The 67,589-nt window shown below is 43.1% G+C and overlaps 2 protein-coding genes across 3 annotated transcripts; one reads left to right on the top strand and one right to left on the bottom strand.

Annotated features, from left to right (window-relative positions):
* The first annotated feature begins 3,383 nt into the window (after positions 1-3,383).
* On the top strand, positions 3,384-55,668 carry XDH (xanthine dehydrogenase). 2 transcript variants are annotated; one of them, XM_068185962.1, is made up of 37 exons: positions 3,384-3,545; positions 11,385-11,442; positions 13,751-13,847; positions 14,974-15,082; positions 16,135-16,261; positions 17,048-17,109; positions 18,890-18,958; positions 19,764-19,832; positions 20,289-20,375; positions 23,090-23,231; positions 23,815-23,907; positions 24,867-25,018; positions 25,843-25,936; positions 26,740-26,849; positions 29,610-29,794; positions 30,572-30,740; positions 31,196-31,285; positions 31,965-32,134; positions 34,537-34,660; positions 35,052-35,171; positions 36,761-36,857; positions 37,874-37,998; positions 38,689-38,822; positions 40,305-40,392; positions 41,030-41,116; positions 42,385-42,576; positions 43,057-43,202; positions 43,791-43,872; positions 44,439-44,534; positions 45,255-45,383; positions 46,396-46,470; positions 47,312-47,364; positions 48,443-48,557; positions 49,165-49,230; positions 50,775-50,963; positions 51,387-51,554; positions 52,360-55,668. In XM_068185962.1, exons 1-37 carry the CDS (start codon positions 3,405-3,407, stop codon positions 52,408-52,410), a joined length of 4,161 nt encoding a protein of 1,386 aa, XP_068042063.1. In that variant the 5' UTR covers positions 3,384-3,404; the 3' UTR covers positions 52,411-55,668. The 2 variants fall into 2 exon arrangements, with proteins under 2 accessions (XP_068042063.1, XP_068042064.1); XM_068185963.1 differs by lacking the exon at positions 3,384-3,545 and adding an exon at positions 4,264-4,374.
* Positions 55,669-56,818: 1,150 nt separating this feature from the next.
* LOC137470028 (carbohydrate sulfotransferase 9-like) lies at positions 56,819-59,554 on the bottom strand. Its single transcript, XM_068183010.1, has 2 exons — positions 59,086-59,554; positions 56,819-57,633 (listed from the first exon to the last, which is right to left on the bottom strand). The coding sequence occupies exons 1-2, from the start codon at positions 59,183-59,185 to the stop codon at positions 56,819-56,821; spliced, it is 915 nt and encodes a 304-aa protein (XP_068039111.1). The 5' UTR covers positions 59,186-59,554.
* Positions 59,555-67,589: the final 8,035 nt, after the last annotated feature.

Raw genomic sequence — 67,589 nt, forward strand, 5'->3', positions numbered from 1 at the left:
TTTGCCTTGTGACGATGATCTTTCTCAAATGTCTATCTGTAACCAGAAAGGAATTTAGAGTCCTCATAGGAAAGTGCATGAACATAATTTCTTTTTTTAATTTCTGAGAAATGCCTTTGAAAAAATGTGCTGTACCTTACTTTCATAATCATATGGCAATTTTATTTGGGGATTTTTTTGGGGGGTTTTGTGTTTGGTTGGGGTTTTTTGGAGTGTTTTGTTATTGTAGAGTATTAAGTTTACTGTCTGTATTAGGATCCTCAATGGTTTTGAGCTCTTTTTAGAGACTTTGGCAATAAAGAATGAATGTCCCTACCCAGTAAGATAAAAGGCTCACTTCTTTCAGGAACCTGTCTTCACCAGTGGCTGATAGGTGATGCCAAAGAGAAGAACAAACATCCTCAGGTACCACACTCTGTCTTTATACTCAATTTTTAATCATTACTCTATGATGTTTTGGGTTTTTTTAAAACTCATACATAGAGCACTAAGAACAAAAGCCACAACCACCAATAGCTGAGGCTCTAAAAAGAAATTTTTAAGACGTTAGAGATGGTGTGCACAGCTCTAATTAACCTTGTACGCTCTCATGGCTGACCCTGATAACAGCAGGTGGAGATCTCTTGAGATCCCGGAAGAGAGTCCAGTGTGTGTTCCCACAAAGGATACACAAGCCAACAGAGGAGGGATCACCGGAACTAAAGCAAACAGGTTGTTTCCACTCAGGGGAAAGGTGCTGTCAAAATGGTTTAGCAACAGTGGCTCCAGAGGGGCAGTGGGCACACAGAGTGATTGTGCAGACACCGGAAGCTTGATACAGAGGTTCCTGCATTAAAGCACTGACTTGGGACTCTGTTGTCTTTTGTATTTGCTTTAAAAATTGCTCCTCAAAAACCCCTTCATAGAATTCTCTTCAGAGTCACTTGTACTTCCTTCTTTCCTGTTTCCTAGAAGAGGAACATGAGAACAGAGCAACAAATCTTCTCACTTCTATTTATTTTAAATCTCCTCCTTTGGCATTGTGTCCTTGTTGTACTTTCATCTGTAGAAGGATTTCTGAGAGAAAGAGGTCACGATCTGTATGTTCATGATTTATCTGTTTAGAGTGAAGGTTGAGCTACCCCAGCCTAGGCCTCAGATGTGGGCCTCGGTGAGGCCTTGGAGCCAGTGGCGCAGTTAGGAATAAGCTTGTGGCGCAGTCAGAAATTATGTTAAGGTATAACCGAGTGTACTGAGCTATCTAGGTGTGAATTAGTATAGGTCTGCAGTGTGAAGCTTTAGCCACCTTAAGACAAAGACAAACAATGTTTGCTTGCCAATGAGAGTGTGCTCACGACTGTAATCTGGAAGTGTATAAAAACTATTGTCTGTAAACAATAGAGGGAGAACGTATGATTAGCCACATTGATTCGGATCTGCGTTTGTTCCTGTCCAGCTCACCTTTTTTTTATTAGTCCCTACTTTATTCATCCATTTACCTAATTCTGGCAGTAAACTCCTGGCAGGAATGGTGTTTCCATAAATTTCACTGTATTTACTGAGCTACACGTGTGATCATCTGCAGAACAGATGATTAATATTATTATGATTGCAACAGCCAGGTCTGCAGGATTAACCAGTCAGAATGAGGAAAGCCAGCTGCTTTTTAAGAAAATATATATTCTTGACTAATATCAACTGCTTTCTAAGCTCTTTAGTGAGTGAATGAGACTGCAGGGAGTTTTGAACTTCTAAAACATTCCCATCTCAGAGTTATGAATGGGTGAAGGGATGATTTCTAAAATGGGAAGCCTGCTAGACTTTATCTGACTGGTAAGTCAAAATACTTTGTCTCATAACTAATTTTTATTTGATTGAGGGAAGTTTTCTATTTTAGCTCACTTAAGGGAGTTCTGTGTTGAGGGTTGACAATTTTGTGAGTTGGCTTTCTTTTGCTTTCACTTTCTTTTCTCTGATTTCTTGTAATCCTCTGTTCTGTTTCAGAGCAGATGGGATTTCAAAAAATGGACAAGAGATTGCAATAGCACACACTGTCATTCTCCAGAGTTATTAAGGCACTAGGAATATTTCTGTTCTGTATGTCTTGGTTCTCTGGCTTGGCAATGGGTATAGTAATAGACTATCCCATCGGGGTGGTGAGAGAATGAGTGAATTTGGTGCTGTGTGATCAGTCACTCTGTTGAGATGAAGTCTGAAGTTTTAAATTACCATGTAATCTACACATAGAGATCATTATCATGATTGTATTTATCTCTAGTTTTTGTCTTAGGTATATAGTAGGTTGATGGATCAAATTCCTGTGATGGAATATCATAAGGTGCTGTTTAGTGATTTAGCAGAAAGTTTACCTATAATGTTATCACCAAGGCTAGGCAGAAATTTGAGTATGGGCTTCCTTAAAAAAGTGATTATTTGATTGGAAGTGTTCTTTAAACCTAAGAACTGCATCATGCATTATGGAAAACACAGATTAGGAAACTAAACAAGTTTGATTTTGGTGTTAATGCTGTAATGGCTAGTTGCTTTAAGATTGCTGTAATAACACGTTACTTGTGGTTATGAGTAACAATTGTTATTTGAAATATTACAAAACTATTAATGAGTAGTAACCTTGTGTACACTAATTTTGAGATTGAAGCTTGCTACATGAGGGTAGTGCTTGTGTAAATTTTGCACAGAAATATCAAACAACAGAGCTAAAGATTACTTGGAGAAAAGTGGTTTTTCTAGTACTCTGATATGGCTAAGTGGGAGGTGCCAGACAATAGGTGTCAGCACTGGTTCAGCTATGCACAACTTGACTGAAAACATGGATTAAGGCAGCTAGTTTTAAGGACAAATTTGCTGTGAACTCTACTTTCAGCAAACTGAAATGCCTGTAAAGAAGGCTGGAACCATGTTTGACATTTGTTATAAAATAGGTTTTCTAGGGTATAGACTGGGAAACAGAATAAATGAGACAGAACATAAAAGCTAGTAAAAAGAAAGTATTGTATTCACTGTGAAATGTTTCTATAATGCTGAAGGGAAAGACTGTTTCTGAAAATTGTAATTTAATTAGGCTTTGTTATCTCATGGATTATTCAGAGAGGTTCCTGAGAAGAAGACTTTGATATAGTGCTTTCCTAGGGATTTAAAAGAAATAATTTAAAAACTTAATCAAAACTAATTGAAACTGAAGAAGGAAAGCAAAATCACAAGAATCAGAATGGAGCAGACAGGGTAAGGTACAATGCTAGGCAACTTCCATGAGACTTTGGAACTGTGCTGTTTTGTGGTGGAATTTTAAACTGGAAGCAGCTGTTCAGATACCGTGTTCATTAAACCAATGCAAGTCCTATGAATTCTGCCATCATGTGGATGATTCTGCCGACAGCTTTGGAAGAAATAAACAGGAAATCTTCATGCAAAATGTGTGGTTGTGTAATGGAGAAGCCAGAAGAAAACACCACCAGGAAAATGGAAGACAAAAAATCCTTGGTTTTCCTCTGTTTCACTGGCAACATGCACCTAGGAACCAGGATGTGAGGATTAAGCCAAAACAGGTAAGACTAAATGCTTTAAGAGCCCAGTGTAAACATTATGGTCTTAGGCTAGCACCTCAAAAGAGGTGCTGGATCAGAGTGCCAGTTTTCTAGAATTGCTTTTATGTGGACAAACACATACCTGTTTAAATTATGTTCTCACAGGCAGAGGGTACTGCAGCTTTAAAACTGCAAGGAAAAATAGTGAAATAGTCTTGCAGTTGGTCTAGCAGCAGATGTGCACATATCAAGGAGTTTTTTTTAAATAAGCAGGTGCTGTCATAAGAGATCTCTGTGTGGTGAATGCCAGGTGGATGGCTGTGCACAGAACAAGGGAAACAGCTTTTTCTTGTCAATATTTGGTGAGGGATAGCTGGGAGAACGCCCCCTCCCTCCCCTGAAGTTTGCATTGCATTGCAAAACCCTGTGAATTCCTTGCTAGCAGCTGTGTCAGTGGCACAAGGCAGTGCCCCAAGCCTGGCAGGATAATCTAAAGGGAATGCAGCTGAGTTGTGACCCTCTGCTATATAAAAGGGGGCGGGTCACTCTGCTCGTTCCAGCTCCTTTTCTGTCATTAGGGCTGCAGCAGCACCAACCACACGCAGCTGGCACGCCTCTTCATTGCCTCTTATATAATATGGGGTTTCACAGGGCACCAATGTACAAATAAAGTCAAACATTGCTGAGGCAAACTCAACAATTACTTGTTACTTGTGCTGGGCTGGTGCTCACTTTGGGCTGCTCTCACGAGGCTGATCTGTGGCCCTGTTTGAGTGAAATTTGGAAGGTGTGCAGGATGGCTCCCAGCAAGGCAGGGGATGAACTTGTTTTCTTTGTGAATGGTAAAAAGGTAAGGAAGATTCCAGCTTTCTGTCCAGCTTGCTCCTGGATTGATTACTTACTTTTCTGGTCATCTTTTTCCTCCTCTTAAGTTTTCTGAGAAGAATATGTGTTCCATGGCTTTTAAATATTAAACTGTGAAGACTACATATTGCCTGTTAAATGGCTTTTTCTCTTCTTTGACTTTACCTTGTGAATTATTCAAAGAATAACAAAATTACATAATATTCCTTTTACATTTTATATTTATTGGCAATAATTTACTACAATTCTGATGTAACTACTTTTAAAGTAAGTATGCACTGCTTAATACAGACATTTCTACTAGAAATAATTTCAGTATTTACAACAGATCTGGAAAATTTAACTCAAATGGAAGCATCCATATATAATTCATATGCTCAATAAGTAATTCTAACATCTGGTTTTTGAAAGGGATTTAGAAAAATGTTTATTCCATTCCCAATTAAGAAGCTAGAAAACTCTTCAGAATGAAAGCCCATTAACTGATACTGATTCCTGACAATAACCTGAGAAGTGACTGTGTCTCACAGGAGGCTGGAGTGCTCATTGCACATGATGGACACATTTGAACAGCTTGTCCCAGAGCCCCCTTTCCTCAGTTTGGACTTTGCCTGGCTAGCAAGGCAGCCTTGCCTCTTCAAAGGCTTGTTACAAAAGTCAAAGTTGACTCTTTGACCAACTACCAAGTTAATTCTGTTTCTGAGCTCAGCTCAGTGCTGCCTTCCCCACCTTCCCCTTGCCTAGACACTTGGGAACTTGTACCAAAACAGCTTCCTGCTGGGAAGAGAAGGGGACAGGGTTGCTTATCCATTGGTGTGGCACCAAGAGTTTGCAAACCTTCCCTGAGCACTGCTTAGCGGTAAATCGGGTGGTATAGTAAGTTTAGGCTAGACAATTAATTTTTTAGTCCCTTGAGGGATCACACAATACTCTCAGTTGATTAAAAAGCTCTGTGCTCTGCCTTAGAGACTGGCACAGGATTACTATCCATTTTGCTTTCTTTTGGTTTTTCATGGTAGTTTAATGTGGATGAGAGTGTAGCTACAATTAGGGGTTTTAGTTATGAATTTGTATCCTGAACTGGATTGGAATTAGAACTTTCCAAGGTACTAGTGGATTTGATATAAATGTTTTGTTTTGTTGATACATTAACAGTTTACTGAAGAACAAAGTTTATCAAGTGTGCAGTAAAATTTAGGCATGGAGTTGTTAAATGTAATCTGATGTAGAGCCCATGCTTAGTTCTGAGGCTTTATAGAGAAGGATGATAACTAAAGCTTTGCTCACACAGATTAGTAGTGGTTTCATATGTGTTAATTGACGTATCAGCTGTTCATTGTTTTTAGAAAGAGATGAAAACTTGACGCTCCAAGTTAATTGTAACTAGCTAATTGAGTCTGGTAATTAAAACTGTGGCACAGGACTGTCTGTGAATTTTATCTGGTGAATTTTCTGCTGTGGTGGATGCAGGTAGCACACCATTAACTTTTTGTCTTCTTGCTCTGTGAAGTTTTTGTGAGATGCCTCCTTTGTGAACCTCAATTTGTAGAGGGTGAACTTGGAGCTCTTTAGATCTTGCATTAGGAGGTTGCCACAAATGTGTTAGGCAATCCAGATCCTGATACAAGCCAAGTGTCCTGTCTTGTTTGATTTTTTTTTTTTTTTTTTTTTTTTTTTTTTTTTTTTTTTTTTTTTTTTTTTTTTTCTGGTATGCCCTAATGAGAGGGAATTGTAGTTCTGGTGCCAGATCAGCTGAGGTTCAAAAAAAACCAATAGGCCTCTCATGGTAGGCATGAAGAGTTTATAAACAAATTCCTACATGCAGTCACAAGTGGTGCTTTGGTGCTTCAGCACTGGCTGGTGCTCAGTTATTACAAGAGCACTGCTCTGTGTAAACTGTTAAAAAAGTCCTTCTTCCTGGAGAAAACTTTTTGCTAACACATGAAAATGTCTCTTAGTCAAAGCCCAGAGCTGGCCTTGTGGGTCTCTCTTTTATACACATGGGGTGAGGTGGGGAGGGGGAGAAATGGCAGCCTAGGCCCTGAAGGCCATCAGCAGAAAACAACCTGTTCATTTTGGATCTTCTGCCTGTCCTTGCTATGTCCTGCAGGTAGTAAACCTGCTGTGAGTGACACTGGCCTTGTTGCATTTCAGCAATTTTTATGGATCTGCTGTTCTTGTTTACCAAAGCCATCTCTCAGAGCTGTGTGCATATGTAAAGGAGTTTATCATAGTGTGATCTTGGCAGCTTGGCTAAAAAAAAAAAAACCACCAAGGGATGATTAATATTACCAATGTTACCAACTCGTTTGAATGTCAAAGTTCTCTCAGCATCCTTTCCCACTGCCTCATGGAGCAGGCAGTTCTAGTAAAGGAGCAGGTCTCACTTGCTCTACCCAGAGCCTCCAGTGTTTTTTTTTTTTTATCCCTTTCTTTGTGTGTGTTGCTAAAGTGTCTCAAGTTACAGCCCGACCAAATGAAGGTTTAAGAGAGAGAATTGGACTCATGGGGCACTCTGATCTTTGGCAGTGTATGTGGAGTTTATTGGCACATTGCTGCACATGAAAGGTGATGTGATGGAAGGAGTGGTGGGAAGTGCCTGGAAGTGCAATTCTGCTGAAACAGCAGGTAGAAAGAGGGCAAGGGGAGAGGCAGGCATTAATATCTTCTCTCTGGTGACCAGTGGCAGAACCTGAGGAAACAGCATCCATCAGGGGAGGTTATGAAAAGGTTTTTCACACAGAGGGTGGTTGGGCACTGGAACAGGCTCCCCAAGGCAGTGGTCACAGCACCAAGCCTGACAGACTTCAGGAAGTATTTGGACAATGATCTCAGGCACCTGATGTGATTCTTGGGGTGTCCTGTGCAGGTGCAGGAGTTGAGCTTTGGTTTTAGTGGGTCCCTTCCAAGTCAGTATATTTTATGATTCTAAGGTAGGGTATGGCTCTGTCCATCTGGGATCTGACTAAATATTCCAGTTGATTTACTGCAAAGAGTGTGGTAACATGGCCAGTGGGAAAGGTTACTGCTGTGTGAATTCATGACAGCTTGGCATTGCAAATGGGCTTGCTGACATTCTGTCACTGTACAAAACCATGTGATAGGAGGTGGTTTGTAAGACAGGGACATGGATTGCAGCAAATTCTTCTCTCTCACATTAGCCCAGTCTGCACTGTTGTCAAGGAAAAGTCTCCTTGGAGCAGCTGAGCATATTTTACATTCAGGACTGTTTATTTTCAGCACCTGTTTACTTCACTGGGCATATAGCTTGGCACACTACTAACTCAAAGTTGTCTTAATAGTCTGCCTAGACTAGAATGCAAATCAGCATGCTCCATTTAAAGCTAATAGTGGCAATGCTTTTTCCTTGGCTGACAAGTCTGTCTCATGCATATGTAGCATGTAATTTTAGTTTAAACACATGGAGTCAATATTTTTATTCTGAATGCTAAGGGAGGATCTATGCTGGAAGCCAAATTAGACCTCTTACCCCTTCCAAAGTCTGTGGGTATTTGATTGCTCATGGGACCAGCTAAAATACTGGATTTTTCTGAGCTTTGTGATCCTCTGGGTTCTACATAAACAGTGACTCGTGAGCTTTCAGTGTGCTGGTTTAAAGCAGAACAAAATGTTCTCATGACCAGTAGCAAATTTACATTGTGTGTTAATATTCAGTTTCTTCACCTGTGTTCTAATCCTTTTTCCTAAACAAATGAATTTGAAATCTCTCAGTGACTTCAGGAATTGACAGATTTTAAGGTCCATGTGGACCTTTATTTGTGACTGGTCTGACTTGCTGTGTGGCAGTCTGGTTAAAACCTTTCACTTTCTCTTCTTGCAACTTAATGAGTGACCAGGGATTAGTGATTGTATGGGAGCTTGTCCTTCAGGAAAGCACCTGCTTCTCATTTATAGACCCCAACTGATGGAAAGTTTAGCATGTTGTTTGGTAAACTGGGAAAGTTTGTTTTTGCTTTCCTTCTGTTCCTCTATTTACCTTGTTCAACTACTGTTGGCTTAATCTGAAAAATCCCTAACTTTCTGGGAATAATAATTTAAATATTGTGCTTTGTGTTGTAAAGACAAAGTTATCTGAATTAGTGAGAGGCGGGTAGAGAAGTTGGAAAAGAAAATATTTGAGATTGAAGTTTTGTACATAAAATTATGGAGAAGTGAGCTCAACATTTTTCTGGACTAGTTCATGCACTCTAAAGGTGTAAAGAATGGTTTCAGAACCTGCTCTGTGTGGTACTTAAGCACAAAGAACTTCAGGGCTAGGCTAGGCTCCTTGCTGAGGTGGATCTGGGTATTTAAAATTCTTAGAATCAGTAGGCAAACAGACATGTAATACAAACGCAGCAGTACAGAGTAAATTTGTTGAGAGTTATTTGACTGTCTCTGCTGTCCTAACATTTTCAACAATGTTTCTTTCTGCATTTCATAAATAATTAAGCTGCCAAATGCAGTAAAATCCAGTTTTAAATTGTCAAAATATGGCTGTCAATCTGATACACCTGCAATATAACATTTGATTTAAAAAACAAAATAAAACAAATTACCAAACACTAAAAACTTAACAAAATGAAATTATTTCTTTAACTGCAGTATCTAAGTTGTCTATCCTACAAGCACAGAAGGCAATGGATGGAATTCAGTTTCTTTCTGTACAAGGACACAGGGGAGGTGAGCAGGAACTGTGGTATTGAGCTGTGAATTATATTGTACTGTGCATCAGACAAGATGCACACCCCACCCACAGGGTTTTAAAGTATTTTAAGAACAAATCACAGCAGGAGATTGCAACAAACCACTGGAGGAATGATATGTTGGAGGACAAACCAGCATCAACAACAATGAGCAAAAGACAAGAACAGCAAAAAATTCTTACTCTGTGCCCAGCAAGACAGACTCATCAGCAAGCATCCTCCCACCAGGATTCTGAAGTGAAGAGAAATGACTCCTTGATATCTGATGTGTGAGATTTGTGTTACTCCAGAATGTTCTCCAAACTCTTACCCATATCTCCCTCAGATGCCTAGGCTCTGCCAGAACTGCAGATATACAGCTCCAGTGGAGTAGTTTCAAGTGACTGAAGTAGCAATCCAGGGCTGTTGGCTAGAACAGAGTAAGCGTGTGGATTGTCTGGGACATGGTGGGAGACACTTTCTGATAAAGTTGAGCAAAGCTTTGGCTTTGGGACTTCACATATTCTTACGTCAATAAAAGTACATGGAGATGATTGGTTAAATGAAAAATGACAGACTAGGCCTGTCTTTTATTTCCTGCTTCCTGAAAAGAACCCAGTGGGCCAAACTTTTAATTGCTTGCTTTGAGTACCTAACCAAGCACTTCTTGGACTCTTTCAAGAAAACCTCTTGAGAGTTTGTTTTGTTTTTGTTTTTTTTTTCTTTTAATATGAAACTTTATCTGAAGTTTCTTCTCTGTGTCTAGCTATCTTGGAAGCTGCTTTGGAAGGGTTTGCAGTGGCCATTGGCACAGACACAAGGAAGAAACTCAGTGTGACAGTGGGAGTTGCTGGGGCTGGCTCTTTGCCTGTGGAATGGCTCTGAAAGGCCATTTGTCCACTCACAGTCACAGGGATGTTTGGAATTTCCTTCTCATGTCTGTTTGCCAAGGTGCTGCAGAGGGATGTATGGGCTTACTCTGAACCAGATGGTCATGGAAGAGCCACTGTGTGCTTTTGTTTGCTTCTATGCGACCAGGAGGTGAGGGAACAGGGGCACTCTGCTCTGAATAGCAGCAATGAGTGCTGCATGATCTACAATATGACAGTCCCAAACTAGAATGGACTCTTTTTCCTGCAGATCATCCCCAGTGAAGGAATGAGATGTGCAAAAAGCGACCAGTTGTGTTTTGTAGCAGCAATTTTACTGGTTAATTCTAAAACAGTGAACTCAAACAGGAAGTTTGAACCATGTCTTTTTATGATAACCCTGTCACATGTCAAAGGCATAAAACTGGAGCAGGACAGAGGTTGTGAAGGATTCTTATCAGTGAAAAAAGAAAGTAAAAAAATTACTTGAACAAGTGACCCCTGTTTCAATTTGCCCTTCAAACTGGGAGTGATTAATTCAAATAAACTGTAACTATTTTACTTAGGACTTGCATAAAATAAGAGCCAAGAACATGATTATATTCTGGCACACAGTGAATTTGGAAAAGTTTCTTGAGACTTTATTAATAACAGAAAAATGGGAAGACAAGCCCTGTGGCAAGGGCAGAACTTTGGTTTCTGACCACTGGGCAGAGGTTAAAGTAAAACGTTTTATGTCTAATGGATAACTTCTGATAGTATGGTTTATTAATAAGATGGAGGTGGCTCAAAATATGCAGCAAAAATTTCTCCTTTCTTGGAATTTTGTATTCCCACATTTAGGATAGCTACTATTGTAATACTGATTGATTTTAATGCTACAAGGGGAGGAGAAACTTCAGAGGATTGGTACTTGCTGTCCATCCTGCTTCACCTGTGTTGTCACATTACAGTTTCCACTGTTGGTTTTTTTTCTCTGCAAAACCTGTTACAAATGCTCTTCCTGTCATTCTGTTTATCTGCTCAGTTTCTCTGTCTTTTCCAATAGTAAAAGAAAGGACAGAGTTCAGTTATGCAGGGTCAGTAAATAGGAGGCACCATTTGGGAAATGTCAGAAACCCAAGATTTGAGTGCAAAACACAATTCTTTCTCTTCTCACAACCAGGTCTCTTTGCTATTTTTGATGAAGGGCTTTTTAGATTTGCCTCAATGTGTCATGACTGAAAAACTCAGATGTATGTAATGCATATACTTCCTTCTGACACAATAAATTCAAGGAAACATTATGTCTGGGTACATGACCAACATTGCTGAAATAATCAGTGATTTTTTTTCTCCCTGCTTTGGAAAAGAGGTTGCAGAAAGGCCAGCTTTCCTCTTGAAACTTACTTATCTGTGTTGTAAAACATTTTGTGTTTATCAATATCTTTCCCTTCTTGCAGGTGGTGGAAAAAGATGTGGACCCAGAAACAACCCTGCTAACTTATCTGAGAAGAAAATGTATCCAGTGCCAGAAAAAACTGCAGAAGGCTTTAAATGCCTACAGCATTTCATAATTGTTTACTGTTCTCTCACTTCACTACTGGGCAGAGCTTTTGCACAGAATGTAAGAGGGAGAGCTTTGCATTGTCTGGTACTTCTTGCTAGCAAAGATTACAGCTGCCATTCCAGGCTTAAACAATAACAAATCTTAGATTATATACTTTAGATGATTTATTAATACTTTAGGAAAAACCCGTAATTTCACAGAATTATAATAGGATGGAAAGGAAGCAATAATGAGATGGCAGTAAAATTGAAGGAAATTTAAGTTTGTTCCACACAAATCATAAAGAATTTTCTGGCCAAAACATCATATTGGCTAGCTAATATCCCATAACTTGATAATTCTGTGATGTTTATCAGATGGTTCAGAGGCAGCGGTTCCCCCCATGTATCGTGGGCGTGTTCACACGAGCAGTTGCAAGTGGTCACCTTTCACCCATGTTTGAAACTGCTCAACACGTGAGTCAGAACAGCTGCAGGAGCTGAGTGGCTATTACTGTGATGACCAGGCTGGCTGTACCAGGTCTGGTTCCATAGGTAGTGTCATTCCATGTTTTCTGAGTTTTTGTCTGGTCAGCTGGTTGTGTACATCTGCCAAAATGTTCACAGCTGTGTTGGTGTACCCATACCATGCTGCTGTGTTCCATTTGTCTGGGAGCTGAAGGAAGTACAGGGACATGAATCACACTCCTCTTAGAGGTTTCCAGCAGAGCCATCAGCAGCTCTGTTTATCTGAGTATACCATAGATGGATAAAGGTCAAGAGGAAATGTAAGTGGCATGACTCTTGTGCCTAGGTGTGCTTGTCTTACTGCTAGAAGTTTTATGTCTAAGCTTGTAGATAAGTAATGCAAGTAGCTTTGTAAAGAGAGAATCTGAGCTCTTCAAAACCTGCTGATCTTCTACATGAGCATTCTGTTTAGGGTCAGACAAATACTTTGAGAAACATGTTTTATTGAGGCAGGTTAGCACTGTTGTCAAGAGAAACATTGAATGGCATGGGAGAGCTGTATTTCTGCTTAATGATTGTATGAAAAGCAGTGGTGACTTTAAGGATATGGTTTAATTGTGGACTTGGCAGCATTAGATTTGCATCAAAGACACGGTTTAGTGATGGACTTGGCAGCATTATGTTTATGGTTGGACTTGGTGATCTTAGAGATCCTTTCCAATCTAAATAATTCTAATGTTTTCTAGAAACAGTCAGTGCCCTACTGTTTGCAGTGCAGTCAAGATGCATTGAGTTCCCTCTATCACAGTGTCTGTTGCTTTTCCAAAGGCTGTGTGATATAGGGAAAGGCACTGATTATCTCAACTCAATGTGTCCATTGCCAATGAAATCAGCTGAGTTTTACCTCATCAAATGTCTCTCAACATTGGCCAATCCTCATTGCAATAAATAATAGTGCCTAATTAGCGTCTAATGAGTGAAGGAACCTAAGCAGAAGTGACTCAAGGAATTCTCCCCTAAATTCCCTTTGCAGAACATTTGATGTAATTCCTGATTTTAACGCATGGCCATAAGCTCAGCAGTCTGTGGAGGAATCTGCTTAGGCCAGGCCATACACTCTGTAAGCTCCCAGGGGTTCTGTGCATCTCCATGAGTTCTGGCTCTCAGTGTCTCCCTCCTATGATTTTATGGGACCCAGGCTCCTGGGGAGTGTGCTTGGCTGGTTTTGTCCCTCTCAACTGGCATGCCATCAGAAATGGGGTGGCCAGACCATGACTTTTGAGATGCAGGTAGTTTGTGAGCAGTTCAAATGCAGCTCCCAGCCAGTGCTAAACTGTGTAACTTGTAACCCTGAGTGACTGCCCTGCCTGGGAGCCTTCTGGGTTGCAGGAGTCACCAGGTGTAGGAAGAAGTCAAGCCCCATCACTGAGAGGTGCTGAAGGAGGATGTCACTGTGTGGCTCAGGGATGTGGCTGCATGCCTGAACAGCTCCTGCTCAGCAGTTGCCAGTGCTTGATCTCCCTTGTGTCATTTCCTTTTCTGAGTCATGGCAAGTGAACGGGAACTGTTGCAGTTGATGATATTTTTTTATTTCTAAGAGTGTGTTGGAGTGTGGGCTGAGTCCTTATGAGGGGTTTGGGTGTGGATCTCAATAGTTACATGCTAGGTTTTGAAACTTTGCTTATGTTAAATTATTAAGCAGAAGAAATGAGTGATTTGCTTCCAGCAGGAACTTGTTGCTCAGCCTTGACTGATGACTTGAGCAAGTTTCTGCCAACACTTCTCGTGTTTTCCTTAATTCCTGTTCTCTCAGTGGGCCTGTGTGGAACCAAACTAGGCTGTGGAGAAGGTGGATGTGGTGCTTGCACTGTTATGATATCCAAATATGATCCCTTTCAGAAGAAAATCCTGTATCCTTTGCAATCTGAACTCTGCAACAGAGAAATAAAACGGGGACAGATCCAGGTTCCTGACATACCAGACATTGTACTATTTTTTAGAAAAGAAGTTATATAATGAATGTTTCTGCCAAAACATAATTTTTCACTTTCAGAACATAAGCTCAGAAGACTAAGATAAGAAAGGATTTTTATGAAAGCATTGCACAATGTTTATAAGGAACTATTTCTTTGTGCCCTGCAATATCTGCACTGATTCTAATGTAGCTTTTTCCTGTGACAAACCATATAATGGTTATTGTGATAAAATCTTTATTGTATTATGACAATAATCTCATTTCTGTATGCCAGCAGATATGAACTTTTTTCTCTACTTGTACTGTAACCTTCAAAATTATTTCCTGAGACAAAATTTCCTCCTGTTCTCACTTTAATTAATTGAAAAGGCAAACAAAGAATCAAAACAAAAGGGAATGCAGAGAGAGAATGAGACCGAGACAGGCCTTAGTTTAGCTTTAGTGTGGGGAACAGAAAGCACTGAAATCTTTAATATATTTGGAATAATGCTTGGCCATACTATAACTTGGATCCTCTGAGTGGTTCTGCTTAATAGCATGGCCATGAACAAGATATCTTCAGGGTCATTATTCTGTCTTAATAGAAATGAGATAAAATAACTAGTTCTTATCAGTTTTGGCAATGTTATTCTCTTTTACCCGCAGTCTAGATTTTTTGCTCATGTTTACCATCTAGAAACAGCTTTTTAGCTAAAAGACTGAGAACTCCAGGCTCTTCTATAACTTTGCAAGCGTCCAGCTGCACAACATTTTGGTATTTGTAGTCTGCCCCTACAAATTACTTGTACGGGTTCTGTATCTTAACATGCAACAAGAATGTTTGAAGTTGCTATATCTAGGTGAAATCCTATGCCCAGATCAAACTGCAAGGGAAATTGATTAGAACTTTGGATGACTGGGTGCTGTAGGATTTGGCTTGTAATTAATTTTTGTATCACATCTACTTAAGTGGTCCTCTTGTGTCCACTGCTGTAGCTTCTGAGTACTCTTCACTGCTCCTGTTCCCTTTTCCTTTGCTGAGCAGCACAGTCGAATGAAATGACCTTAATGTACTGTTTTAGCCACCATACTGCCAATGCTTGTCTCTTCCCTATCTGTGCCCTCCATCACGTGGCTGTAACTACTGTTGAAGGCATAGGAAACACAAAATCCAGGCTGCACCCAGCCCAGGTAAGGTATTAATATTGGTAACTTTAAAACCCTCTATGCATGTTTTCTTATGCTAATTAATCCTGTTCCAGGACACTGGGACCTCCACCGTAATGCTAAAGCCACGAGGCTGACTCTTCACATGAGCAATCCATACTTGCAGGAATTGCTAAGTGGCAGAATCAAACTCCTGAGACAATGCTACAGCTCTGCTCTGCCCCTAACAGGTTAACTCATGCTATCCTGGCTGAATTGCCAATGCTTTTGTCCTTGGGCTGCATGGCTGTATTTGATCCACATCCTGGTCTGGGAAGGCTGATGTTGTGAGGAAAGCCAATCTAATGACCTGGAGCTAGGAAATCTGGGACAGGTTTGGGCTCTTCTATGGCCTTCCATGAATGACTTTGGTTTTTGATCTTGCATAGTTAGGAACTTTCCATGCACTAGTAAAGTAAGTTTTAGTTCGGTGATGTTTCTGTAGTCTCAAAATATTCTTGGTGAGAAGGAGTGACAGGAATGTGCATCCTTTTAGCAAGGTGTTAAAATGCAGCCTTGCCTCTCTTTATCAGAGACCTGCTCCCTTAAGGTAAACTGTGATTCATCTCAGTTTGCACAGGGGGTAGGACTTGTGCCAGTATCAGAGGGAGTAAACAGCAAAGTGATAAACAAGTTTGATGTGCATGATTGGATGGCAGTCAATCTGACCTTTGTTTGTCTTCTTTTCTTTCCCGCCACCTGAAGATTCTGACAGCTAAGTTTTGAAATTCAAACTCGGGTCTCGGCAGGTAGCCCAAACCTTCCTAGCATGGTAAATCTGAAAAATTCCTGATCTCCTTGGAATCTTCTAGTGGCCCTAAGTCACATTTTGAGTTCAAAGCCTAGGTGCAAACTTTTCAACCTGCTCTCCTCTTTGAAGGATGTCTCACAGATTCATTGACCAGAGAACACGTGATGATAATCTTAGCTCCTCTGTGATACTGGGTTTTGCTTTTAACAGAAGTGTAATAGAAACAAGCACAACAATGAGCTCACCTTAATATTATGGGCTAATTGTGGTTTTTACTTTCTCTCAGGAAAGAATAGCAAAAAGTCATGGGTCCCAATGTGGCTTTTGCACTCCAGGCATTGTCATGTCCATGTACACATTGCTTCGGAACAACCCCGAGCCTCGCATGGAGGACATTGAAGATGCTTTCCAAGGTAATATTCATAGCCCTGCAGGGGTGCAACCTGTTCTTCTTTTATTGCATCTGCTTCACCCAGTGGGATGGAGGTACACCATTATTTAATGTATTTTGTTAAAAATAGCTGATGGTGGTGAGGTTAAGAAGGAGCTTTTTCACTTGGAGGCCGGCCAGGTGCTATGAAATGAACATCATAGTTCGTAAGCAGGGGCAAGTGGCCCAAGTCTGGGATTAGGAACCCACTAATCTTAGCAACAGACCAAAAGGTGGCCTGTCATTGAGGGGCATGAAAGTGTTCTTGTTTATTCATTGCTGTCACAAGAGCCTGCAGAGGTGACAGAGAACATGGCCTCAAGTCAAGGACCAAGACAACAACATGCAATGATGGAGTGGGGCGGAACCCAACTGTGTAAATCCTCTGAGAGGCTGCTGTTGTTGCTGAGGTTAGAGTCATTACTGTGCTTCCAGCAGTGATCTGAGAGGAATGATGATACAGGAGAAAGCAATCTCTTGTGTCATTCAGGGGACAGACTAATTGGTATACTGATAAAACTCACACAATTGAGATAAATGAATACTGAATAAGACAGATAGAATTTGTTCTAAATGAATTTCAGTTTAAATTTCAACACAAAGGAATGGTAGGGCTGTTGCAAAGTTCCTAATGAAATTTTGTTCCCCCCATTTTTTTCATTAGCTGTATCAAGATTTGATATGCTTTTGTGAGAAACAATAGAGTGTTTTAAAAGAAGTTTTTAACCAAATGACACAAAATCCTTATCCTTTTGCTCTGGCAATGCAGGGAACTTGTGTCGGTGTACAGGCTACAGACCCATTCTGGAAGGATACAGGACATTTGCTAAAGTAAGTGGCTTCAGATGATATTTTAAAAAAAACCTGGAAACTTGGCTGTCTTTCTGTTACTGAAACATGTCATGAACTCAAATAGGGAGGAAGGAAATAAGTATGCTCCAACAACCCAGCTCCAACTCCAACCTCTGTGTATGTGATTCATGTGTTAATAATTCAGATAGAGTAAACCCTTTACTCTCTCCACTTGCTGAGGACACTTAAATAAGATCCATCTGATGGTCCCTTTTTTGGTCACAGATAATCAGACTCTGTAAGTCTTTTCTGTAATTCTCAGAAAAACTCATCCTCTCTGCATAGTGCAGCTTGCAGCTGATCCTGGTGTGGACAAAGTGTGAAGGTATGGTGCACTGGTAGGGACACACTGTGGAGGAATCTGTTGAGGAATTTGCTTTTTTGAAAGGTCAGCTGCAGAGCAGGAATAGCTCTGGAAAGAAGTTGAAGTCACTATTTTATAGCTCTTGCCCAGAATTCTTCTGCTGGCTTGGGTGCAGTATGAAGCTTTGCCATAAATTTTCTCTAGTTCCTCTGTACCTGAAAGAGTGCTGGAGGCTGTGAAGAGGAGTAGATCATTATGTACTTCAGTGATTACCAGTCACTCATGGGTCTACACTGGCATTAAATATCAAAATGAAAGAATTTACAGTGATGCCCATTAATTTCATTTTATTATCCAGAACTGCAATCAACAAAAGAGAATACAAGCACGAGTGAGATCCATTACAAATGGATAAACCCAGTTGATAAAAGCCTACTTGGATTTCCAACAGGCTTTCCACAATGTCTCACCAAAGGCTTTTAAAGACAATTGAGGTTAAGAGGGAAGATCTCTGTATGTATGAAAGAGTGGTTAAAAGGCAGTAGAGTTAAAATGGCATATTTTTGCAGTGGAGGGGGAGGTCACTGTTGTGGAGTTGTGTTGGGACCTGTGGTGGGAAGTAAGGCTGTTGCACCTACCCCTAAATGTGAAATGTGGTTTAAAATAGTGTGAGTAAGGATATGAGAAAATAAGCTAACAGATATAAAGTTTGGGTAGTGAAGGCAGGAACTGGCTTTGAGGAATTTCTGAAGGATTCTATGAATCTCAGAGACTGGAGAATAGAATGGGATACAAAACAGAAAACACTGCCATGGCTCTTCCTACACTTGAGTACTCTGTGCAGTTCTGCTTCTCTCATCTCTAACAGGGTATTGCAGAATAGAAGAGTATTCAGAGAACTGGAACAAGGATCACACCTGAGGCAATCTGACTTCCATACTGGGAAGCACTGGGTGCACTTCAGCTTGAAAAAGAGATAGCAGGGAGAGGAAGGGACTCTATATAGCATAAACACTGGTTTCTGTTGACCTCTAATAGAGATTAACAGAATTGTGATTAGAAGTGGAATGTGAACAAGCATCTATTTCCTGCCTCTTCCAGTAAAGTATCATTTCAAGAAATGAATAACAGGAGTCAGATCAACAACAAAGGCAGATGGTCTCTGTGGTAGAGTATTGGTACGGTATTGTATGTGCTTTCAGACTTCTCTGGGTGTCTCTTCACAGCACCAAAGCTAATTGTTGAATGGTCAGAATAGTTCCAAACCAGAACAAGAGGTTTTTCAGTACAGTGGGCATGATACTGCAGGATATTGCCTTTCATTGGCAAGAGGACCACCTGTTGGTGATTGGCACCTTCCTTCTGCTTTGGGTATTTCTCTCAAAAAGGGATCAAACCAACTTCATTTCCTTGGAATCTGCACATTTTTTCTCAGAACAGTTTTTATTCCCACAGGACATGAACGGCTGTGGCAGAGTTGCCAATGGCACTGGATGCTGTCGTAGTGGGAAGGAAAATACCATGGTAAGCTGAATGTTAAAACCCATAACCTCAATTTTCAATATAGCATTGGCACTTTAGTGTGTTAACACATTGGAGTGTGTTTGTCATCTCTCTGGCTCTGCTGTGGTGCAGATACTCAGAGCTCTCGAAGTCGTTTTTGTTGCCTATCTCTTGGAAAATGCCAGTACTGTGCATGTCCTGATGAGCATGATTGGCCATCTTGATGTGGGTTTTAAAACAGTGATGTTCCTTCTGAGTCTGAAAGGAGCAACCCTTCTGTCAAATAGCTTGCTGACAACTGTAAGCAATGTGTGACCTGCTTCTGGTGCATTGAAGTGATACAGCTTCCTGTGAAAACAGGTCTAAATTCCCCACTGTGATCTTTCCCAAACTTTGCCGTCCAGTGATGAATGAAGCAATTTCCTCTCTGTTCCAAAACTGTAAAATTGAAATCTTTTGGAATATCTGGAGGGGAAAAAAGTTAATCACATTGTATGTATCAGTCTAGGTACAAAACAAATGAAAGAATGGAAAGAAGAAATTGGTGCTTAACGTAGTGTGACTATAAAATAAATTTATGAAGCAGAGAACATAATGAAATTCATTACCAGAAATTTCTGGGGATTGTTTTTTAGGACAATGTTGCATGGAATACTCCAACAATTAAGACTGCCTGGAGTCTGTACTTTCAAGCAGTTTATTAATGAAGAACGTTACTGCAAATTTCTGAAATCTAGGGATTGATAAAAGAGGACTATATTCTGTAAAAGTTGCAATGTTCTGACTATGTTTAGAATAGCTGAAATGTGTTTTTTTTCTTCTTCAGAATGGGGGCTGCTGTGGAGGAAAAGCCAATGGTCCAGGCTGCTGCATGAATGGAAAAGAAGACAGTGTGGTAAGGTGCCTCTCAACTAGAACTTTTCCCTATATTTCTGATGCTTTAATGTCTTTGATCTGGCTTGTTGTATGCCCAAGCCCAATGCTTTTATTTTAGCAATATCTATGCAGAGCAATTTAGACTAATTTATATTTTATGGTCTGAAGAGCATACCTCAGAAAGGGTATATTTTACATGATTTAACATGCCAGTGTGAAAGGGATGTCACTTTTGATGGACTAAAACGTATTGGTGTGTTCAGGGTTGAGGATTCTGACAAGACATGCAGGGGAATCAGAAAAATATAACTGGAGAACCTTAAATGCTGAATCAGGTGGCATCATTTTGCTGTGTTTGCCATATTTTGCTCTATGAAATAGTAACAGGGATTTGAGTTGAAAGAGGAATGAGTTATGGTTATATGTGGAGAGCTTTCTCCTCAGTCATTAGCCATTTGCATTTTCTCTGTCACAGACAATGACATCCTCCAGCCTGTTCAATTCTTCTGAGTTCCAGCCACTGGATCCCACACAGGAGCCAATCTTCCCACCGGAATTAATGGTAAGTGCATTCAGAAAGAAATAGCAGTGATATGTTGGTTTAGTTGTTCTGCACAAGGTTTGAGTGACTCTGTTGTGAGGAAATGGCAGGGAAAAAATGGCTGCTAATGAATGAAAATGCACGGGCATGAATCCTTCCCTGTTTTATAAAACAGAAGGTGTTTGAGCCAGGGTGGTTTAAAAGAAATATGCAGGCCAGGTGCCTGCTCCAGCTGTCTGGCTTTCTTTCTGGTTCTCACCATATGTCTCTCTGCTCTTGGGTTGCCTTCGTTCCCAGTCGCTGCCTGTCTGGGGGTAGAACAGAAGCTAAAATCCAAATGCCGATTTACTAGGTCAGATGTGAACTTCTGCATCAAATACAGATATAGCTGAGCATGTCTCCCTGTGTCCCCTTTACAGCATAGGAAGAGAAGTAGGAACTTGTGGTGGTTTTGTATGGGAGGCGTTCACAGAAGTGATGAAAAGTTTTTAGCTACTGGCGAGTTGTATGTGTTTTTGTGAAAAACACATATTAAAGATGAAAGAAACTTGGGAACTTTTTCTTTCTTTTCTGGTTGCTAAAGAGGTAACAAGGGCTGGGCCAGGGTTGGGTGGTGTTTGCTGCAGGCCCAGATGCTTTTCCCGGGGTTTCTGCCCCCATTTGGTTTTTGGGTAGGGGAGGGGAGGCCACAGAGCCGATGTTGGGCTGTGACTGCCATTTCTGACACCTTGATATTGCTGAGTGGGGCTGAGCTGGACCCCCTGGCCCCTAAGAGCAGCCCCAGGCTGGGCTGGCTTGGCCAAGATTCCACCACCATTAAAATTCACCCACAACCACTGGGCAGGGCAGAGGAGAGGCCATCAGGCCCCCCGGCCGCATTTCCCACCACAACTACCAACCCCAGACGAGTCAGGTAACCATATACAAGCCCCAAACAAAATATTAACTCCTTCAATGCTTCAATCCTCCCTCGAGGGAGAGAAGGAAAAAAATGCAGACAAGGTAAAGGCATTTACAGAATGACCTAGTTGGAAGAGACCTTAAAGATCATCGAGTGCAACCAACAACGTGAAGGCACCAAAATCAATGAAGAAGCCCCAGATAGGAGAAATGAGGAGATACTTTTAGGCTGAAATTCTATTGTAAAGATATGAAAAAAGACCCTTTTTCCTTATAGCACATAAAGGTATAGAGAGATGAAAGTATTCAAATTGTAGATATTGATCAAAGGCCTCCATACTAAAGTAAGCAAATGTTGAAGTAATTGTAATTTTATGAAAAGTTTAAATGGAGATAGAGAAAAAAGTAATAAAGGTCTTGTGCCCTTAAGAAGAAAATAATTTCAGAAATAAATAATGAGAACTTTTGCCTTTAAACAACTCATCTTTAAAACAGTACCCCATAAGTTGACATGGCCCATAAACACAACTTTGAGAAAAACTTGCAGAAAATGAGAGCGAAATTTCATGATTGCAGATTTCTCCAGGCAGCTGCTATTCGTAGAGAGAACCACGAGGAAACTGTTTTCTTGTGGAGTAGTCTCCATAACATTAAGAAAAAAGGCTTCTCTCCCTAAGTAAACCAAAGAAAGACTATTTTAGAAGTAGTAAACTGATTTTGTTTCTTTACATTGTCATTGGGAAAGAAGAGATTGTGGGGGGAAGATAATTGTCTTAAAGGTTTTATTCGAATTCTTATTACTCTTCCTTTTAGTTTCTATTAATAAACTTTTCTTTATGCCCTTTTAATGTTTTAAACCTTCTTTGCCTTTGTCCTAATCCTACCTCACAACAAAAAATGAGTACACTAATAATTAACCAACACTAAACCCAGCACACTCTTTAATACATTAACCATAAAATCTCAAATTAACAAACCAAAATCTCAAATTCAGCTGCAGGGTGTAGCTGAATATGTATCTCAAAGAGTTGTCTTTTCAAAAAACTCTCCTCACTGTTGCAGGATTAAAAGTTGGTTGGCTCACAATGACATTAAACGTAGGTGAGATTAGTTTCTCTCCATGTTTCATTCCTGTCTTTTTCAGGGATCCTCCCCCCTAAGCAATGTGTCCCAGCCAGGAATCTAATCCAGCACATAATGCATCTGCATAAATTCCTTCACATTTAACAACTGAAATTCAATCATTAATTCTGCTGCTGTACCCAGCTTAAATGTGTCATAAGCTTCAGCATGAGTAGGTTCTCTTAGACCATAGCATAAGATAAATTCAGCTTGAGATAGGGCTCCTCTGTTTCTTCTCTTACATGTTCTCCTGCCCAAGGGTTGATTTCATGTTTTCTTCAGTCTCTGGGTGAAGTTGTTAAAAAGGGAATCAGAACCTGGCAGGTTAATTGCAACTCATCAGTGCTAAAGACTAACATTTTTGGATTGAGATGAGAATGGAAAACCCACTGAAGCAACTGGAGCCCACGGGCATGTGCCAGAACCTTGGTCAGATGGAGCTTGCTGGCACAGATCTTGCTAGGGAGATGTGGCAGCAGGATGCACCTGGCAGTACCAGGAAGGGAAAACTTTTGTCAGCATGAGGAAGACTTTCATGACTGCTAGCAGAAGGATTGGAAATGGCAAACTGGCAACAGCAGTGTGGATTTCCCAGCCCCCTGACAGTAACTCCTCTGAGATGGAGCCCAGTGTGGCACAGGCATGGGCAGTATGTGAGCAGGGATGCTTGGCTCGATGTAGGGGCTGAGTTCTATCTGAATTCCCTTCTGCAGATTCAGAGTAACAAACAGCAGAAGCAGATGTGTTTCAAAGGCGAGCGTGTGATGTGGATCCAGCCCACAACTCTCAATGAACTGGTGGCTCTCAAATCCCAGTACCCCAGTGCCAAACTCGTTGTGGGGAACACAGAAGTGGGTAAGAGAAAGAGCTGATGCTTATTATGAACAGTTGGAAAACCGTCCATTAAGTATTTTGTAAGAACAGTGCAAATGGAAACCTCTTTCATGTCATAGCTTTTAAAAAGCTATTTGTTTTCAGGTTGTATGTAGGAACAGATTTTTTTCCTCAGGTAGATTAATCTCACAGTGAATGTTTTTCTCCATTCTTTGTTGTGCCAGGTGAAAAAAATGCTAATCCAGATCTCAGAGCCTTTGTGCTGTTTTGTGTAATTTTGAGAAGAGGGGAGTGGCACAGCATAAAATGTCCCCATAATCAAATGAATTTCATTGTGAAAGCTGCATTTTGGAGGACTTTTCAGTGAGAAAACTCTCAAGACTTGAAATCTTACTGCCTTCTCACACCAAATAGATACCTTTACAAACATAAGTGCTGACAAGGAGAGTTGAGACATATTTAGTAATTCTGTTGTCTTGAACAACTGGTTAATGAAATAATTTAAAAATGTTGTAGAGTTTATTGTATTAATTTTCCTTTCTTGAAGGATTATGTACAGCAGTAGCCATGTCACACAAGTACCAAACAGTATCTTTTCCTTAAGGTATCGAGATGAGGTTAAAGAACCTGCTGTATCCAGTGATAATAGCACCAGCATGGATCCCTGAAATGAATGCTGTTCAGCACACTGAAACAGGTGAGCAAAAAAGAGGCAGAACATCTGTGAGGTGAGTGGGGACTCCATGGAATAATAACGAGGGTGTGAAGGAAAATCCCCAGGTTAAAGATTGTTTTCTGTATGCATTATACCTTTCCCATGCAGGAAATCAAGTGATTGATATGTAAAAAAGTGAGCTGGGGATATTTAGCCCAGAGAAAAGGAGGTTCAGGGGTGACCTTATCACTTTCTACAACTCCTTGAAAGGAGGGTATAGCAAGGTGGGAGTCAGTCTCTTCTTCCAGGCAACAAGTAATAGGATAAGAGGAAACTGCCTCAAGCAGTGTCAGGAGATGTTCAGATTGACATCAGGAAGAATTTCTTCACTTGAAAGCATGGTCTAGCACTGTACTGGGCTGCCTATGGAGATAGTGGAGTCACCACCCCTGGAAGCGTTCAAGAAATGACTGGATGTGACTTTTAATGCTGTGGTTTAGCTGATGTGGTGGTGCTCAGTCAGAGGCTGGACTTGGTGATCTTTGGAAGTCTTTTCCAGCCTTAACAATCCTGTAATTCCATTGCCTTTAGCTTTGTGATGGAAATGGGTCAGCCTTACAAATATAAGTACCTGGGACAATTTAATGCATGTGGCCCAATGTCTGGTAGGATATTTAAAGTGTGGAAACTGGAAAGGAGATGGAGTTCACTTCTCAAAGGACAAACTAATACCTAAAGGAGGCCAATATTGTTAATAATACACTAATGCAAAAGGGTGGTGTGTTACTGTCATGTGGGAGACAGCACCAGCATGAGCTGTTGTTTAAAGGTGAATTTTGTTCTGAGGATGTGATGTTGACATGCAGTGCATTCTAAATAGTCTGGTGTAACTGAGGGTCTAATTGAGCTCCGTGGCATCTAAGCTTTGCAGACACAGTAACTGTCCTTCTCTACCTCAAAATTTTGGAGAACAACGGTTCTTTTCCTTCGTTTGTTCACAGGGGTCACCATCGGTGCTGCCTGTACCCTGAAGTCAGTAGAGGAGGTGATGAAAAAAGCAGTGGCAGACCTTCCTCCATACAAAACAGAGATCTTCCAGGCTGTCCTGGAGCAGCTGCGCTGGTTTGCAGGGCCACAGATCAGGAATGTGGCTGTAAGTGACTCGGGAGCACCAGGGGCTGTAGTTGAAGGCTCAGTCTGAGGAGCTGCCCTGCCTCATGCAGTGTTGGTGTGCTCTGTGCATCTCACAGGAGAACGTTTGCAAACCCTGGGACAGAAACCAGCACACAAAAATCAACCCCAGAAAGTGGTGGGGTCTCAGCTGGTATCTGTGCTGCACTGATGTCACACATCTAGCAAGTGAGGGAAACATGGTAGTTGTCCAGGTCTTCCATTGCTGTTATCACCAAGTGGGGGGAACTGTAGTGAGAGTTGACTAATTTAACAAAAAAGGTATTTAGAGTGCTGGACAAACTTCAAAGAAGCAGGTGTGTATATATTGCTGTGACAACTAGGGCAGTCATAGTGTTAATGTATCAAATCTGGCAAATTTTCCTCTAGTTTTAAAGGGGAAGGTGTGTTCAAACTCCATGTGCTCTGAGAAAAAAATATCAAGCAAGCAGTTAAACCAACCTACCAAACAAGAACTTTTGTTCTACAAGACACTGTGCCATGCTTTTGTTTTGGAGCCAAAACCTTCGGTTCCTGATTGTTACTGAAAATACCCTTTTTAGTTTCATGTATCCTCCCTTAACAGCAGGTACAGCGATTGAATTTTAGCATGGTTGTGCATATGAGGTTTGAACATAAGGTAGTCTTGATGCATTTACAAAACACTGTTCTAAATCTGTTTCAGCCAAATGTTAATATTGTCTGAGATGGCATCTGATTTCATGGGGCTTGGGTTTTCCCAATTAATTAAAGGCCAAAAATTGCTTAGACTTGTAATAACTATCTGATGCATTATTTTCACTCTAGGCTATTGGTGGGAACATAATGACAGCAAGCCCAATTTCTGATTTAAATCCTGTGTTAATGGCAAGTGGAAGCAAACTGACTTTGGTATCAAAAGGTAAGTTACTTACGTTTCCCTGTGGCACTCAGGGGAGTGGGATAGTCAGCAGCCCTCTGCCATGGGTTGTTAGGTCAGGCCAGAACTTAAAAGTGGAAATTAATGTTATAAGTCTGTCTTCTGTGTTTTCACACTTTTTGAGCCTGAAGTCCAAAAGCTAGACCTAAGGTTGGCTTCCTAAAGAATTTTGAACTTCCGTGCCAGATGGAATGTCTGGTACTGTGTATATACTTACAGGCACGTCCTTGTGAAGAGCTGGTTGAAGATGTGTACTAATGAAAAATAATAGGTATTAAATAGTTTCTGTCACTGTCATACTTTAATCCTTCTGGTTTATTCTGATAAAGACTGAAACTTGGGGTTTTTTTCTAAGAAGAAAGCCAAGCATCTCAGTTTTTACTTGTTCTTAGGAAAATTTTTTAAAAATAGGATCCTTGAAGTAAGTGGACTGTCCAGTCAGTGGACTGAGTGCTAATTTGTGTGCAGGCTGTGGAAAGGAGAAAGAGGGGGATTTCATTAGCGTGTTGGAAACTGGCTCACCTGGAAGCTCAGCTTTAATTAAATAAAGAAGGAAGGAGATCTCTTTGGTCAGTTCATGTGCAAAGAAAATTTAATATGTAGGCAGAAGCTGTTAGATTCCATAAATACCAAAATAAATGTGAGAAAGATTTTCCTGATTTGGTGAGAGTGGAAAAATGAAATCAGATATCATATCAAGAGTGATTTGTGTGGTTTGAAGGCTTTTCCACACATGCTATTGCCATTCTTCATTTATTCACCATTGATGTCCCTTTGCTCTACAGAGGGAAAAAGGACGGTCACGATGGATGAGAAGTTTTTCACTGGCTACAGAAAGACAATAGTTAAGCCTGAAGAAATACTTCTCTCTGTTGAAATACCCTACAGCAAAAAGGTAAGTTTGTAAGAAAAAACTTTACTGTCTGTGGAGCTAAAATGCTGTTATTTAAGTGTTGTTTTCAAAGTTAGGCACCTTTTTCCTGACTGACTCCCAAACGCTTATGTAGTCCCGAATGGACCAGGAAGCAAGTGAATTATTTGGAGAAAATTCAGCAGCAAACTATTCTTCACAAGCAAGGGGAGCAGGGCTCTATGATAAAGTATGGTAAGCCCAAGAATTTTTCTACTGCAAGGAAGAGAAATTTCACTTTATTATCTGAACCTTTTTGAGTGCATTTGGTAACAATGAAGTGTCAAAATATTGTTCCCAGTGATAGAAGTTCTGCCTGAAAAGCAGAACAGAAAAGGTTTTAGCAATTTCAGATGTAGAGTGAAGTCAGTGTTCCAAAGATTCCAGCTTAATTCCTGTGAGCTGATACGGGAAATGAAATGGGGAAGAGTCTGTATGGATAAAAGGGAAGTTCAGTTTATGCATTCTTGTCTTGCAAGATGTAAACCACAAGGACTGACTGTTAGGGCATTTTGGCTATGTGGACTTGCAACTTCCAATGAGGCTGCACAACTTGCTTCGAATGGAACAATGAGCACTTCTCGGCTGTAGCAGCATAAACCACAACTGATTCAGTGCCTAAGAAGTAAAACTCCGCTTCTTCCTTTAGGGCTGAGAACATCAGACTGTAATTTTATGCTTATGAAAGTGCTTACCTTCTTAGAGGTTGTGGCTCCAAGTCATAAGATGCAAGGATTTGCAGTATGGTGATGTATTTTCTTTATAAATGGAAAACACTGATTTACTTGAAATGCCATTGTATTATGGGAAAGAACTAATAAATCCCTTGTCTATCCTCTCAAAATTTCCTATTTTACTACTAAAGGAACAAAATTATTTTATTTATGGTGGGTTTTCCATCTATTTCTGGGCAATCCTTCTTTGGACTTGTCATAAAAGCATCACTTTTTGCCAAAATGAGAAATACGGTTGAGGTTGCCAATGGAAAACACTCTATTCCTCCATCCATATGACAGTCTCATGGCAATTTCACAAAACAAACAAATGTTTACATGCAGTCCTAGGTTACATGCAGATTATTGATCTGAAAAACTGAAACAACTTTTGAATTCTCAACTTCATGGTTTCTCGGCTGATCTTTGCTCACAAATAAGGAGGCTGAAGTTCTTCAGGGCGTGTCTGAAGGTGCTGGCATGTCGCAGGCAAAGTTTTCTGCAACTGTGATTTCTTCATGAATGAAAGCAGGGCTGTTTCAGCACACAGCTAGATAGAATTATTTTTACTTATCTTCGTTTGAAACTGATGTTATGCCTTGCATTCATGGAACTTGTCACACCCAGGGTAAGACTGGCCAAACAACAGAAAGAATTAACATGCTCTGATGTTTGCCAAGAGACCCAGGCAGGCATGTGATGTGATGGTTCAGTTACCTACACTCCAAGTGAGGAAAGGTCCTGAGTGTCTTTCCTCCCACAGGACGCTGAATGAAGAAAATTAAGGTGTCCTGTGAGGAGTGAAGGCAATAATGCCCTCTTGTTGCAGTCATGTTATTGGAAATCTCTTGATTGCACAGTAAGAGATGAGGCTGCTTTTTCTCCTTCTTGAAAGCTAATTGTTTTAACAAGCAGAGTGGCAGAACGTCCTCACTGGAAGGATGCTATTGATGCTCCTCTGCTATTATCTACTGACTGCTGAGTAATTAGTTGAATTCAGGAAATGAAGCACACCCTTCAGTTATATCTTAGTAACAAGTCCTTGATGCACAAAAGGGGCCTCTTGTGAAACTGTTGCTATTGTCAAGAGGAGAGAAATTGTTCTATCCAATAATGAAAGGATTGCTGTCCACTTCAGATTAGAAATAATTAATGAAGCAGACTACTGTGCTGTGTGGAGTCACTTGGCTGAGCTATTAGAGAAGAAACTTGTCAGAAAACTCTCCAGAAGGGCAGTGCAAAGACATAGATCTGATTCCTCTCTTAGTCTACAGGGTGCCTGAACAGCAATTTGTCCTCACCTGCAGTACAGGCAAGAGGACTGACCATGCTGTGACTCCAGGGTGTCACCATTACATGGTGCATCTTGGTAGTGTTAATCTCATATTTGCAGCCACTCTTTATAAGAAAGCTGCTGAGTTTTGTGCACTACAGCTGCTGGTGCATTTACAAGAATTTCCTCGCTCTGTGGAGTCCAGGATAGTAACTGAGAATTCTATTTCCTGTAACAGATTAAATTTTCTTTTATTAATTAGTCTGGTCTACTCTAGAACTGAGAGACATGTGTGATTACTGACTTCAGTTCTTGCAGATTTCAAAGACTTCTGAAGGGAAGGGTTTTAGAATATGAGTTTTACTAATTAGACTTCTAGCATAGCAGCCTGGGAGGAAGAAAAACTTGCTGAGAAACTGTAATTTAGTTTATGCACAAACATTCTGTCTTGGTTCTTCCTCTTAAAATACGGAAAAATGTGACAGGCATGAGCAGATCTCTGTCAAAGCTTGTTTCCCCCACAGTCCTAAGTTTGGTAACAACCACTGAACTGATACCTTAGAATTAATCATTGAATTATATGAAAATAAACAGTGCTACCAGAGCAAATACATCCTGCTTGGCTCTGCACAATGAATCAACCAGATACTGTTCCCTGGAGTAGCTCATGCACATACAGATAGGTTAAACAGCTTGTCCACATTTACACTCCAAAGCATGCCAAGGTAGAGGACACAGAAATATTTTCCTGTTTTTCAGGGTGAATACTTCTCAGCTTTCAAGCAGGCTTCTCGTCGTGAGGATGATATTGCTATTGTGACCTGTGGGTTGAGAGTCCTGTTCCAAGATGGCACAAGCCGAGTGAAGGAGATAAAACTGAGCTATGGAGGAATGGCTCCTACCACTGTCCTGGCACTAAAAACTTGCAAGGAACTCACTGGCAGGTAGGAATTTTTCTGTGATAAAAAGACTGTCTAATGGAACGGTGCTGATTTTTACAGGAGCAGTTTAAATAGCTAAAACATCCTAAATCCTCTCTAAAAGTACATCAGAGGAGAAAGGGGAAGAAGTATAGTTATGCTTCTGCAGCAGTGTGTTTTGTGTAATGCCTTGCTTCCTCCAGTATGCCTTACCCTCAAAGATGCATGTCATTCTCTCATTCAGAGAGCCATTTTCTTGCCAAATTCACTCATCAGTTGAAGTGGACAAAAGCTAGATGTGTTCATGACCTACAAAACTGGGTTCATTTAAAACTGGATGGAAAAAACAGTGCTTTTATCATGCAATAGCTTTGCCAAATCTTTAGGGAAGGTAACACGAGCCCAAGATGAGAGCAAAGCACACACATGTGCTATGAACAGATAGAACTGATGGGTGTTGCTTGACAGCTCGTGGGAACAGCATGAAGCTGTGTCAGGGGAGGTTTAGGATGGATATCATGGAAAAGTTTCTTCACCCAGAGGGTGGTTGGGCACTGCAACAGGTTCCCCAGGGCAGTCGTCACAGCACCAAGCCTGACAGAGTTGAAGCATTTGGACAACAATCTCAGGCACATGGTGTGACCCTTGGGCTGTTCTGCGCAAGGCCAGGAGCTGGACTTGATGGTCCTTATGGGCCCCTTCCACTTCATCATATTCTGGGATTCTGTGTCAGAAGAGTTAGTCTGCCCTGGTGAATTTAGGTCTGAACAAGGTCTCTGTGTCACTTCTGTTCCCTTACAGAGACTGGAATGAGAAGCTGCTGCAGGATGCCTGCCGCTTACTGTCGGGTGAGATGGATCTGTCTCCTTCAGCTCCTGGGGGCATGGTGGATTTCCGACGCACGCTGACCCTCAGCTTCTTCTTCAAGTTCTACCTGACAGTCATTCAGAAACTGAGCAAGAGTGGCACTGTGAGAGCTCCTTGGATAGGCAGATCTGGGGAAGGAGAACCTCTTTGTACTGCCTTGGTGGGGAAGGCACGGGGAGGGTTCAGATTTGAGCAGAGACCTGCCTGATGACAAAATCCATGCCGCAATAGCTGCCAGAGCTGCTCTACTGCTTGCATAATAGTGACTTGTGTATCTTCCCACTTGCTTCCTCGTGGCACCCTCCCATTGTGGTTGGAAGGGTGTAGCTCTGTGGTTCACAGGATGATTCCTGGACTTCTCCCCTTTGCTGCATTACAAGAGGTCTTGTGGCTCTGTGGTTGTTCTTGGCACAGAGCATGAGCCTCATTTGCCTTTAACTCAGTAGATTATGGATTACCTGAAGTGGGAGATGGAGAATGGAAAATATCCTGAGCTACTAGGGAATGTGAGAAAGGAGTTGGAAGGGAAGGTGATTTTCTTTAATATGTCTCTGGCAGAAAACTACGTGTGAGCCTGTCCCTTCAAACTACATCAGTGCTACAGAGCTATTTCACAAAGATCCCATTGCAAATGCCCAGCTCTACCAAGTAAGTAGCAGCTTCCCCAAGTAAGTAGCAGTGCCAGTATGACACAGATGCAGGCTTTTCTGTAGCTCAAACTGTGCTTCTTACCTTCTTGTCTCCCTGAGTATGGTCATCACATAAACTTTGATAATGCCATGCATGAAGCTTGTATTTGGGTCTCAATCCTTTCCTCACTTTAGGATACTGTTCTTTCTTATTATTGCCTAAGAAAGCCCAAGCTTTCTCTGTTGCTGAGGGCTTTACAAAAATTGCTTTTCCTCCTGTACCCAGCTATATCCAAACTGAAATTCCCCTTCTGCTTTCCTCAGTTATAGCCTGCCTTTCTTGACATCTCTCAGGCTTCACACTCAGGATGAATCTTCTTTCTTACTTCTCTGTTAGTGACCCATTCTCTTAACTTTGAGAGTAGAATTGTTTCGGAACTTGAACTTTCTTATGCAAGATGTGAAATCAAACCCTTCCCTTCTATAGCAATTTCAAAACCCAAATTACTTTCACTTCATTCCCTACAGCTCCCCTCTGTGTAGCCACATCTTGTGGCATCTTGTTTACCTTCCTTTCACACAGAACTGAGCCCCCATCCCATTCACCAGAATGTCTCACAGTGCCTTTTGCTCTCCCATCAATGCTTCCATCCCCTTCCACCCAAACCAGCAACAGTCAGCCATGTGTTTTGCTGCAGGAAGTGCCCAAGGGGCAGGCTGTGGAAGATATGGTTGGCAGGCCTCTGGTGCACGTTTCAGCAGCCAAACAAGCCAGTGGAGAAGCTGTGTACTGCGATGACATCCCTCACTATGAGAACGAGCTGTACCTAACGCTGGTGACCAGCACTAAGGCCCACGCTAAGATCCTGTGAGTGTCGCTTCTCCCTTCCAAACATCGGAAGCATCTGGTGCCTGGTGGCTTAGAAAACATCAATCTGTCAGGGTGTGGGTGAGGGAAAGGTGTTGCTTAGGTGGGAACTCCAGTTCTTTGCACATTGTTACATGGAGGCGAGCTCTGTGTGTGACAGCTGCCTTGCAAGTCTGCATCACTGGGACTGTGAGGGAACCAACACCAAACTTTGGGCTTTGCTGAAGCACAAAAGCCCTCAGACTAGGCCAAACTTTTTGCATTTCCCATCTCTTATAGTCAGGCATGCAGGATTAAAGAGGAGCAGGGTAGGAGAGCACCATAGAGGTTGGGATGTCATTTTAATCACTAACGAGAGCATGTAGCTTGAAGATTCTCCTTCCGTCTGCCTAAAAAATTAGGTTGTAAGATGCAATTCTACCAGCTCTCCTGCTGGTGAGTCAGCTGTGGGCACTGGGTTTTGCCTTGCACAGTGCTTGCCTGCACTGGCTCTGATCAAGCCCTCTTCACAAAAGTAATCTGTGAATTGGCTTCAGCTGTGAGGTGTAGCCCTGTTTGTGCTTGGCTGTAGCAAGGTGGACAGGTCAGTATTTGGAAGTGCAGCTGTCTCAGAAAGCATCTTGTCTATCCGGGGCATGACTGGTACCTAATTTGTAACAATAGTGAATAACCAACTCCTAAAGGCCAATCCTGGCAGGTAATGCCATCTACATTCTCATCTGAATTTTAATGCTGTCATATTGCAGGACTGGCTGCCCCCACAAACCCTAATTTTGTTTATATGGTGATGGTTCTGCAGGGTCTCATCTGCCCTTAGCTGCTTTGATGTGGGACACTGTGTTTCACTGGCTCGTGTCATCCTTACAATGTGCTGTTCATTCCTTAGGCAACACTTCCTGCCTAGTTAGGCTTCCTGTCCAGAGCTTTCCCATTGTGGCGTGGGCAGCATGGTGGTCATGGATGCACAGATGTAGTAATTGACTCCCAGGTTATGAAAGAAACTGCTCTGTTATTCACAGCTAATTTTTAGGTGTTGCAATGTGCAATGCAGACATTTTATTTAAGTGGTGTTACTACCACCAGGGCAGATGGGGAGATAGAGAAGGCATCACATGCATGCCTGTGACCACAACATGCAGTGTTTTCTAGAAGTTGCTGTACATGTTCTCTTGCATTTCCATTGTGTACACATATTTCAGGCTGCAAACCTGTAGCATTCTGTAGAGGAAGTAGTAGAATATTTAATCAGGGGACAAAAGTATCTCAACCTATTATTTTGGCAGTCAAAATATTGACTCTGAAAACTTCCACTTCATCCAAGCTGGATTTTGAGCACCAAGTGTAAATCACACACCAGCTGCCTCTGCATTTGTAACTAAAGGAAAGTGTTAGGGGGTTGTTTCTGAGCTACTGCTGCAGAAACACAGGAAAGAGAACTTTCCAAAGAAAAATAGAATTTTGAGTTCCTGCTGTCTAGGGATTCATGTGGGAAAGTTCATTCATACATTTAATGTCTTTTTTTAAAAGTCGGTGGCTCACTGGGATGTATTAACAGCTGCTTTCAGGCACAGTTTACGTCAAAGTTTTAGGAATCTAAAGTTGCTGAAAAATTGCAGCAATTTACAGAAGGCAATAAATCATTCAGTCAGCAAAATCAAAGCCTCAGCTCTTCTATTCACAACTGTTTCTCTGTAAAGCCAATGTACAGAATATTGCAAAAGGATCCTGAAAGTCTTTTGTAATATAGTTTTACTAAGTTCTCCATATAAAAATTAAATTATATTGCCCTTTTTTAGTTATTTTGTCACTGAATTTTAAATCTATGTATGATTGAAGCAGAAAAGCATTTTGGCTAGATACTTCTTTTGCTGATTTCCAAAGAAAGCCTTTCATGAAGGTTTTTCTCTTTTTGAGCATCACTTTTTTGCATCCCCTTAAAACCCCTGAAGCTTCCTTATGATTGATCCTCTCCCTGAATCACCCATGGCAGATGATACATGTCTGCACTAAAATTTCATATTTATCCATACCCTTGCCTTTATGGCAAGAATCATGGCAGCTAGGAATACAGTGGAGGCACAGCATTACTAACACCAACTTGTCCTCAAAGAATCTTTAGTACATGTGGCAACTGGATCATGTTCAGATATGTCTTAGGGAAAAGATATATGACATAGTCCAAAGAAGCAGGCTGGTGATCAGTTTCACAGTCAGGATTAGCATTTTCATATAGATCCCAAATTATTTTAGTCTCAGATGTTATGCTGTCAAAGTCTCACATGATATTCATGTGACACAGCCAAACTCGAGGAAATCTGGCCTGAATTTGTATTGGAATCTCATAATTGCTTACAAAAAGAAAAAAATTTGAGAAATAACACTGTCTCTCTTTCTTTCCTTAGTTCTGTAGATGCATCTGAAGCTCAGAGTGTTCCTGGGTTTGTGTGTTTTGTCTCGGCCAAGGATGTTCCTGGAAGTAACATCACTGGCATCGCTAATGATGAGACTGTCTTTGCTAAGGATGTGGTATGTAGCTAAAAACAGCCTTTTTCAATCATGCTGCTCGGGGTATAACATTTCTCATACTGTCCAGTCAAGTCCTCTACCTTATACAGAGATAGTTCTAACTGCACTGGGGTCAATAGAAATCATGGTGCCAAATTCAATAAGGCCCAAGTCCCTTTGCCCTGTGCCCCTCTCCTCTGTTATCTGCACAATTCTTCTCTAAGCTGCAGCCCCCTGGGACAGGCTCACTCACTCAGTTGCTGTCCAAATTTGCTTGGGATTATTTTCCCTGGGCTGTTTTTTAATAGACTGGTCTGAACAAACGGCATAAAAGGAATCAAGAATTATCATGAGTCTCTCATCACTGCAAACACACACCCCAAATGATGGTGGGTCCCAATCTTGCCTGTAGGTCACCTGCGTGGGTCATATCATTGGTGCAGTCCTTGCAGACACACAGGAACATTCCAGGAGAGCAGCTAAAGCTGTGAAGATTAAGTATGAGGAACTTCAACCTATTGTCACAATTCAGGTAAGATGGCTCAGTTCTGCATCTGCAGTTGGCTTGGGACCCCCTGCTCTCTAGTTCTGTTCTCACACATGTTGTTACTTAACCCCAGGTTTTCTTTGTGTTTGTGGGTGCAGCAGGATACTGATAAAAGGAATAATTTCTGTATTTAAATATAAAGAAGGTACATCTTTGGTGCTCTACTGATTTAGAGTACATAAACTTTTTCTGTGCTATTTAAAGCTGAAACAAATAAACCAAGCTCAGGGAGATAATATTGCGCTCAACAGAAAATTGTTTGAATAAGCAAGGTTACTGTGAGTTATATTCTTACCCACAGAGGCTTGCTTGTAATATTCTCGGGTGTGACCCTGCTGGCTTCATTGATATCCATTCCCTCTTCAGTATCTCATTTATAACAAGCAATAATAAGGTGTGAAAATGTCTTTTCTAGCTCTGTCACTGCACTGCTTCTGCGATTTCTGCAGACCACTTGTCTAGTTTCTAAGCTGATGAAATTAATGTTTGGGAGTTCACTTCCTGCTGTGAACTGTATGGACACAGTCCTTAAGTGGCTTTTCTCAAAGCTGAAGAAATTAATATCAACAAAGTATGATCATTTCATGCTTTTTTAACTAGAAAATTTGCTGACAAGATCTCCTTATGAGATAGTAAAAGCAAATGATATCTACACAGCATTCGTTTCTAGAAATGAGAAAGGAAAATCAGCATTCATTTCTAGAAATGAGAAAGGAAAATGTATGAAGCCATTTTTAGTGGAGAAATTAGAAACATAGGATTCTAATGAGATGTTTTTAATAGTATTTTGTACCATGTATTTTGTAATGTGAGTTGTATTCATGCAAGTAGAGTCAGTGCACTGTCTTGTGCAGACATTGGTGCTGTCATCTGAGGACACAGATTTTCGGTTGTTTGTGTGATTTGTGGATTAACAAACAATGTGTGAGACCTTTGCCTTTTCTGAGGCTTTTAATTGTTCATTCAATCAGGGAACATGAGAGTTCCAAAAACGTACTGGCTTTTTTTTTTTTTTGCTTTTGTTGCTTGTTATTTGGTAGGGGGTTGTTTTCATTATGGAAAGGTTCAGTTCTGGCAAAAGAAAAATGCCTTTGTTAAAATTCCCTTATATACTTCCCTGTATATTAGCTCAGAAACTAACTACTTCTGCAGTTCTTATCTGAGAGATTTCGTTTTCTCTTTCTCCCTTTTTCTTTTTTTTTTTTTGGTTGTTTTTTGTGTTTTGGTTTAGGTTTTTTTTTTCCCTTTCTCCCACCTTATGGGCTACAGACAAGAGTTAATATAAGTTGTAAGTTATAGCTCTGGTGGTTACAGACCTTAAGGTTCTGGGTCCACAATGTAAAATGAGTCACAAGGAGTACCTTAAGATTGTCCAATTATGGTGCTGGTTGTGAAATTGCTTTGTTGCCAAAAGTTATTTTGTATTGCTTTTAGTCAAGTCTCTTGGCAACTACCTTAGAAAGTGTCTGATAAGTTCTTGTGCTTTTTATCTTGGATATTTCTTCTTCAGTTAGAGAAAGATTTGATTTCATTCCACTTAGACAAAAATGTCATTGTGTGATTCTGTCTCCTAGGAAGCAATTGAGAAACAATCTTTCTTTAAGGATATAAAGAGGATTAATAAGGGAGATGTGAAGAAAGGATTTGAAGAATCTGATCACATTTTGGAAGGTGAGAATAAGCATTAAAAATACTTTTAAAATAGTATAGTTTGTGACAAAAGAATTCAAGCTGTCAGCCTCCTTTTTTGCATATGATACTGAGAGTAAGTCTTGCAGGACTAAATTAATTTCATACAAAGTTCCACACTGATATACAAATTTTATTGTTTCAAAGGGACCTGGATGTTGCCAGCTGTGCCCCCAGAAAACACTCTTTTTTCAATGAAAGGACACATTTTTCTTGAGCAATTATTCTACAAAGTGTTTTTTTTTTCCTTTCCTGAAATTTTTCCCTGTCCAGACCATAGTCTGGTCTAAATCTTATAGACAGCCAATTTCCTTTAATCTGGTGTATGGCTGTATCTTAGGCAAATGGGCCACAGTGAACAGATCAGGGCCATGACTGAGAAAGGAGATGGCTTCTGACATTTAATTGTGTGTAGCATGACTGGAAATTGTACCCTCAGCACTGTCAGGTAAGATGTCCTGGAAAGAGCCTCATGCAGTGATAGAGGGTTGATTCCCAGTTAGATCATCTTGAGGCATTTTGGGTTTCTATTTTTGTTCTCCGGTTTCAAAGTCTGTAACCTTGTATTTTATCTACTCAGCAAGACTGTACTTGATTTATTTTTATTCTTATCTCAGTGGTATTTTTGAGGCAGTTTTGAAAGGCACCAAATACTGCATCTTCAGAGATGGTGGATCCATGGCAAGGTGTGCAGACTTATTTTTGAAATGTGAGCCACTTGTGTTTTATAATTAAGATTTACAGAAAGTGGAAAGGAAGCATGTCTTGAATTTTCATTGTGTTTTGTTGTTTTGTTTTGAGTTTATTTTTTTGCTATTTTTTAAACATTGAACCAGAAGTGTCAATTTTAGAGCTAGTGATATCCAGTGCTGGGAAAGCAAAGTGTTGTCGTTTATCATATGTACAGAAGGCAGTAGATTGAAGACAGCATGTGATGGGTAACACCTTATAACACCAGGGACACCCCTTTCTGTGGGGCATTTATTTCAATTTTCTAGGAGAGATGTACCTTGGTGGTCAGGAGCATTTCTACCTGGAAACTCACTGTACTTTGGCTGTGCCAAAGGGGGAAGATGGTGAGATGGAACTCTTTGTGTCAACCCAAAACCCAATGAAGACACAGGTACTTCTTATTAACCTGGTGCCTAAAAGGCATTTGCTTCTCAGTTTCAGACTAGATGAATGGTTGTTTTATAGTTGCTCTTATTTTATTCTTCAATTAAAAACCACACAGGCTTAGAGCTGGTTATGGGATCTATTGTCCTTATCCATCCCACTGGAGTCCTGAATCTCCTTCCAGGTGCCAGAGATATTTCTGTTGGCAACTTATCTTTGTTAAGAGGAATTTCATGCTTGGCCCTTTCTGGAGAGGGGTCCCAGCTGCTCAGGAGACATGATGCTTGAATGACACATCAGAAAGAAAGGTGGTGACACCACTGGCTGTACACCAACTCCCCACTCCGTGAGGTTGGCTATTGGCACCATGCAGTGTCCTTGGCCTGTTTACTGGCTCACCAAGACTGTCCAAAGGTCTCTCAGTGCAGTGAAGGTGGTATGGATGTCAAATCCTGTGCTAAACAGGACCTGTGTCTTGGTAACCTCATCTTGTGTCAATCTTTTCCTGAATCTGGCCCTGTGTGCTGCAGCACTGTGCCTTTTCCCCTCAGAGATCAAATGCTGGGCTTATTGGCTCCAATTGCATCAAATCCAATGTTTGCACTGTTGAAATGGTTTCTGGAAGGCAATGTGTTGGCATTTAGTTCTTAACACCAGCTGAGCTCCCTACATGTCCTGCTGTTTTGTTTTTCTTTAGGAGTTTGCTGCTAATGCACTGGGAGTGCCTTCAAATCGGGTTGTGGTTCGAGTGAAAAGAATGGGAGGAGGATTTGGAGGAAAAGAGACTAGGAGTACTATTTTGACATCTGTAGTGGCTGTTGCAGCCTTCAAGTAAGGTTGGGTGTGGAGGAAGAGGGATTTTTTTCCTTCAGACTGTCCCAGGCTGCCTCTTTCTGGAGCACCATTTCTGCTGGAGCACTTTCAATACTCTGCATGTCTTCTTACTGTACAACTTACAGCAAGCTTGGGATTTCCCAAAGGAGGTGTCTGATGGGTTCTTTGCTGGTAGGAGGGATTGAACCTGCCCAGAGGGGCTAAGTTTATGTGGGAATGTCAGCTTTTAATAAGAAAGGGGAAAAAACCTCCTTATTCTTTACTGCTTTGGTGCTCTTGGATCTCAAATTATTTGCCTTTCCCTCTCTCCCTCACTTCACCCGAAATCATTTCAAAATCCAGCACCAGCCATGTTTTTTTTGGTGTGGTGGGTTTTTTTTTGTTTGTTTGTTTGCTTGTTTTTTGGTTTTTGTTGTGTTTTGTTTAATAGAGGCATGAGAATGTCTTTGTTCAAAACTCTACTACACCAGTCTTGCATCATTATATGTCTCCTCTTCTGCAAACTCCCTCTTGGGATTTTTTCGTAGGAATGGTGGCAGGTATTGGAACCCACACTTTTAAAACCCCTAAAAGCTCAGGGAATTAACCTAGGCTGCAACCATTTGTAAAGAGAAGATTGGAAATGTGCTCCTGGTTTCAGGAGTTTGCTGTGGGCTCATGTTTAACTGTGCAGGTTTTGGGTGGACATGGCCTCTGAGGTGACATTACTGCCCTGCCTGTACCCTGCCCTTCAGAGTTCTGCCCTTGCTGGCCGAGCTGGAGGGATCTTGCAACACAGCAGCAGTTTGATACAATATCTTTGGACGAGGACAGGCAAAATGAAACTCTGTTTTTAAATTGACTTTATTTTTTTTTTCTGTTCTGAGCAAACAATCTGCTTTCTCTAATTAATCAGTAATACATTTGCATTCTTTTCTTTATCTCAGCCAGCCAAACCAATGTTTGACATCCTAGAGGCTACAAAAATAATATATGACATTCGCTAGGTACTGGTACAACCTGAAGACAGGCACTTGGAAGGCAAAATTGTTAGAAAATTAAGAACCACTTCTTTTCTCCCCCTTGTTTTCCTCCTTGATAATAAATAAGCAAATAATAAAAACAAGGTCAAATTGAAGGCTACTTAGTACTTTGCATTATTATATAATTCCTATGGCATTGTCTTTTTCAAAGCCAAAAGACTGCCTTGAGAAATAGCCTGGAAAACAGTGATTGCTCAGTTATTAGCATCTATCTCTAAAAGAAATTATCCTTTTTTTAATAGAAGACTCTTTGCAAGAGTTTTCACAAACAGGTCCCAACTTTGGAGATGTTTATTTTTTTTACTCAGTCTTGCCATTTTCTTAAGAGTAAAATATATGAACCAAGCAGTTTATCCTTGACTGTCCATTGCCATCCTGGAAAGACAAAGAGCCTTGTTCTGCAGGAACTGTATTGTGCAGTTTTAGGCTTTGCCTAAAAACCTGTGTTCTTTCACAGAACTGGCCGTGCAGTGAGGTGCATGCTGGATCGAGATGAGGACATGCTGATAAGTGGTGGGAGGCACCCCTTCCTGGGGAAGTACAAGGTATGCACACACCCGAAAAGAGTCCATGTGGTCTCAGTGCTGTCCCCTGAGACATCAGAGAGCAGTAAGATATTGTGAAAAAACTCTGCTATGGTCATTTCACTGCTGATCTCCCCTGCTGCAAATGGGCCAGGTCCGATGGGCTTTAACAGCATTTTTCCTGTTAAAGTGCTGCAGAAGTTATTTTGGCTTGGATGGTTCCCTTCTTGTGACCTCAGTATAAATAACTCTGCCTTCCTTGCAACCAAGACCTTGACCCTGCTGACAATCACATTTCTTTTAGAGGCTTGCCCATTCTTGTAAAGCATCATTTATGCAGCAATGTGCTTGGTTAACTTGCTTTCTGTTTCAATCCCCCTCCAACTGCTGCTGCTTTTGAAAGCAAAAACCTGTTAAGGAAATTGTGGCTGTGGTAAGCGGCCAGCACTTAATTTAGAAGAGTTCTCTGGAACAAGATTGACACATGCATGATCCCTTTACTGGGGAACTCCCTCAGCTGCTGGCTGTGCCTGCCCTGTGCTGCACTGGGGACAGTCAGCCCTCTTTGCCTGTGTGAGATCTATTCAGTTTTTGGAGGCAAGCACAAACCAGAACATTTTGTAGAAAACTGACTACTGAGGAGACACTCTCTTGACAGGTTGGCTTCATGAAGAATGGGAAAATCAAGAGTCTGGAGGTGTCATACTACAGCAATGGGGGCAACTCTGTAGACCTCTCACATGGTGTAAGTAAAAATTTCTGATGGCTAATTAAGTAGAAGGTGTGTTTCTGTGCAACCTTCTGCTCTGCCTTCAGAGAGCTGTTGCCTACAGCATTGATTGCACATGCAGCTCTTTGACATGACTGTAAACAGATTTTGAAGGGCTTTTGGAAGTTCTACAAATGCTCTGTGAGCCAACTGACCTGCCTTGGCATGTGCCACATAATTCTTATGGATGCTGTAATAACTTAGATTGAGCAAAGGGGTCAGGAATGTTTGCTTTGCATTACAGCAGGCTGTGATGGAAAAGTTGTTGCACAATGCAAGATGGCTGATAGATCCCCAGCTCTGGGGAAAGAGTTCCTTGGGAAAAGAGGCATCCCAGTCAATAGGTTGATCAGGGCATGGTGCCAAAATCAATAAGCTGGTAAAGGACTGGCTAAAGCCAACACTGTGTTCACAAGCAGTAAGGACAAAAAATGGGCCCAAGTTCTGAGTTTGTCTCCAAGAAGTTTTGCACTGATGAGCAAAGGACTCTCCTTTTCTGTCATGTGAGTGACCATCTCAACAGCCTAGTGTCACTCAGGTTTATTCCAGCTCACTTTCTCCAGTTCACCTAGTTGAGAGCACATCTGTGTAATTGTCTTTTTGACTGTGTCTGAATCAGGGGACTGGAAAGTGCTCCATGTAGAGATAAGGTTTGGTTGTGTGTAATGTCCTCTCCGTGCTGCTGCTGGAAGAGAAGTCTGGAAACACAAGCCAGAAAGAAGTTCTGGCCCTTTCCCAGTGTGGACAGTAAGTGGACAAAGATCTTAAATCTTGCAGTTCAGTAGTTACTGAAAATGTTTATTTCATATGTTTGCCCTTCCTGCCATAGCCCAGTGCTGAGTCACTTTTCCAGTAACAGATTACTCAATATAGTGAAAAGAAAACTCAGTTTCTTCCTTCCAGATAATGGCATTTACAAACAGTTTGACTTAGCATGAGCCTAGGGCCAAAAAAGGACTTTTAAGCTCAATAAGTCCCAGAGCCATAAGAGTCAACAGAGAAATGTGCTTATTGTCCTGTTGTTCAGGAGGACACGACTTGACATTCCATTGCACCTGGGAGGCAGTTCTGGCTCCATTTCAGTGCTCATCCAGATGTGTTGACTGCAGCACTGCAGGGTGCTAGAGAAAGTGCTGATTGTTGTAAATTAGCTTCAGTGCTTCCAGTCTGGTTTTGGCATTGGTGAGAAGTCTGACATCCAGTTAATGTAAAGTGTGTCCACCTCCATTCCTTTTCTTCACCAGGTAATGGACAGAGCCCTGTTACACTTGGACAACTCCTACAACATCCCCAATGTCAGCAGCGTGGGCATCGTTTGCAAGACCAACTTGCCTTCCAACACAGCCTTCCGTGGCTTTGGAGGGCCCCAGGGAATGATGATTGCTGAGTGCTGGATGAGTGACATTGCTCAGAAGTGTGGCCTGCCACCTGAGGAGGTACAGACCTGCTGACACCTTCTAGGGTGGTGCTGCCTTTGAACAAGCTCTGAGAACTGCATCAGCCACACAAGATTTTTAAGCATAAGAATTTTTGCTTCATTTTTGCTGAGCTCCCAGCAGGATCTCAAACTTGTGTGACAGATACATTCTAGCATGGGTTTAATTAAATTCCTTGGTAGCCTCAACTTTGTAACATCTGCTTTAAGGATAGATATTAAAAAGAAGACAGTCCAAAGGCACCAGGTACCTTAATCTCACTGAAAATGTGCTTTAAATCCCAATCTCTGAAAATTTCCAGCCTTAATTTCTTAGTTCATGTTTTTCCATAAACAGATATATGTTTGTTAATTGTTCTTCTCCTTGGCTCTTTGCAGAAAGAGCAAAGGAGTAAAATCAGGAACCAACACACTTTAGATCTCATCCCTCCTTGTCCGAAGCATTAAACATGGCCTGTCCTTTCTGTGTCTCTTTGGGAAGGTGAGGAAGCTCAATCTCTACCGCGAAGGAGACACAACTCATTTTAACCAAAAGCTGGAGGGATTTACTCTAGGAAGATGCTGGGATGAATGTTTGTCCAGCTCCAGCTATCACAGCAGGAAGAAACTGATTGAAGAATTCAACAAGTAGGTGCTCTGGAGCTGTCTTGTCACTGGGTGCACCTGTTGCCTACTAACTTCTAAAGTTCTCTTAGCAACTCGAGTGATGTGAAGTCATACCTTATATTTGCAGACTGTCTTCTAAATATTTCTCCTTTTGAAATCCCTTAATGCTCACTGTCAGAGGAAAAGTCTATCAGTGAGCCGGTAGCATAAATAAGGCCAGAATCAGACCTAGCATAATGTGATTTTGTAAGTGAACTATAGCAAACAAGAGGGAGTCTGTTAGGTCCAGCTAGGATTTTCACGTGACTATCAAGGCAATCTGTTTATGCTTCCCTCTGCCTCATAGACTTTTTTAGATGGCTTTGTATATACAACTGAACAGTTAATAGTATGGACAACTGCTTCTATAATGCTTGCAGAAAGCATCTTCAGTTGCAATTCTTGTTGGAACACACAAATAAAGCCTTTCTTTAATACAAATTAGTGATTAACTCAGTCTGTATCACAGTCAGCTATTTAATTTCCATTTGAAGCACAGTCAGAGGGAAGCACAGTGTTGATTTATGATAAAAGGCTCATGGGTATATGAATAATGTTTTTTCCTTGCAGGCAGAACCGCTGGAAGAAGAGAGGGATGAGCATCATTCCTACCAAATTTGGCATCAGTTTCACTGTCCCATTTCTGAACCAGGTCTGTAAATGTCATTTGCCCTTTCACTAGAGAAGCTGGATTTATGCTGCCTCCCCCAGGCCCTCCTCCATTTGTACCAAGGTGGAGCTTCTTGAAGAAGTAGTAAATTAGTTTAGAAAGAGCACACATTTTTCAAGCCAAAATGAGCACCACAACAGTTTCCAGTTTATACTGTCCAAAAGACATCACAAAATAGCTGCATTTCCATGGTATTGTGTTAGGTTGGTTTTCCTGCCTTTCTCAATAGTAGAAACACTGCTCCTGTGTTTGAGCTGATTTGATGGACTGTCTGTGGTGTTGGAAAGTTGAGGTGAAGGGTACATCTGTGTTTTACAGGGGCAGGACTGGATTACTTCACTTGCTTTCTGAGCTGAAAAAACTGACTGGGGTTTGTTATGTCATTAGAACTTCTAGTGAGTTGGTGAGACAAAACGAAATTCACCTCAAGTGTAAACAAGTGGCTTCAGTTGCACCAAACAACCTTAGTCTAGTTCTAATGAATTCTCTCTGTAGCCTGCTAAATACTCCACTGGCTAATTTATGATGATTAATGTTCCCTGTTGTAGGCTGGAGCTCTGGTCCATGTGTATACAGATGGCTCTGTGTTACTTACACATGGGGGGACTGAGATGGGTCAAGGACTTCATACCAAAATGATTCAGGTAATAATGAGTTTGGGCTTAACTGAATAAGACATCTTTTCAGGACAATTACACTCTCCCTACAGTATTGCCTCAGGCACCTTGACACTTCCTCCATGTGCATGCAGAGAGTAACAAATCAGGACTGATTCCTCTTCATTGTTTAAGCAGCAGTGCTAGATTTCCAGAGTATTATCACAATTGAGTATTAGAATTAGATTCTTCAGTTTAAATCTCATTATGTAAATACTGCAGGTTATGCTTACAGTTTAACTATTCTGGCAATTTCAGTTCACCCCATAAAGGTACAGTTTCCATCCATTCTATATAAAAATTAGATGTATTGAAAACATATATTTCTGCATATGCTAATGCTTTTGTAGTTAAAAAGGTTCAAGGGAGTGAACCTTTTCCTTTGGCAGGAAAACGAAAGGAAAATCTTGTAGGGCTTTTGAACTTCTGATTCTTTTAACTGTTGAGAGAAGAATTTAGTCTCATAATAGGGAAGTGAATGTCATTGTGGCAAAAGTGTATGTGCTCACACACATTCAGTCTGTGAAATTCAAATATAACAATGTTCTGGCTAGTTCTCAGTCGCTGGAACAATTCAGTTTGCAGGGAAAATGAAGTTTATGGTGGGAGAGGGTAGAAGTTGCAGTGTGGGTCCTGGCAGTGTGAGCAATGGCTGGCAATGCTCATGGATAAGAAGTGCTGCTTATATTGTTTACCTTTGCTTCACAGGTTGCTAGCAGGGCCCTTGGAATCCCCACCTCCAAAATTTACATCAGTGAGACCAGCACAAACACTGTCCCAAACACCTCCCCGACAGCCGCTTCAGTCAGCGCAGACATCAATGGAATGGCCGTCTATGTATGGGAGCTGAGTTATTTAAAGGAGAGGGTTACAAGGGAGGGCTCCAGGGCATGAAATGTTGGCCTGTACTTATCTGTTGTTGCTTAAGGAAAACAATCATCAAAAGGCAGTTCCAGTGTAAGGATGTCTCATAACGTTACCTGGCATAGCTAGCAGTGGCATTAGATTGTGAATTCCTATATTTTTTCAAGTTATTCCAAACTCTCCTTCAGCCCTTTGGCAGCTCTAAAATTAGAGTATTTGGGATTGCTCAAAATGAGCAGAACAAAGCATCCATTTAAGTAGCCAGCTTCCAAGTAATTAATACAGCCTTATCTATAACAAATGTATTTTGCTGCATGTATTAATAGCAATTGGTTTGAGAGCTGTGCTCCACAAGCTATAACTGTTGATCAGCTCAGAGCAAATGTTCTGCTGTAGCAATGGCACGGTCATGGCTGTCTGCCATGGTGGAGTTACCAAGGCGTATATTTGCTGGGTATGTGATTTTTTTCCATTTTAAAAGAAGAATATAGTACTGGTCATTCTCAGTTTAAAAGACAAAGGGAAGTGAAACCTGCAAAGTAAAATAATCAGGCTGTTTTTATTTTCTGCACAGCTTATCTGAGTAGGTTGAATTTTGGGAAGAAATTTTTTGCTCTTTCAGTGTTAAAGGATCATCTTTTAAGCTATGTTGAGCAGTCCTCTACAGATGAGGTACAGATAAAGTTAATGTATAAATGAGCAGACTTCTTATATTTTGTGTCATGGTCCAGAAAGTTCTGTGCTGAATTTGGGATTCCCTTCTGCTATCAGCACAGCCAATCTCCTTTAAAATCCTTTTCAGGCAACATTTCTTCCTATGTAGCAAGACATCCATTAGTGAGCTTTGTTCCTTTTTATGATATGCCAAAATCCTAAAGGCAATATTGATTTAAATAGAAGGTTCTTTGAAACTCTTAGAGGGCTCTTAATACCATAAGCTGGCTATTCAAATCTTAAAATATTTCTTCTCACTCTTTCTTTCTAGAACGCATGTCAGACTATCCTAAAAAGACTCGAGCCAATAAAACAGTCTAATCCCAAAGGATCCTGGGAAGACTGGGTAAGATGTTTGTATCTGTCATGAGACAAATGGACATTGTCAGAGATTGTTTTAATTGGCAAACCACGTGTGCAGGTGTGTCCTCCAGGCCTTCTGCACCTTGCTGGCATAGATTTGAGCAAAGACAGTGAAACACAAACCTGGCACAGATTTCCAAGTAATTAAAACTTACAAGAGGTCATCCCCAAGACATCAGTTACTTTTTAAACTGAGATTTCTCTAAATTGTGGGGCCTGTCTACAACAAAATTCATCAGACAAAAGTCTTCAGTGGTTACGTGTATATTTGTAGTCAGGCTACAGTCTTGGACAGAAAAAAACCTGATTTTTAATGAAGGGATTCTGTAGCATAGACAGCTCTTGTTGAGCTGCTGTTCAGCCCCTATCATGCTCCTTGTCTGCAATATCTCTGTCCCTCAATGAGAAGAGATGGAGGGGCCGTAAGGCTCTGTTCAGATCCAAGCTCTGCTCTTCATCTGAGGAGTTTTGACTTTGTGATTTGGAAGTTGGGATAGAATTTCCCTCACTGAAGTCAAGATGACCTGTCAATTTAACCTTTGTCCCTGAGGCTAAAAGTCTAACTTGTAGCTGAGTAACAAACAAACATAAGCAGCTCTCATGCTCTGCCAGTGTTTCAAGTTCTGCCCTTGGTAGCTGCTGACGGGGCTGTTTGGGGAAGCAGCTGCAATCATGATGTTTGGCAGTGCTGGAGTTGGGTAGCGTGACAGCTGTCTGTCACTGGACATTTTCTACTTGAGGCCTCCTGCAAATGTTTTGTGCAGTTATTTTGAAGGGCCTGGTTGTACATTTTACTGTTTTCAAACTCTTGTTCATGTTGCTAGATCAAAACCGCCTATGAGAGCTGTGTCAGCCTGTCAGCCACGGGGTTTTATAGGTGAGTGAAAATTCACACTGCAGAGGCACTGACTCGAATGCATGGATTGCACCCAGGGAAATTCTGGGAAGATTTACAGCCTCCAGCCCCCTGTAACTGCTCTAAATTAAAGCTGCATTCCCTTTCCTACCTACAAGTGGTATGGTTAACAGTCTCCTGGCTGGGGAGAATCGATTCCTGATGGAGCACAGCTCTGAGGGCAAGTAAATCTGGAGTAGATCTGACTTCATTCCAGCTGACCTTGGTCTGAAGAGGCATAAATGAAATCAGAGCTTTGCCTGGGGTTCTGCTCTGTGTCAGCCTTGTGTTCTAGTTTTGCACTAGAACCACCATGGAGGATAAGAGGGGACAAGGGTTGTCCTTGAGGAAAATCCTGAGCAGATACCAGTGTTTCCAGTGTTATTCCCCACTTCAGACTCTTGATGGACCCTGTGTAGTTGTGAAATGAGGCACTTCTCTTAGTCAGCTTTACTGCTAGAGGAAAGCAGAGATCCATCATCTTTAAGGCAGAGGGGTTGACATTAATAAATAGCCATAGTGTTGAGAGGAAACCTATTTAGGGCTAAAATACACTATGTGTTAGTTTCTTTTGCATCCCTGAAACAGATTTTTTCTAACCAAGTGGCTTTTCAGCATTTTAATAAACCAGTTTTCAGATAAAGTATAAGTAGTCTGACACAAAATTGGCCATGAACTGTCCTTAAAATTAGTTCTAAGCTTAAAAGAGTTTCTGCTTCAGCTTGACTATGTTCCAAAGTTTAATGGCCTTAAAGAAATGTTCAGCTGCACTCTAAAGCCAAAGGATTTTCCCCTGGATTGGTAGATAATAGTCACCACAAGCCCTGACATTTATGACCAAATAATGATGGCTAAAACATTTTGATAGTTTCAGTCAGGTTTTGGAATACAGAGTAGATTTAGCAGATTTCTCTTTATAGTTGTTTACACTTTTAATTTCTGTATAGGCTTGATAGAAGGAATGAAACAAAAGTGAATAAGGATTTTGATAAGTAGCAGTGTAATTGTATTTGGTTTTTTTCATGGAGTTAAATGTGGTTTTGTTTCTCTTTGTATCAAGAATTCCTGAAGTTGGCTACAACTTTGAAAAGAATGAAGGGAAACCATTCTCCTACTTCAGTTATGGAGTTGCCTGCTCTGAGGTTGAGATAGATTGCCTGACAGGTGACCACAAGGTGAGGGGTCAGCAGTGAAACAGAACAAATACTGGGTGTCAGCCCATTCCTGGCTCTGTCATTGGTCTGGTGTGACCTTCAGCAAATTTCTTAACTCCTCTCTTCCACAGTGCAGCGATCTGTAAAGTGTAATAAAACAATAATTATCTACCCCGCGGGGATTTGGAGCTTAATGAATGATTGCAGAAGTTATTGGATTTGCTTGAGTAAAAGATAGCAGCACTGTGCTGGCTCAAAAGTACAGAAACATCCTGGAATTGAGTTAATCATTAAAAATAACACTGAAGGCTTCTGGAAAGAAAGAAAAAAAAAAAAAAGAGAGAAAAAAAATTAAATCAGGATCTGACCTAGTTGGTTAGGCTGGGCTACAGACCACTGATACCAGCATCTTGGAATTAATACTAACTGGGTCCACTGGACCTCTGGGGAAAACTGCAGTGAGTTCCTTTGAATTACTTTTGTGGTGAACTCAGATTAAAAGTCAGTATGATAAGTTCAGCTGAGATAAGATTATGTGGGATAGTGTTTGGATACTCTTCCTCACTCTTCCAACCATGGACCAGTTCCAGAGATCTGTGCTGATTCACCCTTTATTCCTGTTTTTTAGAACATTCGCACAGATATTGTTATGGATGTGGGTACCAGTCTGAACCCAGCCATAGATATAGGACAGGTAAGTGAAAAGTGTTGCTACTTCCATCATGTTAAAGCAATCACACTGTTCTCAAGCTTTTCTATTTATTATCCCTCTCCAGGTTGTGCCTTTGCAAACACACCCTTTTTAATTTGGCACAGAATTACACAGGGAAATATTCTGTTAGTGTTTGGGGATTTTTAGCTTGGATAATAAAGACTGCAGGATATTGTTCAGTTACCACCCCATTGATGTTTTTCAGGCTAAATCCCACATCTGATATTTATATTCCTATCTGTCAATATTAAGTTTATTTAATTTAGTGAAAATTCTCCTGATTGAAGAGTTAGGGTGGTGGATTCTGTCTTCCAGCTGCTGCTGTGTAGAATTCTCAATAGGAAGTTGGACCAGTCACTTATCTTGCAAAGTCCTTGGGCAGGTACAAGATTACTTCAAAATTTTGTGCAGTAATAATCACAATATCTCTTAGCAGATAAGGGTAATAAACCAGGGTTGTTTGACAGACCAAGAGATTAATTGTTAGACATATGCTTATCTAGCCATCTTAGCTCGCTGGCTACTCTAGATGTTGATATGGTGTAACTCCAGTGAAACTGCTGCAGGATTTGGGATGACAGGAGAGCATGAGTTGCAAAGCTCTGCTGTAGCTAAAATGAAATTTCCTTGAAAGTGATGTTTTTTCTGAAAGAGATTTTTTTTGAAGTGTCCAATGGGAGAAAGGGATTTTCTGTCTTTGTGGCGTATCACTTTAGGTTTGGGAGTTGAGAGATGGGCTAAATGGAGCCTGTAAAAGGGGCCTTCAATTCCTGTGTCCTTCCATGAATTGCTGCAGAGGATGTGGGGGTACAGTAGAGAAAGGATGTGGCATGAGTGCAGGAATACAAGTACACAGAGATGGGTCAAAGAATGACTGTGGCTGCTCTGGCTGTCAGATACCTCAGTGGGCACAGAGAGCAGAGCTGCTTTGTGCAGGGTTCTTCAAGCACATCCCCCTCTAATAATCTTTTTTCTCCTAAAATTTACAGTAGAAAAAATATGCAAAGTTTTTTAGTACTTAAATGGATATGGGAGTGTTTTTGCAGGTGCCTGCGCTGCTCACCTGATAATATGCAGCACTTAGGAAAGCATTTATACTGAAAGAGAAAGCATAAAATAGTTTCTTTAGATGCTTCATCTTCCTTTTAGTCTACTTATCCTTTGATATATCAGCAAGTTCAACTCATTCAATGTTCACCTGCCTGGGAAGAAATCAATATTTTATCATTGATTTTTTTTTTCTGTTGCTTCATCAGAAAATTCCTGTCCTGTGTTTACAGAAAATCTGTTTGCATGTATTTGTAAATTGCTTCAGCTGCCAGGGAAATGCAGCCACATCTATGTGGGAACACAGGAATTGTGCAAAGATTGTTCCCAGCAGAAGGGACAAGGGTTTAGAGATAAAGAGTGGGATCTGAGTCAGGTGGAGAGGGTTGAAAACCCTGGCGGATGTCATCACTGTTTGTCCTTGTGCAGGAAAGAACAACAACAACAGAGAGACTAACCTTGTTTGGATGTGTTTGTAGATAGAAGGAGCCTTCGTCCAGGGCATTGGGCTCTTCACCATGGAGGAGCTGCGTTACTCTCCTGAAGGGAACCTGTACACTCGAGGGCCTGGCATGTACAAAATCCCAGCATTTGGAGACATCCCAACAGAATTCAACGTGTCCCTTCTCCGTGACTGCCCCAATAGCAAGGCAGTATACTCATCCAAGGTATGCCTGTGACGCCTGTGGGCCTCTTACTGCCTCATAACACTGTGAAGCTGAGTGGGATAAAGTCATGATCCTGTGTGTCTAAACAGTTCACCTCATCATGCTGTGGTTGCGCTGAGGTCAGGATGTTTTTCTGTTTCTTATCAGAAATGTGTGTACTATCCTTTCTGGTTAGGAAGAACTGAATTAACCTGCACATTGCTGCCCTGGTTGTCCATTAGACAGAACTGAAGTGGCTTTGCTGTGTAAGAAAGCTTGTGTTTTCTTCCTGTTTCTTCTTTAAATGGACTGAAGGTTGATTTAGCTCAGTCTTTCCTCTGATCACACCAGGCACACTGGAGGCTGTTTTAGCATCATGTTTCCTCACTGAGCACATCTGGTTGACTGAAGTTCCCATCTCACTCTTGCTTGTGCTCTGTCTAGGCTGTGGGAGAGCCACCTCTGTTCCTGTCTGCCTCAGTGTTTTATGCCATTAAAGATGCCATCTGCTCAGCGAGGAAGGACTCTGGCCTGACAGAGGCGTTCAGGCTGGACAGCCCTGCCACCCCAGAGAGGATCCGCAATGCTTGTGTGGACATCTTCACCAAAATGGTAACAGCCCCTGGTCTCAGTCTGCTCCCTGGCCAGCCTGCCCATGGGGAATGGGTCTGGAAGACACGGGGGCCTGGGGCTGGGATTAGGGCAGGATGGGGAGGCTGTGTCCCTGCTCCTGTAGATGGGTTTTGTTTTGTGGGTGTTATCCTTTATTTGACTTGCCATCAGCTGAGAGCCAAATCCACAGCTCAGCACTGCTAGGGCTCCCACTGCAGGAAGGGCTGAGCTACAGACCACTGATACCAGCATCTTGGAATTAATACTAACTGGGTCCATTGGAAGGAAGGGCTGCTGTACAGCATCTCTGAAGTTCAGTCCATTCAATTCTCCAAGTGTTGTGTGTGGAACAAAGGCACTGACTGCTTGTCCTGATGCTCCTGACTATCATCTCTCAGAATCATCCCATATGGTGAAGGGCCATGGTGTGATTTAGTGGTGTCCCTCAGCAGGGGAGAGGGAGAAAAGTGTTCCTTCAAATACTCCCTTCTTCTGAATGTTATGGCCACAGGAGTCTCCTTAGAGCTGTGGACTTGATCTGAAGGCATGCAGGAGTTATCCCTGTCACTGGCTTCTCTTGGGCTGCTCTGTCATAGTGTCGTCACAGGGCTCTGTACTAGTCAACCATCAGGCCTCTAACAGAAGTGCCATGAGACAGACATCTCTGTGTTTGGCAAAACTGGGATAGGAGCTCCTATCTTCACATGTACAAAGTCCCCCACCTGAAAGGCAGCATGGTGGGACATGCTGAATGCTGGACAGCACCCTCATTTGTGGCTAATTAAAATGTTTTTTCTCTTTATAGTGCCCTTCTGCTGAGCCAGGGACCTTTAAGCCATGGTGTGTGCGTGTGTAGGAGGAAAGTTTGAGGAGCAAACTCTGCTGAAACTGAGCTTACACCAGAGGAACCACAAGGCAGTAGGACTATAATGGAGAAAAAAAACCCAACCTGTGTTCATGTGACTCACTCACTGATTCTCGGAGCTTTCACATTTAATTGTCCAATCATTGTTTTCTCTCTAAGAGGGACTTGCTGCCAGATTACAGCTGTGATGTAAATTCAAATGAAGAGTAAGTTGAAGGTGATGCTATCCAGATGTAATTGAAAAATCTTACAGATTTCATATAAAATTGCTGCAAGGATGCTTCTTACCAGCCAGTGTGAAATAGCAGGGTGGTTGTTTTTTCTTTTTCCTGCTGTGGGGAAAAGATGTATCACCTTGTGATGCTGTGCGAAGAAGGACTCAAATGTGTTGATCCCAGACATAGTCCTCTAGCGGAGATGGTGGAAGGTGTAAGAGGTGCTGAGGGCTGGACCCTGCTGTGTCCCCTTTGCACACAAAGCCTATTCTAGAGGGAAATGAGCAGGACTTTTGGTGTTGGCTAATGAAGATGGTCTTACCTGTGTAACAAAAGTGTTTCAGAGGAAAATGTGACCAATAACTGATTTACCCAAAAGTTCAATGACTGTTGCTTTGTCTGCACCTGGGCTTTAATGAGATTTTAGTTCAAGTGCTACCTTGTCTTCTCTGATTAAAGATAAAAACTAAATATACCAAGAGTACTTTCAGCAAGATGCTGCTTTGTTTGACACAGACTTTTCCCATCCCACACCTCCACATCTCTCCCATCCTTTAAATAGGAAAGGACATCAGACCTTGGAGTAACAGAAATCTGCTCATCGATGTTCCCGAGGTAATTTATACCAGCCCAAGCAAGGGGCACAAGGAGGTTGGGCACAGCTGGGGATTAGCTAGCTCTGGGTGCCCTCTAGGGTCAATCCCTTGCTGTCATGGCCTTGCCTTTTCAAGAGAATTCTTAGTTTTACTGAATGTAAGAGAATGGATACATTTTGCTACAGGGAGTGCTTGTCTGAAAAATGTGCTGGCTATGTGATGACCTGGTGTCATCTGGATTGAATATATTTTTCATGTTGGATTTAGTGCTGGGCATCCCTCCTGACAGGTTTTGTCACTGTCAGATTCAACACTGGAGCACCATGTTATATCTCTAGATGGTGTCAGCCACATACTGTGCCTGCTTATCATTTGCAAACTTTTATGTTTTTCTGGCCTACTGCTTTATAAAAATGTCCTTTTTCAATTTTTGCACTCCCAGGTCTATCAAAAAAGTATGGTGCAAGAGGATGTAACTCCTTATATAAAATTTTGCTCACATACAAACTTCTTAAAATTGGCCTTCATCTTAGGACTGCACAATGTATGCTCAGTGTGAAATATTTAAGCACTCCAGGGTATATTGCTTGGAAAGGTGTAGATTTATTTCTCAACTCGAAATATTATGGATCTACCATCTAGAAGAAGGGAATTTGTAAATGTGAGTTGCTGGAAGTATTTTGTGCCTGTTGGGCTTGCTATTTAATTGTTTTATCAATTGAAATATGATGATTGGTTCTTCTTAAGCTCTGAGGTACTGGGCAAGAACACATTTTTTTTCTCCTGAAAGTTGGTAATATGTAACAAACTTCTTAAGAGAAGAAAATGTGATAATTCATGTGCAAGAACATGAATTAAGCCGCTTTTGGAGCCTGTGTGTACACATTCTTGAGTGTCCAGGGAGGGATGCAAAATACTAAGTCTGTAAGGTAGATTGGTATCAGCTGTTTCTGTAAATTCCACCTCGTGGGATTGCTGGATATGCTCATTCAGACCAGGATGACAAGAAATGCAAAGGTAATGTGTGTTAAAGCCGAGCATGGAGACACAGGCAGAGTGGGATACCCAGGAGCTCCCAGTGTCATCCCAGGGGAAAGCTGCCACTGTTCATGATAGGCCTGATGCTTGTGATGGTCCTGGGAGATGTTGGGATGCCACCAGCAGGATGAATAAGTGCTCTTACTCTCCCTGGTTTTGGAGTTTTCATCATTTCAGGATGGATTTGTGAGTGTCTCACACAGTCACAGTGACTGCCTGGTCAGGTGAAATTGTTTAAAATTAGCTGTATCAAGTCTGTTTTGCTATTTGCTTTGTGAGTTAATTGGAAGTGCATTTGCCAAGTTCTGTGTACATGCAGTGGTCAGAGCAGGCTGTTCAGAGCAGACCTGTGGAGCCAGTTTTGCTGCAGCATCAGTGAGCCACTCTTTCCCAGGCAGCAGCCCAGGCCCTCATGCCCAGCCCAGCTTGAGGCCCTCCTGATACCCTTACCCAGCTGATGGAGAGAGGAAACACTTCCCTTTTGGAGTGCAATGGAATTTAATATAAATTAAACACCTGGGGACAGCAATGGTATAAATTCAGAGTTGCAAAGTCATGACAGCAACTGATTGTGAGGGTGTAGGGAAAATGGAAGCCTGGAGGCTAATAGGAATTTAAAGAAAGATCACTGTGCTACCTGTCTGTGCTGTGGGACTCTTAAAAACATGAGGCCAAGGTTTTCACGTCACCTCTCAATGTCTGAATGTTTCATACATTGCTTTCCCATGGAACTAAGTGCCCGGCACCTTAGGAAAGGACTGGGACCCATTGGGGAGGGCTGGCAGGAAGAGAAGATCCCTGACCTGAGGCATGCTCTGTACTACACAGCTGTGGGGGATCAACTCTCCTGCCCTGAGTGCACAGCACTGTCCCCTGCCAGGTGCTGTGTCCCATTTCCTCACACTACATCTTGCTGTGTGGGGTCTCAGCTCACTGTCACTGGAGGGAAAGCTACTCATGAAGAGAAAAATGTTCCTTTTCTAGTACTTTCCAGTGAAATAGAGCATGGATGCAAGACTCTAATTTAATGGCATATAATTGGAAATTTGCTGCTTTTCTTCTTCCAGAAGTCTATCCTCAGAAGAGGAACTATGCCATCTTGCTAGACTGTAAAGTACTGCGCACAATAACGGCACTTAAATAGCAATTACTGCAGCTGGAGAGTGTGTGGGAGTGTGAAAGGCGCCTAGCTGATCTCATGTTTTAATGCTATTAATTGCACGGCCTTCTGTGAGAGAGGGAGGCCAAGATTTTGGTAATTGTTTTAGGTCAGGTCTAATCAACAGTTTTCACTAACATTCTTTATTGAGCGCTGTCAAAATGGTACCATGAATGTATGTGGAATTCTCTGTGAATGTCACAACATTGCAAAATAAAGCCGCTAAATACTCCGGAAACAAGTATGCTATGGTCAGAATCTGGCAGGATTTGAAATCTAGACAACTCATCCTTGGTGTTTGCTTGACAAAGATGGACCCTTCCCATGGGCTGTGAGTCAGATCAGCTCAGTGACCAAGACAGGGACAGGGCGGGTGATTGCTCTGGGCTGCCCAGCTGGATGAAGCTGTGAGCCAGCTGGAGAGATTGGGTGCCTGTCTGGCCATGCTGTCAGCCAAGTCCAAAAGAAAACAGAGTCAGTCCTCATGCTTCTCTGCCAGCAGGAGCCTGTAGTAGCCACATCCTGTTTTCCATAAGAGCACAGTGATGCATTCTGATGCTTCTAGCCACCTCCACAGGGCCCACCAGTTGCTGACACAAGGTGGGAGGCAGTCTTTCTGGTGCTTTGGCTGGTACCTGGTCCACACTGACACTTCCTCGTCTCAGGGCTAATGCGCTGAGCTGAATGCTGGCCTTGGCCCATTGGAGTCAGCCCTGGAAGGAGGGAAGCCAAACCCAAAACCTGTGAATGGAGCAAGCATTGGGTCCCATCCCCAGGGACCCACACATAGGGGATGAGGCTGTAAAACAGGAACAGTTCACACAGAACAGAAAAGACCAAATGATGGGCTGGGCTTGACCCTCCCTGAGCATGAAAAGATTGGGAACATTGCCAGTGATTCCCCAGCAGGGTCTGCCACCCTGTGTCATATCGCAGCCTCCAGGTGACATGCTTCTCTGGGAGCTCTTCTTGTATCTGACTGGGAAGATTTGTCAGGAAGAGGCCATTGCCAAACCTCTCGGCTCAACATGGAGCCTAGAAAAGGAAATGTCAGCATGGGCACAGCATGTGTGATGCTATAGTGGTTTGCAGCAGGTCCAACCCACCCTACCCCAAACTGCTGGGTTTATCCCATCACAGTTCAGTTCATGCGGTTTTCCAAGTCCAGTGCCACAAGTTTCCCTAATGCCTGCTCTTGTTGTGTTTAATAAACATGATTCAACCATGTTGATCCCCCATCCCTGGCAGTGGTGTGTCTCAACTCTCTGATGGGTCTTTTGGACTGTGACATGGAAAACCTCACTGCAAGCAGCTGGGAAGCAAAGGCCTGTCAGTATCTTGAAGCACTTGCCTATGGATTAATGCTTCCTGAAACGGTTCCTCCGTGCGGGCTATTTCTGCCAGTTCTCCACGGTGCTGGGACGGTCTGACAGGAAACTGCTCGAAAACGGGAAAGCAGCAAGGTCCCAGCGGTAGAAATGAGACAGCCGCTTCTTCTGTTGGGCAGACAGCTCGCTGAACATCTGCTCTGACAACCACCTGTAGGTCCACTGCACCTGGCTGTCGGTGAGCTCGGGGAGGAGGCTGCCCGCAGGCAGCCCAGCCCGGCGCAGCAGGTGGCCTAGCTCCTGCCTGAGGAAGCCAAACATCACCACATAGTCATACTGGATGAGGCAGGGCCGGCACAGGCTGACCAGTGGTTTCCAAGCCACGCTGCCGTTGTGCATTCCACTGTCTAGGACTTCCTGGACGAAGCTGCTGAAGGATGGGCTGATGCCCATGCCTTGCAGGAACGTGGCGATCAGCCTGTGGAAAGGGTCCCTGATAAAGAGCACTTTGATGTAAGACCCCAGCATGGCCTTTATCTCCGTCTGGTTGAACTTGCTCAGCCGTGTCTCCTTAGTGTGCAGCCGGTGGTAGGGGAGCAGCACTGGCAGCATCACATTTTCCTCCTCTAGCTTCTCCAAAAGCTGATGCCATTCCTCCACCCCTGCTGATGGCACTTGGCAGTAGAGGAGGTCCAGCTTGGTGTTCACCCTCAGACTCGGGAGCAGGGAGGCTCTCTTGTCCCAATTGCTTGGCAGTTTGCTGACTTTGCCTGCTTGGCTGCAGAAATCTCTCAGTCTCCTCTTCCTGAGCTGCTGGACGTGAAGGAAGGTGTCCAGGGTCAAAGTGAAGCCCTCCTCTGCCCTGGGGGCCAGGTCACCTGAGAAACAGCATTTGGAAATGGGGGTGAGGAAAGAACACCGTGCCCCGAGTCAGACCCTGAGCACACAGTGCTGTTGCAGGCTCTTCTGCAGTTATTCCAGTGTGGAAAGGATTCAGCGTGGACAAAATGGGTGGGAGAGAAGAGGCCAGCCCTGCCTGGCAAAGAGCTTGGCTTTGCTGGGAAATGGGTTTCTGTCCCCATGAACATGTGAGATTATGGACACCCAGACCCCCCTTTCCCCAAATCACCATGCCTGAGGACTGATCTAAACCCCAGATTTATTCCACAGGCCTAGTTCCCTGTTAAATCACATTTTTTGCTTTTAACTCCTTAATTGCAGCTGAACATCACAGAGGTGAGTTTACCAAAGAATCAAAAATATTTTGAGAGACCAAGCAGTAGCAAGTTGGTTTGTAGCTACAAATACATGATGTCCTGCAAACCCTTTTGCATCTGTTAATAGGTTAACATCAGCTACCAAGTATATGTGAGTAAGGGATTATTCTTAATGTCTCAGGGTGATTTAGGGACCCAAATGACATCATTTCTTGCATCACTCCCATAAGTAAATTTTTTCTCTTGGAGATAAAAAGGCAAAAGCAAATAAAAGGCAAAAACCAAGAGAAGCGAGATGATAACAAAGCAAATATAAAAGGCAAAAGCAAATACAAAGATTCTATGAGAGAGAGTTTATTTTCTCATATTTCAGCTTTGCTTTTTTTTTTGTCTTATTTTTGATGTGCAAAGGCCAGAGTGGGTTTGAATGTGGAAGATTAATGCCTGCCTTGCTAGTTTATTTTCCTTAGCAGCAGCACATCTGCCTCATCTGCTCAGTGCAGGCATCTGGCAGCCCTGGGGAGACAGTTTGATGGTTTGTTCTGTGTCCTCAGGAAGTTAAATATTTGGGGAGGCTCTTGTACAGAGCAGCACAGTTAAAAGCAGAGAAGCACAGTTAAAATTATGCAAAGGACATCAGGAACACAGGGAGAAACACAGTGGTGCCTGAAGCTATCCCGATCTGCTCTTAGACTCACTCAGCCCCAGAATGACAATGTCTGCAAAATCTAGTGATGACTTTGCCCTGGAATGATGGGAACTGGAGGGGAAGGATGCATTTTTTTAGGCAAGAAATGCAATAATTACTAATGCCCCTGCTCCCTCCTGCCTTCCCAACAGCGTTTCACAACAAAGCAACGGAAGTTTTCCTAACAAAAGTTTTGGGAGTTCCCTCCAGCAGCTTGACACCTGTTTTCCCCACCACACCTGAAATCGATGACCCCACTAAGAACATAAAGCTGCAGGCCCCCGCAGCAAGGACGTTCTCCACAAACACTGTGCCAAGGGCGTTTTCTGTCCTGTAGGCATTTGCCCACCCAGACCCTCTGGAAGAAGCCCCAGGGCACAGAACGGCTGCCGGACGTGCAGAGCCGCCGTGGGGCCAGGCCTTACCTGCGCGCCTGCGGGCCGGGGTCTGCAGCAGCAGCCTCCAGCTGAGGAAGGCGGCGACGGCCAGGGCGGCCGAGAGGCCGAGGCGGGGAAGGAAGCGCATTTCTGGGGTGTGCTGGGTGCCGAGCGCTGCTGAGCAGCTCGGGACCCGAGGGAAGGGTGTTGGGGAACCTCCTGTTTATTTAAACACACCCAGCCGGAGCTGGGTTAAAGTATTGCTTGGGCAGCAGCTCGGCTCGGGCAGGGAACGGCCTGAGGCACTGCAGGTGCCGCCTGCCTGCGTTCGCCGCGTGAGGTTTTGAGGCAGAATCTGCCTTTTTGTCCGGTGTGTGTGCCATGCCAGGTGACAGTGCTGTGAGGAACAGGCCCTGCATCCCCACTTCTGTGCAGGCAAAGATGTCCGTGGTCCCCTGACACCCTATTCTCCGCTGCTTCTGGCACCGAGGGAGGGAGGCACTACTCGGGAACGGCGCTGTGGGGAGCAGCCGGGACTGGGAATGGGACTGGGACTGGGACTGGGACTGGGGTGAGGAAGGAAGTGGTGGGCCACGGGCCCTGCCTCTGTGGTGCTGGGGGGGTCTTTTAAGCTAGCAGCTGTGGCAGGGGAGGTGACAGGGCACAGCCAGTGCCACAGCCAGTGGCAGGTCGATGGTGAGCCACGGACTGGAAGTGCTGAACTGCTGCTTGTGTCCTTCTGCTGTTTACACCGGGCAGAGCAGTGGCCTCACTATACAAAAAAAAGGGGGTGAGCTGCCATGCAGGCAGACAGACGCGCTGCTCCTTCCTTTCGCCAAGCAGCCATCCCGTGGGATGGAAACCCACTCGTCTGGAGTCCTTGAGGGCTGTGCCACGGGCGCACTTGCTCTCCTCCGGACCAGCGTGGCTTTCCCAGCAGAGGGTGCTCTGTGCCCGAGGAAGCCCTGCCCTGCCCTGCCCTGCCCTGCCCTGCCCGCCGCTGGGGGAGGCGAGGGACGAGGGCTCTGTCCGCCCTGCCCCGCTGCGGCTTAGGGCATTAAATTCACAGCTGCGCTCGCCACATGTGCGCCTTTTAGAGCATTTCTACAGCGAGGAGGAGATGTTTCCTCTAGGTCCTGTGGCCAGACGCTACTGCAGGTGTCCCTGCAACCTGTCCCCCAAATCTGGGAGAATCCCGGTACAGCCAGAGCTGGGAATGTTCGGGGGCGGGTGTGAATGGCCGTGATTTGCTTATACATTTCAGCAGGGACTGTCCCAAACCACAACCCCAGCGAGCCGAAGCGCAGCTGTAATGGGTAGGGAGAAATGCAGCTGATTTTTATTTTACAGTCATGAAGTGAAAGCAAAGAGACATTCTCTGTCTGAGGGGCAGAAAGAAATAGTGGAAACCCCCCTTTGTTTTGCATTGCAAGGAAACTGAACTTCCCAAGTTACATCAGGGCTTCATCTCTCCTCCTTCTAACTTGTACCTGCCATTTAAATGGCGATTTTTAAGTTTTTTTTTCTTGCCCTCCGGGATTTCTTTTGATTTTTTTTTTTTTTTAGTGACCAAAAGTTTTATCAAGTATTTGTAGATACTTACTGAAACTCTCTGCTGGGCTTCCCCTGTTTGCCTTCCATTCACCACTTAGCAGCAGCCAGCAAGGTTGAGACTGCAGTTCTTGAACTGAAAGGCTTCCTGCTATATGCTTGTAGGGAGCCAGCAGCCTTTTTTGGGCACAGAGGCTGAGTCAGGTGTGGAAATGCATTCACATCCTACTATTTAATGCAATTGCACAAGGGAATTAGTTGGGGAATTCATATGGAGCTTCCCGTAATTTAGGAAAACCCTCACTGCCATGAATGTGAGAAAAAAACATTTCTTTTTATTTACACCAGCAGTAGGATTGCCTGAATAAGGATTTCCAGATTTTTTTTCCCACCAGTATCTTGAACAACGTTGCCTTGGGCTCCCTTTTTCTCCACACAGGACGCAAACCCTTTGGAGATATAGGTTAATAAACATCCTCCTCTTCAGCCTTCCTGCATTCCTCCCACTTCCAAATTTTGCAAAGTATTGTCTTGTGTAACCATGACCCGTGGGCACTGATGTGAGGGTTCCCCCCCTTGTTCCTCCTCATGCCTGCCTTGTGGGAATGTGAACTTTGCGAAGTGATGGCAAACACTGCCTCATTTGGCAAGGGATGTTTTTACGCTGTGAGGAAAGGAAGAGCGGAGAGGAAACCTTCTTATCCCTCTTCTTGTTTGGAAACTTGCATATGACATCTGTGTTTTGCAAGCAAATTCGGGTCCATCTCTCAGCAGAAATGTGAGAGCAGTTGGAGGAGGAACAAAGTTCCCTGCTCCCAGAGCATCATGTAACGTGGAAAGTCTCTGGTCTTTGGGAAGGATGGTCCTGAGAGCAGGGCTGCCAGCCTGCTTGCTGGGAATGCATTGCACCGAGTGGACAAGGAGTCCTTGAAATCAACCCAAAAAGTCAAGGGTGGGAGTGGGTATTTGTGAATAAACTTGGGGTTCTGCAAGTAGCCTCTTTTCCATCATATCTCTGGGTTCCCAGAGCTCCTCTTTGTGCCTGTGGAGAGCCTTGGCTGCCCAGCTTGTGAGGGTGGGGCACACACCCCATCACCCACCCACAGGGCTATCTTACTCTCAGGGATGAGGTTTAGCCCTTTAGTGCATGAGCTGGAGCCTGTGTGTAAGATTCAGCTCCTTCAGTCTTATGGTCATTTCCAAATTGGGCCAACTCAGCTGCTTTCTGGTGGGATTTGGGATTTTCTTCACTCTAGCTCCTGCTAGATGTGGGTGAGCCAATCTGCCCAGCACACTGAGTCCACCTCCATCTCCTCCAGTGCCTGCATTCAGCACTGCTACTGTTAGCAGTGGATTTGGAAGGGGGACATTTGTTCTTGTGCATTGGACAGGGAGCACCAGGCTGGCTTTGGGCAGGCAGGCCGGGAGAAGCCAAAGGCCACAGGGACTGTCCCACGCAGCAGCATCCTGGGACTGAGCAGCACTGGACCAGAAATAGTTATGCAATGTGGAAAGGAAGGGAAAGCAAGTTCCCATTGCACCCAAGGAGTGGAGCAGGTAGGACAATGTTTGGAGTGGTTGTACAACTCTGGCACTTCCTGTTTTCCTGCAGGCAGGAGCTGTGATTGTCACTTCTTATTCAGCTCCTCATCCTGGGAGGAAGACAGCATCAGGCTGTCCAGGGGCAGCAGGATGTTTATGTGGCAGGCTGAGTCAAGGTGCTGCTTTTAATACACCCCAAAGCAGAGTCATTGGGGGAAACGTACATTTTAGATTTCTTTTTTTTTTTTTTTTTTAAAGGCTCATGAACATCTGAAGTGCTTTGCAATTGCCATTGAGCTGTGTGGCCGAATGCCAGTTGAGTGTCATTGTTTTCTAAGGCTATTACACAAGGATTTTACAGAGTGCCACGAACTACTGGTAATTTAGGGAGGATTTGTCTAATTAGTGATGCTGTATTTGAGAGGCTTTGCTTAATTACTCCATAAGCTATCAAACTTTGTATTGTCTCAGCCAGGCCCACATCAACCAGAGCACCTAACGGTGGTGGGGAGAGGATGAGGCAGCCACGCAGCCTCTGCCATGTGCCCATCCAGAGGAGCCCTCTCTCCCTGCTTTATTAAGGATAAGGGCATTTCCCTGGAAGGGGGAGCCAAGGGACTGAACATTTTAAAAAAATATGGGGTTTGCAGCCATTATCTCTATGCAGTAGCAGATGGGAATCCCATGGGAAAAAATAGCCTGTGTCTGGATCTATGTATGCAGGGCAAGAATGCTCATGGGACTAGTGGCCATCGCATCCATCCCATCACCTGCCATGGGACCAGCAGCCATCCATCCCATTGCCTCCATCCCATCACCTGCCATGGGACCAGCAGCCATCCATCCCATTGCCTCCATCCCATCACCTGCCATGGGACCAGCAGCCATCCATCCCATTGCCTCCATCCCATCACCTGCCATGGGACCAGCAGCCATCCATCCCATTGCCTCCATCCCATCACCTGCCATGGGACCAGCAGCCATCCATCCCATTGCCTCCATCCCATCACCTGCCATGGGACCAGCAGCCATCCATCCCATTGCCTCCATCCCATCACCTGCCATGGGACCAGCAGCCATCCATCCCATTGCCTCCATCCCATCACCTGCCATGAGACTAGTAGCCATTGCCTCCATCCCAGCATCTCCTCATGGAGCTTTGTGGTGCCACCTGAACAGCACAGGATCTTTTACCACTACCATCTGTTTCTCCAGCCAGTTCTCAGCCTTGTTTTGTGTCCCAAGCTCCTCCTGGCCTTCCTCTCTCTTTAGCACTACATGGGAAAAACCCAAAGTGCTCCCAGACAAAGCAGGCAGTGTCCATGCCTGTGTGGTAATTTGGAAAATCTAGTCCTTCAGCTTTTCTTTCTAATTTGATTTTTAATGTGAATTTTATTTCATGCAGAGAGCTCTGCTCTTTGGACTGTTCTTCCCTTCGGGACCTGAGTGAGAGGGATCCTGAAAAAGCCCTCAGGAGCCACTTATCCACCCCACCAACATGGGGACAAAGCCTCTGCTCGACCCCCAGCTTCACAGAGGTGGGAGAGTTTTTTACTTGGGTGGCCACAGCAGCATTGCTGGGGGCAGCACAGAGGAGATTGGGGTCTGAAACATCTCAAAATCTCCTGAAAAAGAGCTGCTGGTGGTGAAAAACAGGATGGTGGGAAGAAAACCTCTGTTGTCATTGCTCACTGGAGCCAGACTTTGATTTTCTGCTGCGGTCCCTGATGGGAAGGGGAGGTGTGGGCTGGGAGGAGATGGACAAAGGAAGAGGGGATCTCCTGGGATTTGGGGTTGTGTCTCCCATGGGTCCTCTTTTCCTGAGCCACAACACTCTCACTGCAAAATGGCTTCCCCAGGCTTCACACCCCGTGCCTGCCCTGTTTTTTTGGGGAGAGAAGCACTTTTGCTTTGTTTACAGCAGCATTTCCCCCTTTTTGTGTCATTTTTTTGTGCTGCTGCCTGACCAGGTGAGGAAAGCTCTCACCCATGTCTGCTCCTGGACATGGGGGAATGGGTTCTCAGGCAGCTTTTGACCTGGGAACTGGCTTTTGCTGATGCTGTTGAAAGCTGAATTTGTCTGAGAGTGCACCCAGACATCTGCCCACTGTTCCTGGCCTCTCCCAAGGGAGTGCTGCCCCATGACGCTGCAGGCTATCATGTTTTCTTGGTTGCTGGTTGTTTCCATTATTCATACAGCAACTCTTTAAATATTCAGAGATCTCTTGACTGGTTTTTCAGTGGCTTGTGGAGGAGGAGGTGGCGGCATGGCTCGCTGGGGCCACCTCCACACCTGGTTTAGTAGGATGCTATTTCTGATGAGCGATGTTTTCGGGAACTCTGGAGCCTACGGCCCTGACTCCAGACCAGAAGTGGCAGGGGGAAAAGGATTTAAAGTCTGTTTGTTTTACTTTTTTGTCCAGACAATAAGCCAGCAAATACTCCCAGATTGTTTATATTTGGATAAGGCCGCTCGTGTCCTGTGAAAGGAAAATGACACATCTACTGCTTCTCCTGGGGAGAGATGGTGTGGGACAAATGGACTCCTGGTGTGGCTGCCAGAAGCCTCTTGATGCCACTGCTGGGATGTGTGGGATGGCGTTGGCACTGTGGTCCAGATGGGGAGAGCATGGCAAGGGCACAAATGCCTGTTTTTTCTCTGTTGGTGGCATTAGTTTGGGGCCAGATGCACAGGATGGGTAGAGGTTGGTCCCCAGTGCCAGCCCCACATTGCTGCCTCCTTCTCCCCCCCTGGGATTTGGGGCTGTGGACACTGGCAGGTAGCCTCATCAGACTTCCCATTCAACAAGCTGTTTTTGGAATCTGTGGGATGTGAACCACAAACTGAAATTCTGCTTTCCTGTGTCTTTCCCAGAAGCTCAGCCCCTCCTGGCATGGCACTGCATGAGGGTAAGACACGAGGCATAGAGGATTGGCTGCCGGGCTTTGGGCTGGCTCTGCTCAGCTCCCACCACCCCTAACCAGGACATCAGGTGCCTGACCTCCCCAGGGACACCCAACTGGTCGTGCCTGTGTCCCCCAATCTGTTCTGGCTCTCTCACACCTTCCTGCAGTGAATGGGATTTAGCAGCTGCAGACAGGACTGGACAGAGCCAGTGAGGATCAGTGTGCAGCCCCATCCTGGGACTGGCAGAGCACCCTGCCTCAACACGAGCCTTGCCTGAGCACAAGTGAGCAGAGGATTCGTTTGAGGTACACCACACACAGTGTCCCCCTTGTCCTGAGGTCAGGTCTTATGGATTTTGGAGCTTCTTGCCATTATCCAGCTGCATGGAGCTGAGGGATGCTCTGCCCTCATCTTCTCTATTCCAACCCTCTCCTGCAAACCAAAGGCATACCTGAGGTGTTTTCACAGGAGCTGAGCAGTCCATCATGGCAAATCCCAACATGAAGGTTCCAAAAACTACCCCAAAACAGTTTTCTCCTTTCTTTTTTATTTGTTAAATCACTCACTTGCAGAAAGCACCACCTGCTTGTCCCCTAGGGAGAGGTCAGGCAGTAGGAAGAACAAGTGAACTCGAGGCACTATGGCCCTGCAACAGGTCAGGTCAGGGAAGAGGAATTTTCTTGGCTTACAGAAGCTTGGCAGCTCCTGGAGTGGCTCTGCTGACCTCACCCTGGGCAGGTGCTGTGAGAAAGTGCCAGGAACTCACAGCTCCACTGCAGTCTGTAACCCCAGCTAGGTCCAACATCCCCTTTCTTGATGTCAAAATTGGTCAGATTTTTTTTTAATTTCTTCAGGGTTATTTTTTACCTAAAAGTGAAGAAAAGAGAAACTTGTCTTCCTATTGTTTCTTTTTTCCCCAGAGCTTTTGGAAGAAGTAAGAGGGGAAGTGGCTTTCCTCCTTCATTCAAAGTTGGTAAATGCAGCCAAAATTTGCCTCCTTCTCCTCCAATTATTCTACTTCTATTAGTAAATCTCGCTGTCTGTAAATTGGGCATTTCTGCATTTATTTTCATTCTGTAGAAATAACCAGTCCCTAGCCTCTCCTCTCTGTTTGTCTCCCCATGCATGCTGAGGTCCATTTGATTTAAATATTTCCAAACAGGCTGGAGACAAGAGAAGCAGCTTCTTGTCACCTGCAGCACCACATTTCTGCAGAATAAAAACATGATGTAATGAATGAAAAGGCCTGGAAACACTGAAAAACCACTCGAGAAGAAAAAAAATTGCAAATGAGCAAATCTCCATCATTTCACACACGGCCACAATTAAAGAAGCAGCAGATCTGGGAGTCAAGGCAGTTTTGGTCTGAAAAAGCCCAAAGGATTTCAGCTCTGCTTCCTTGTCCAGGGCTTAAAATGCAGCAGCTGTTAAAAGTCATGCTCTGGTGCTCCACCTGCCCTGAGTGCTGAATTGAAAAACAGGCAATGAAAACCTGGGCTGACAGGCCAGGAAAGCCATGAAATGGAGGACCAGGGACCTCTGTGCCTGAAGGAAAGAGCCAGGAGGGGTGAACACCTCTTTCACCCCACCAGCCTTCTGACTCTACAAGCCTCCATGTTCCCCTACACCTATTTCCTGTGAATGCAAGGTGTGGGAACAAATTGCATTTTTGGAGCTCTTTGGAAACAGATTTCAGATGCACTGTTGCTAACTCTTACCTAAGACCTGGCAGCAGGTTTTGCCTTTGGGAGCTTCTGACCCCAGCTGGTTGCTGCACCCTGGTTGAGCATCCTTAGCTCATTCTCCTGATGAAGATGAAGAAGGAGACGAAGATGAATGATGGAGGGGTGGCTTCCCTGGGTAAAACACCCCTCAGGCAGGCATCCACTGCTTGCTTCAGCCTCTGAGGAAGGGCAAGCCAGCAGGGAAGAGGTGGGAAGGTTCTGTACAATCTATGCCATGTGGATGTGACCCTTAGGGACATGGATTAGTAGTGGCCTTAGAAGTGGCAGATTAATTGTTGGACTTGATGATCTTAGAGGTCTTTTTCAACATAGATGATTCAACAATACTTTCACCAGCTGCTGAGTGCTGGGATCAGTGTGGGAGTGGTGCCCCAGCCCATGGGGTTTAAGTGGAACAGAGCACTGAAATACCCCTGTGACCTGGCTCTTGGGTACTCCTGAGGCTTTTTTTTGGAGTCTTGGCTGGTGGTTTGGTGTAGTTCCAGCACATTCCCACTCTCTTACTGTGAATCTACAGCAGCCCCTTTGCAGAAGACCATGCTGGTGTCCCCGGAGAGCTGCCAGTGCCAGCTGCCTCTATAAATACCTCTGGTATAAATTCAGAGAGCTCTGTCCCTGGCAGGCTCAGTCCTGACTCTCATCATGGTGTTGTAGGGTGCTGGGCTGGAAACTCACAGGCTGTAGAGCACTGCCACAGGAGAAATAGCTCTTAATGCGTGTTAGAAAGCTTACATTTCCCTTTTCCATTGATTAATAAAAGAGATGCTGTGGTGGTTCTCTGGTACTTCAATATCTCCATTCCCTTG

This window comes from Anomalospiza imberbis, chromosome 3 (assembly GCF_031753505.1).
Source record: "Anomalospiza imberbis isolate Cuckoo-Finch-1a 21T00152 chromosome 3, ASM3175350v1, whole genome shotgun sequence".
NCBI lineage: Eukaryota > Metazoa > Chordata > Aves > Passeriformes > Viduidae > Anomalospiza > Anomalospiza imberbis.

Coding starts and splice junctions, on each gene's coding strand:
- LOC137470028 (XM_068183010.1), bottom strand. CDS start 59,185: ATGCGCTTCCTTCCCCGCCTCGGCCTCTCGGCCGCCCTGGCCGTCGCC. Junction 57,634..59,085: donor CCCGGCCCGCAGGCGCGCAG/GTAAGGCCTGGC, acceptor GCTGTTTCTCAG/GTGACCTGGCCCCCAGGGCA.
- XDH (XM_068185962.1), top strand. CDS start 3,405: ATGCAAAATGTGTGGTTGTGTAATGGAGAAGCCAGAAGAAAACACCAC. Junction 46,471..47,311: donor AAGGATCCTGGGAAGACTGG/GTAAGATGTTTG, acceptor TCATGTTGCTAG/ATCAAAACCGCCTATGAGAG. Junction 47,365..48,442: donor TCAGCCACGGGGTTTTATAG/GTGAGTGAAAAT, acceptor CTTTGTATCAAG/AATTCCTGAAGTTGGCTACA.